Source organism: Cetorhinus maximus, chromosome 1, assembly GCF_964194155.1.
Source record: "Cetorhinus maximus chromosome 1, sCetMax3.hap1.1, whole genome shotgun sequence".
Lineage (NCBI taxonomy): Eukaryota > Metazoa > Chordata > Chondrichthyes > Lamniformes > Cetorhinidae > Cetorhinus > Cetorhinus maximus.
This window is the reverse complement of record NC_135879.1, coordinates 13,065,292-13,137,380: the sequence shown is the minus strand read 5'-3', so window position 1 is coordinate 13,137,380 and position 72,089 is coordinate 13,065,292.

The window sequence follows — 72,089 nt, the reverse complement described above, 5'->3', positions numbered from 1 at the left end:
TCTTCCATGTCACCCACACAGTTCGGCTGTGTAGAAGTGAGATTAATTTATGTTTTACTATTATTTTGTTTCAAATTACCCTTACCCTTCATCCTCCTAAATCCTCATCTGTGCTCCAAATTTTACCTTTCTTGTGCCTTAGATTGCTTGTCAATGCATTCCAAAACTGAAGTCAGGAAACTGCCTCTCCACTCAGTCATTAATGTGACAGTTCTACCATCAAATGAATATTCATAATCTCATTTTAATTAGGAACATAGGAATTGCTAGAGAAAAAAAAACAAGGTCCATTATTCTCACCTGCTACCATCGTGGTAGTCACATAATACAATCATAATGGAGTTGCTGACTAATCATTGTAATCAATCTCCATTTAAATAGTCTACAACAGACCCAGACAAGACATGAGAAAATTTACAATTTCCTTCCCAGGGGTTTCCATATATGAAGAAACATAGGAACAGGCGTAGGCCATTCATGCCCTTGAATCTACTCCGCCATTCAGTTAGATCATGGCTGATCTGTATCTTCACTCTAATACTTATCTTCTTGGGTTCAAATTGGACCACCTCCATTTGCCATATCCCTTTGCCATAGTTTTGCCACTCATTCACTGAAATTGCCTATATACCGTGGCAGCTTCCTGCTCCATTTACAATACTTACTGTCCCACCTTACTTACTGGGATACATCACTGTCTATTCAGGTCATTAATAAATACAGTAAAAAGTTGCAGCCCCAGAGCAGGTCCCAGGGAAGACCAAATATCATACCGTGCTAATCAGAATACCTATACTTTACCCCCATTCTGTCCCCCACCTCCCAACCCAATTTAAAAGAACACTTCCAATTCTGTGCGCCCATATGTATGCTGGCAGTCCGTGTAGACAATGTTCCCTTATTTACATTTTTAGCGGCCTTAAAAAGTTCAACTAGATCAGTTAAACTTGAATTGCCCTTAAAACAAATCATACTTGGCTCTCTCTGACCAGCTCATATTTGTTAAAGTGATGCAGTTATTCGACATGCAACAATTAGATCTCTTCCTTTGGATAAACTGTTTTGAAAGACCAACACATATGCAGTATGTAATTTGTAATTCTTGCCTCTACTCAATTCCCCAGCAGCCACAAGTCAATGGCTCCTATCCTAAGTAGACATTCTTAAAGTTACCCTCTACTGCTGTTCAGCTCAACATATTTGAGCCTTGTTATTTCTTCACACAACAGCCACACATAAGCGCTTTCTAGCAGGGTCACTTGATCACATTCAGGTTCCAGAATTAGGAACCCTGACTAGTCCAGGAATTCAGGGGTCAGTGCAGTGATCCCAGACAATACAACTTCAGCCAATTTCATCTAGCTCTGCAAACACCAATGATCAAACCTCGCACCTCAGTGTCTGCATGGCTCAGTACATGCAGTCCAGCGTTTATAGGAACATCGGGAGATAACAGCAGTATGCCATTTAGGCCCTCGAGCCTCTTATTCATTTCATGAGATCAAGGCTGATTTTAATTCAAGCAGATTTCACAGGGCTTTGCCCAGTATGAGGGATTGCTGAGCTATGGTAGCGGAGAGGTGCATACATAATTGAAATAATTTTGTAAGAGGTTATTCCAAGGAAAGCCAAGTTAATGTTTTCTTGATTAATTTCTGCAAAATAAATAGTGATTGCCTTATATAAAGTTTAGATATTTGGATCGATACATCTGGCCGCCAACAAGCTCACACAAATAAATCTCTTCATACATTGGAGATTGGCTCTTTAGTTCTACACTTTATCTTTTCAGGGTGCAGGTTTTGAAAGCAAATACTTACAATCGATAAGACTCTATAGATTAAACCAATTTTCAACTTCCAACTTTGCCAAGTATCTCTGGAATAGTATTCAAGTGTTAGAGAAAGGTTCCAAACTGAAACATATTTAAACCCAGACGTTTATTCAGAACCTCCCTCCAAACTGGAATAATAGTGCAGTCCTTCCAAAACTTGGCACTATTTATACAAATCATTTTTTTTTGTGGTTGTTTGAGCTGCAATTAAAAAAATAAACCAAATAGTATAACAATGTGTTACAAATATTAAGACTTATTTCAAGCCATTCTTGCCCAAATCTCTCTCCACTCAGCAGATGCATGTGATCAGCTGTCTTACTGACTGTGCTTGCACGAGATCGTCAAGTATGTGGTACACAAATTTATTTGTTTAACCTCAAAAGAGTTGGCATTCATGATTTAACTTGAGGGATAGAGAGAAATCAAATAATTGTAGGAATGGTTTCCCTGAGACTTGGATCAGCAGTAATCTTCCAGCAATATACTGGAGCATAAGAGGCATAGGGCATAGTCTGTGACAATCTCACTGTCAATCATAACAGACACTCTGGGAGTTGTAGACATGGATGCATGCTAGCAATGGAAGCCTGCTACCTCATAGAATCTCTTCAACCAAGAGTGACAACAACTGGAGGCGGCCTTGCTAAACCCAAAACTTCAACTTCTTAAAACAAACCTTCAGCAAAAATAACATTATTGCAGGAATTTCAAACCCAAAAAATTCCACTGTATAGGCAAAGTGGAATTATTTTCCTATAAATTATATCTATATATATATATATATATATTGTATTTCAAACCTCAAACTGCCCAGCTCAAGATGGTCACAATAAGGATTTTCACAAAGCATCAGTTTGGTTACCTTCCTGAGTAGTTATTAAGGGAATGAACGGATGTGGGGACCAGGCTGGAAAGTGGAGTTGAGGTCGAGGATCAGCCATGATCTTACTGAACAGCAGAGCAAGCTCGAGAGCCCTTTGACCTACTCCTGCTCCTATTTCCTAGGGTGGACTCTTCCAGCCCCACCAGCAGTGGGAAGCTTGGCAGGTGGGGGAGTTTAAATTGGAGCGAGGCCAAAACTTAGTTTTCCGACGATGGGGTGAACTTTAGCGATTATGTTCAGGGCTTTAAAGGAGAGTTGAAGGCGGGTTGAGCTTCCCGACAAACAATGTCAGGAAGTCCTTTTGCATGAATTAGCATGTCGTGCATGCTCATTACATGGCCACCTCGCCGGAATTAAGTTCCCCCTCCAAATTAAGTTCCCCACCAGTGAGAAATGATTTACTTTTACGACTGCACATAAGTGGCGTGCACCTGGCGAGATAGATTTCTTCCATGATTAACGGTGAGTTGCTCCTGCATTGCGCCTCCTTGGGGAACGTCTGTAAACGCCAGCCTGTGCTTGAGACCGGGTGGTGACAGTGCAAGTTGTGTGGAGGGTGACCCAAACAAGGGAGGAAGGGTTATTGGAAAAGGGTGGAGCAGTGGCCGGGAAAGGCGAAAGGGATAGTTCAGGCTCCCCAGCCCTTTAAACATGGCGGCCAGACCTTCAACCCCGTAAGGTAACAAGGGGGACGGCAACTTCCTGCCTGCCCCCTGCCAAGAGAATCAGCGGAGCTTCTCGCAGATACTTATTTAATAAGCTGAACATGGCAAAATCATGCGTGGTCAGTGGAAACCACTCCCACTTCCGTGCCCGCCACCAAGCTTAAGACTCCAGAACAGAAGATTCCAGTCCTGACTGCTCATTTTCGACTTGTCTATTTTGTTTTTGAATCCCAAACTGATCATTCCCATTCCCATTTACTTTTTGCTGATTGCTACATTTCCTATCTCCTTGTTTCTTTGTTGTATTTTGGAGAGAAAATTTAAGCAATCAAATTTGATGCTTACATTGTATCTCAAGGGCAATGCTTGTGATGCCTGATTTGTTACGCAGAAAGTGAGAAACAAAAAAAAAGCACCAGATTCATTTTTAGATTTCATAAATAGATAGGGGATAATCAATCGAGTCGCCTCCGGTTGGCAGCTTTGCATGACTGACTGGCTCCCTCCGTGCAATGTGACAATCTATTCTAGGAAAACTACATCTTCTGCATCGGGACAAAGAATTACAATGAGGAAACAATCACCTGCAAACAATTAGGTGACAAACCGTCTTATTTTCAGCCATCCAGTTTCAGTATCAGTAATGTTTTAAAAGGAGCTATGTGAATTCCAGCTGTGACAATGGTCCACTCATTAATTTGGGGAAGGAACGGTTTACTTGCATTTGAGCAGTTTTTAAATGTAGTCCTGCTAGGGAATGTGTGAGATGTTATCACGGAAGTGTTGATCCAGTGCCAAATGAAATAAAGGTGATGAATCTTGTGGACAAAGGCTTTATTGTGTATTGAATCACATCATGAACAGTACCATATTGTATGAAATATTACATAAGCATACATCCATCTCTAATATTAAAAATTTAACATCTGTATACACTATCTATCAACATTTCCTTTATTACAAATTACCATGGCCACATGTAGGACGCAAAGTATGTAAAACCTATCAAGACATGTCGGCCAGTGATGACCCTAAAGAGCTACCACTCGCAAGAGGACGTTACAATTCAGCAACTTTATATAGAGCATTTTCCATTAAAAAGAACTTGTATTTATACAGAGCCTTTCATGACCTCAGGAATCCCTAAAGTGCTTTGCATCCAATAGCGTGCTTTTGAAGTATAGCCACTGTTTAATATAGGAAACATGGCAGCCACTTTTCACACAGTAACACAAACAGCAATGAGAAGATAATCTGTGTTTTTTAATGGGTGTTGGCTGAGGGATAAACCAGGAAGAAATCCCCTGCTCTTTTCAAAACAGTGCTGTGACCACCTGAGACAGCAGACCAATGTTTCTGCCCAAATTGGACGAGCAAGTCACAAGTATTATTTACAGAAGGCCCTGTCATATGGTCAAGGATGTTCACTGTGCGAAATGGCAGGCTCATTGTCCTGCTACTGCCCTCACACGTTACGTTGCCTTCACCAAATTAAAATCAGGGCTAATATGTCAGCTTGCTTCAGTGATGAGCTCAGATCATGGGCTCCCATGCCGGCCATTCAACACTTTGGGTCTATCTGCCTTCCAGATGGCTGATCTGGTCGGCAACACCATTTACAAACCTCTGCTCCATACTCCTCGATATCCTCATCCGACCGAAATCTATCGATCTCAGGTCCTGAAAGTTTCAATTAACCCAGTATCCACAGCCATTTGGGGAGAAAGCTCTAAATTTCCGCTACCTTTTGTGTGAAAATTTACCTGAGCGCATCTAAACGAGCATTCCAATGTGGCACACAGGAAGTAATGCACTTTAAGGTGGACAAAAAAGATTTCATGACATGATCCAAAGAGCAGAGAACCCTATAAGACCATAAGGTGTAGGAGCAGAAGTAGGCCATTCAGCCCATCGAGTCTGCTCCACCATTCAATGAGATCATGGCTGATCTGATAATCTTCAACTCCAAATTCCTGCCTTTTCCCCATAACCCTTGATTCCCTTACTGATTAAAAATTTGTCTATCTCAGCCTTGTTTATACTTAATGACCCAGCCTCTACAGCCCTCTGCGGTAGAGAATTCCCCAGATTAACTACCCTCTGAGAGAAGAAATTCCTCCTCGTCTGTTTTAAGTGGGCAACCCCTTACTCTGAGATTATGCCCTCTAGTCCCAGACTCTCCCACAAGGGGAAACAACCTCTCAGCATCTACCCTGTCAAGCCCCCTAAGAATCTTATGTTTCAAGAAGGTCGCCTCTCATTCTTCTAAACTCCAATAAGTACAGGCCCAACCGTCCTCATAAGAACCTCAATCTTCCTCAACCACCACAACCAAAATAAATATCCAACCTCATTGCCATTTGTAGAACGTTACAGTTGTGTGATGTAACAGTGACAACACTTCAATGTAATTCATTGGCTGAAGTGCTGTGGATGTTCTGGGGAAGCTATATACATTTTAAATGCAAGTTATTCCTTCAATCTGTGTTTTGCATTGATCAGAAGTATTTTTAAAAGGAATATTACACACACCTTTTGTCACAATGTGGGACTCAGATGTATTACTTACACACTATCAGAGCTTCACAATAACAACAATTTGCATTTATATAGAACCTTTAATATAACTATATATACAATATATATGTGTCCCAAGATGGTTTACAAATGTTATCTATTAAAATTTGACACTGAGCCACATAAGGAGATATTAGGCCAGATGACAAAGAGCTTGATCAAAGAGGTGAGATTTGGGGACCGTCTTCAAAGAAGGGAAAAGGAGATAGAGACGGAATTCCAGAGATTAGGGTCTTGGCAGCTGAAGGCATGGCTATCAATAGTGGAAAGATTAAAATCGGGAATGCTCAAGAGAGCAGAATTGACAGAGTGCAGGGATCTTGGGGAGATAAAAGACTAGAGGATATCACAGAGATAGGGAGGGGTGAGACCATGAAAGATTTGTAAAGAGAAGAAGAATTTTATAATCAAGGCATTGCTTCACCGAGAATCAGTCAGTGTAGGTCAGCAAGCACAGGGAAGATGGAGTGAGCGGGACTTGTTGTGAGATATTTCAGCAGATTCTTAAATGACCTATTTTTTTGTGAAGGGTAGAACTGGGGAGGCCGGTCAGAGGTGTGCTGGAATATTCAAGTCCAGAGGTAACAAAGGGATGGATGAGGGTTTCAGCAGTAGACAAGCTGAGACAGGGTGGCATTGGCTGAAATTTTGGATATAAATAGACAGTCTTAGTGATGATGCAGTTATGTGATAGGAAGTTAACCTTGGGGTCAGTTTTTATTTCTTTATTCTTTCATGGGATGTAGGCATCTCTGGCAAAGCCAGCATTTGTTGCCCACCCCTAAATGCCTTTGAACTGAATGGCTTGTAAGACCATTTTGACAGGCAGTTAAGGGTCAACCACATTGCTGTGGTTCTGGAGAAACGTGTAGGCCAGACCAGGTAAGGATGGCAGATTTCCTTCCCTAAAGGACAGTAAATATAGCAGTAAGGTTCTGAAAAGCCTGGTTCAGTATCAGACAATAGTCAGGGACAGAGATGGAGTTGGTGGCAATGGAAGAGTCTGTGACGGGGACCGCAGACGGTGGCTTCTATCTTCCCAATATTTAGTTGGAGGAAATTTTTGCTCCTCTAATACTGGATGTTGGATAAGCAATCTCACAACTTAGAGACAGTGGAGAGGTTGAGAGAATTGGAGGTGACGTATCATCAGTGTAAATGTGGAAACCCATGCCATGTTTTCAGATGATATTGCCAAGAAGCAGCATGTAGATCGTAAATAGAGTGGAGCCCCCAGAAGTATGTCAAACCAGACGTTGGCAAGCCTCACATTCCAGCAACGTCAACATGACCCAGTGGGTAAAATAGCCTGGGCCTGTGTTTCTGCAGCAGCATTGTGTTTCCAACTCACCTCACCATCCACATGTCCCACCATCCACATGCCCCATCAGAATGCAAGAATAGGAGCTGGGATATTAGCTATTTGGTCTTTCAAGCCTATTCCACCATTCAATAGGATCATAGCTGATCTTCTACACCAACTCCACCTTCCTGAACTATCCCTTAGTACTTAAAAACCTATTGACCTCCACCTTGAAAATACTCCCACAGCTAAAAACCACAGTCCTCGGCTCTGATGTCTGGGCTGCACTGGGAATCCTTTACAATTTGTCTCTGTTGGCAGAACAGCAAAAGTCTGCAGCAAGCGGAAAATTATAGCTGCTGAAAAAGGACTTACATTTGGTTGGGGAAGATGAAGGAAGGCAAATTATTGGAAGGAGGAGGAGGAGAGGAAGGATGACAACATGGAGCTGGTATTAGCTCAGCAACCTCTGGAGGAAACAGAAAGGGCTTAAGCATAGCTTTTGTAAAAAAAAACATTCCTTATTAGTGCTGTTGAAGCTCATTTTGAAAGTAACCAAAGACTGTAAAAATTTAGAATAAATGTGTGCGCTTAACATAATGTACAATGGTGAGCATTGCCTTATATGGTATGGGCTAGTGTGCTTTGGTTTTTATACTTCACTAATGTGGAATGTACTGTTTTTAAGTATCAGGTATGGAAGGCCTCCTGGGAGCTGTGCTGCAGACCTGCTCATGATCCAGTCGGCTCCTTAACACACTGAGGCAGGAGCCGAGAGCCCTGCCTCTGTGCCAGGAATTGCTCATCCTGTTCCAGCTGCAGGCACTTGCTTGGTTTCAGGGTACTGCTCCTACCCACTTGTCTAGAGGCAGCTGCAGGCAAGGAACTGGCAGCTACTTGCGTACAAACCACCTGTTCCTGTCTTCTTGCCTTTATGGAGGCAGAATCTTCATGTCGGCTGTTTGAGCAGAGCATTGCAGTCCAATGAGGTCTCTTCATCCCCAACTTACAATTTGTCCTTCATCGTCATAAACTTGCGGGAACTTGGTACCCGCAACTTTTGCCACATGGGCCACAGTGTTTCAAGTTGGCCCAACTCTGCCTTCTCAAGGGCTACTGGTGATGGGCAATAAATACCACCCTTGCCCGCAATGTCCATATCCTGACAATAAATTAAAAAATCCTCAAAGATGCTTCTCAATTGGCTGTTGAGTTGCACATTACATTTAGCATAGCATGTACATCCAAGTTTGTGCTTTGGCATGGGTATGTGGAAAAATGTGAAATCCAATTCCCTCCAAACCCTTGTCCCTGAAGGAGTTGAAAAAAGCCAAGGGAAATTGAGTTTTATATTTCAGCATCGATGCTAAGAGTGATTCTTAGGGGATGTACTGTGCAATCATACCGTGTTGATTCAAAGTAACATCAAGAGCTCTTGAAGACGTCTAACTGGCAGGTATTGGATTATTTGGTTTTAATTATTGCCGAGGTGTCCACCTTTTAAAAAAAAGAGATTGATCTGCCTTTCATTGTTTCGCTAGTTTTGACAATAATGCTGGAGTTCAGAGGTGCAGGCTAGCCGTACAATGGGTAGCCATACACAATCCTGGGGGCCCCTGTTGAACGTGCAGCCGTGAGCAGCGCATTTTGCATAACCACTGAATCAAGCAGGCAGCACAAGGTTTGTGTGCAGCCTGTCTTTAACTCAGCTGGGTGTAGGGTAATTGCACATTGTGACATCCTTGCCTGCTAACGGGCCCAATCGAATTTTTAGCCAATAGCATTACTTCCTACTATCAGTGACCAACGCCACAGGAGATCAACATGTATTCCAATGAAGGAAATGTGTGACGTGCAATCATTTTCGCCCTCTCTGACTCATGACTCATAGCATATACTGGCTTCAAATTGATACTTGTGGGATAATAACTACTAACACGGTTGCACCTAAGCAGAGACAATGATGGATTGGAAAAGCAGGTCCACATGCCCAAGACACCTGCAATCCCTCACACAGATGGAATAAAATAAAAACAACTGGAAAACAAGCTGGCCACACTTATTTATTTGTCTCACAGAAGGGAACCTTCAGAAAACTAGCTGTTAATTTTCTGTCAGTTTAATATCTTATACACGCTTCTAATCTCTCAAGAGCATTAGCTGATGACAAATGAAGTAATGTCTAGAATGACATTACCAATTTACAGCAAGAACGATTCACATTCAAGGCCCTTTCCTGTTCAATTAGCTTTACATTAATCATGCACCATTTCCGGTTAAAATATTCATTCTGTAAAAGGGGTGCACCACTCCATGAATTTATGAAATAGGAACCGAGGAATTCAACCAGCACTCGGAACAGGTGCAAAAATGGCTCCAGGCTAACCTCAGATAAACCCCGATCCAAATTTGGTTTCGGGCCAGATTTGAATGCAGCCAGCCAGCTGTGGGTGCCAAACTGGCATGTCCGTACAGGGGGAGGGCTGGCGCAACTGGCAGGTTCCTACGCTGAGCCCGCTGGCAGGTCAGGTCAAGGGCAGGTGATTCCGGGGAGAGGGGGTGTTAAACAGGGAAAATAAAAACGGAAGATCCAAGTGTGTCGGCAGCAGGCCATAGTTCCATTTGTGGGCCCAGGGGTTGGTCGGGGGGGCAGAGTTCCCTTTGAGGAACTCTGCTTAGGCTGCTCACAATTTAGTGCAGCTGGCACAGTGTACACACTGCCCATTTGTAGATGAGTTTCGCATTTGGAGTCCTACAACTGGCATAGGAGCCAGATTTGGACATTTAGAGGGCGCCTAATGCCAGTTTCAGATGGCAGCCTTGAATGGTCAAAAGTCATCCCAAGTCAATATGGCACCTGATGCAGTTCCCAATGGAAAATTCATCGGTCTCTCATCAATTTTACTCCAGAGAAACAAGTGGCCCCAAGTCAAGTTTCTCCTATGGTCTGTATCACTAATTCGGTCAATCTGAATTTTATTATTACACTTTCATGATAAAACAGCAATCTTAAAATCCAATAATTTAAATTTTCAGAAGTGGCAACCTCAAGTCCTCCCTCAGTCCATTTTGAAAGGAAGCAGAAAAATATTCAATATTTCACTGTTCAATATTTCACCGAGATGTAATTAAAAGGTGCGATCAGATTCAATTTATTTTTTAACAAATTCTGGCATTAATACTATAAGCTTCCCAAATTATCCACATTTACAATTGCTTGTGAGATGAGATAATGTCAAGAGAAATACAGCAAATATTCGGCAACCAAGATAAGACCTTTATAATATAAATAATGTAGTCAGTCAGGCAGCTATTGCACAGAAACATTCTGTACTATAAACAGACTTGACTGAAGGTAGCTGGGAATCAAATGGCCTGTTCACTAAAGTATCCCTCCCTCTTTCATCACAAGTTAGCAGTGTGGACACCTCACTGGAAATAAAAACCATTTACATTTTGCAGAACTTCTGTTTTTCCCTTGTAAATTTCCTCTCTCCCACCTGTGTTGCTGGCGCCAATTCTTTACTTGGGTATGCTTTATAAGGAATAGGCACATGCAATATTCAGCAGCCATCATGAGACTCACTAGTGACTATAGTCATACTCAGGGGTCAAACAATGGGCAATGCATTAGCCACATCTAGTTATTCAAAGAGATATGCTGCACCTGTTAGTTGGCAACCTTTTGTGATCACTGTGGGGGACTGAGTGAGAGGCTTTTCAAAATCAGGGCATGGACGCCGCAGGGGTAATTTGAAGTGATTCAGTCAGGCGGGCATGGGTCAGTCGCCTGTTTTACAGCCACCTGATTTCCCACCCCACCGACTTGAAAAACCAGACAGTCTGTGATCGAGGCAGTCGAATCCATCACTTCGCTGGCGATTGGTTAGGTTACAATTGTTCCCCTCCCACTGAATATTCACTTCCTTGTCTTAAGTGGAAAGACAGGCTACGGAGAAACCATGGCTTAAAGTTGAGTTAGCCAATTCACTAGCGTTTACACTTTCCTTATTTTTGTAACAGTACACGGACCAAAGTTATACTGAGGCCAGGATTTTACTGCCCCGCCACGGCGTGTCTCCCCCTGCCGGACGCGGCGAGCTATTTAAATCTCCATTCAGTTTGGTGGGACCATAATATCCCGGTGGGCAGGAGGGGCTGTAAAATCCTGGCCTGAGTGTTTCAAGCAACTCTTGGTCTTATTGTTCTATGTGTTTTAACCGTGGTGGAAAACCTCGATTTTGCATTACGATCAAACTTTGCCTCACCTGGTGTTCATTCAACACACCTTTGAAGACTGAAGTAGATCTAGTCCCAATCACAGGGAGTTTCATTGCTACACTCTCCGTGCATCTACCTCACAGGGCAACAGGAGTCTATAGCTTTGCACTGATCTCCCTTTGCAGAGCACAGTGTGCTACCAATGCCTAGTTTGTCCTGTGCATACTGTATTCCTCTCCTCCTTACAGTGGAATTCTAACGAGGTGCTTCAAGTATAGCTCTCTTCAGTGATATCCAAATTCTGTCACATTTTTGGGTGTTAGCAAAGAGCGTGCAAGTAAAATTATTTGGCAAAACAAATAAACAAAGGGAAAAAAAAGCCTTGGTCTGTTCTTCCATCTCCTGTATGCAACCAAATTCTACAGGTTGTTCTCTGAAGGCAATTTCTTATAAGCTAGTTCATATTTACTGCACTTGCCTTAGACAAGTTTGGATTGAGCCAACGCAATACAAAAGCTGGACAAACTAAGACTCATAACCTGCAGCACATCTGGCCTTAGCAACCAGACCCGGTCACCGATATCACATACGTGATATAGATCGGTGTTAATTGAAATAAGCTCTACAGAGGAACGGCATAAAGAAGTAAAAGACTTGCATTTATATGGCATCTTTCATAACCTCGAGATGTCCCAAAGCATTTTACAGCTAATGAGGTACGTTTTTAAAAGAATTGCAGTCGCTGTTGTAATGTAGAAAGCCAGGTGTAGTAATCAGCAGATGATATGTTTATTTTAATTAAATGGTTCCATGGGATCTTTTTACAATACAATAGCCCTGATTAAACATCACCTCTAAAAGACAGCACCTGCCAACACTCCCTCAGTAATACACTGAAGCGTCAGCCTAGATTTAATGCTGACTTGAACCCGCAATTTTCTGACTCAGAGGGAAAAGCGCTACCATGAGGCCATGGCTGACATCACTTCCAAGTTTGTCCATTGACACTGTGTTAGGTTACAGTACTGAAGAACACTCAGTGGCCCATGTATATGCAGTTCTATCAATAAGGTTTTTGAAAGAGTCCATTATGGACCAAGTGTCAGGTTTTATTTCAAATTTCAACCGAGCTCTCTTACAAAGACAAACAAAGACAGAAATCCAATTACTATCTACTGCTCTTACTCATCCTGAGATAACCTGAAGAGGTTGTTGAGATTACAAGGAGGAGAGCCAAGGAGCTGCCACTCTTAAGAAGTGTCCGACAGGAATTATCCTCTAGCTGACCTCAGGACTTATTTACACCTGACAACAACAACTCATAGTTAAAGTGCACCTTTAACTTAATAAAATATCCCAAAGTACTTCATACAAGCATTTTAAAGCAAAATTGAACACTCAACCACTTAAGGCAATATTAGGACAGATGGCCAAAAGCTTGGTCAAAGTTTTTAAGGAGCATAATAAAGGAGGAAAGTGAGGTAGAGAGGCAGATAGATTTAGTGAGGAAATCCCAGAGCTCAGGGCTAGGCAGCTAAAGGCATAACCACCAATGATGGAGCGATTAAAATTGAGGATCAAGAGGCCAGGATTAGATAAGCACAGATATATTGGAGGGTTCAGGGCCTGGGAGAGATTGTCGTGATAGGGAGGGACAATGCAAGAAAAGGCATTTTAAAACAAAAATAAGAGTTTTTAATATTGAGACATTGCTTACCTGGGAGCCAATGTAGGTCAGCAAGCAGAGGGGTGATAGGTGAACTGGATGTGATGCGAGATGAAGGGACAGGCCAGGTTAACAGCTAAACACAATAACTCTGGACCACCGAACAATACCATGATACAACATCAGATTGTATATTAACTAAGCTCTTATACAGAAGCTAGAAACGTACCTCAAGTTGAGCATCCCTAGGAGACAAGAAGGCACACAGTCTGTCTCAGTCAGATATTATGCTATTTAGCCGATGAGTTTGAGGGGACCTGGGGAAGTTATCAATACCGAAGAATTAAGAGGACCACACTTATAGAAATACACCAGGCCACAAATAATTAGTTTCAATGCATCTGTCTTATTCCTTTTGCCCTGTGTTCTCTGCAGAGGCTCATGACCATTTCCTCATGTTGAAATGCTGTAAACTGTACAGACCAGAAAATCCAGGTAATTTTAAAACCAAACACTGTCCTGTTTGGGAGAAACTATGATTGTTTAAATAGATCACGCACTTGAGGTTTCCTGTCAGTAGCCATTATCCTTTCTGTACTAACATAACGCTGTAAATTGATTACAAAAACAGAAACAGAAATACCTGGAAAAACTCAGCAGGCCTGGCAGCATCGGCGGAGAAGAGCGCAGTTGACGTTTCGAGTCCTCATGACCCAAAGGGCTGCTGAGTTTTTCCAGGTATTTCTGTTTCTGTTTTTGTTTTGGATTTCCAGCATCCGCAGTTTTTTGTTTTTATTGCTGTAAATTGATTGCTTATTTTCTGGATTAACTTTGAACCAAAATAACCAACTGAGATTCTTCATTGAGTGAATTAATCATAACTGTTGAGCCACTTAAGTGTATATTGCCTCAAAACCAATTTTTTGCCGAATATAAAATTCAACCTCAAGTATCACTCACAAATTTGTTTTTACAGTCTGTTAATACTGAGAGCCAGGCATAATTCAGCCTCAGCATTCAAACAGACTATTATTTTTTCTTACTCATTCATGGGATGTGGGCATTGCTGGCTAGACCAGCATTTAATGCCCATCCCTAATTGCCCTTGGTGACCACCTTCTTGAAATGCTGCAGTCCATGTGGTGTAGGTTCCAGACATTTAAGAGTCAACATGTAGGCCAGACCAGGTAAAGACAGCAGATTTCCTTCCCTAAAGTACATTAGTGAACCAGATGGGTTTTTACAACAATGGTTTTGTTGTCATCATTAGACTTTTAATTCCAGGTTTTTATTGAATTCAAATTCCACTATCTGTTGTGAGTTGGGTTTGAACTCAGGCCCCCAAAGCATTACCCTGGGTCTCTAATCCTGTGACAATATCACTATGCCACCACACCTAACATTGTGGGACTCCTTACCTGCAGAAGAATTCTTAATATGCCTGCGATTCCCCTTTGAGTCAGGTTACTGGTGGTGTCCCGCAGCCTGTCCCAACCTCACTAATGTTTACAAGTTCTGGCAAGATGTCGTCAACCTAAAACATGGAGCTTGATCTTTTGTCTCTGCCAGGGGTGCTGGGATCAGAGGTGGGCAGGAGCTTGAGTGCCCATTCCCCAGCACATCCCATGCCCAGGCCATTTTTGTGCGAATGGGAGGGAGGGCAGCAGGTAACTGTTCCAGCTTGTTAACGGCCTCTTAAGGCCAATTAAAGGGGGCCAAGTGGGATTTTCCAGTCGGTAGGTTCGAACTGGATGATGGAGATGGCCTCGCAGCAGCAAACTAGGGTGGGGGAGTGGTGGGGGGGTGGCAGAACTCCAGGCAGGAGAGGCCATTCCTGCCTGCCTGGGTGCAGCATGAACAGCAGGAGACCCTGCATAGGGATTTCACTAACTGCAATCCCCACCGTCCCCCCCCCCCACCCCCGCAACTCATAATGGTGGCCGGCTTCAAAAGCCATTTATTAGTTTGAATGTAAAAAAGGCTGGGGAGAAGGTGCCATCATGCCGATGTCACTTACCAGCCATGGCAGGCTGCTGTTTCTTGCAGGCTGGAAGGCCCCCGATCGGCCTTCCTGCTTTGAGAACCCACTAGCCGTCTTTAAAAGAGATGGCGCCCCTGCCCTTTGGTCATTCCGGGGAAAATCGCAAAGAACAACTGTTTTGCAACCATTGCAGGCTTCTGCCCCCCCATTTCAGCCTGACAGGGGGAGGGGGCGTTAGGGTGGCCACTACTGGAGGCTACTAATAGCAGACATCATCGTGATGCTCAGGGACACATCATCATATATAGGGCTGACATCATCACGGGTGTGGCTTCATCGTCTGTGTGATGAGTGACAACGAGGGACAGGGTGGGGTGGGTAAAGAAAATATGAAAACTGGCCTGTTTTGTGTATCCAAGTTGTTTTGAGGAAGGAAACAAGTGCCTGTGCCTACGGATGCTTCACTAAGGCCAGTGTCCTTAGGCACAAAATGCCAAGGATAAAGCCATCCGGTACCAGACAGTGGCCACACCAGCTAAAAACTTGACAAAAACAGAATTACCTGGAAAAACTCAGCAGGTCTGGCAGCATCGGCGGAGAAGAAAAGAGTTGACGTTTCGAGTCCTCATGACCCTTAGTGTTTAGGAGTATTCCCATCATTTTCTATTTTTATTTCAGATTTCCAGTACTGTTTGGGGCATGGAGTGTGTGTTTGTGCGTGTGTGTGTGCATTCTCCAAATGGTGAGCGAGACCTCAGTCACCCGGATTAAATTCCGACCAACATTTAGTTGCTGAATGGCCTGTCATCAGAACCATCAACCTGAAATGTGGACTCTGGTTCTCTCTCTACGTACGCTGCCACACCTGTTGAGTATTTCCAGCACTTCCTGTCAACGCTGCCATTGCTGAATTATATAATTACTAGATGGCTGGCATTTGTTTAATAACACATCCTACCGTGTGTTTCCACAGGGAAATCAATGGGGGCAAGAGAAGACAGGAACCATGCAAACTGCCCCCAGGGTAGGTCAGCCTTTGTGTCTGTGCTCTCTCTTGTTCTTGGTGCTGTGGGGAGTTCCGCTATGAACATCTGACGCTGCTGCTTCACCTGACAGTCAAAATATCCCTGCTTATGGTAGACATAATGCAATGAATCCACATAGGCATATTATGCATATAAGAATGAGAATGTACATTAAAAAGTAATTAGCAGATTACAACAGATCACAGGACTACACGCCAAAACCCCCATCTGTGCCTACTCCCAAAATTCTCAGGAGTGCAGCAACGTATTATTACATCCCAGTGGAGCCCTGGGACCTCCTGATAAGAGACAAAATTAAATAGCAGCAGGTCTGTGCGGCGATAGCTTGTGAATGTTGCAAAGTTGCTAATGCGAGAACTGTTCGCAGGAGCATGTGGGTACAATGAGTAGGCACCACTTGCCAAGATCTACTTGGCCTCCTGGAGATCATCCTGACTAATTTCTTCACAATATGCCATTTCCGACAGGATTTTGCTGTCACACAGTCATTGTTATCCCGCTACTGAGTTGCATCATTACAATCTCTGCCAAATCTTTTCTTAGTCCAAGAATAAGCCTAAATATTGTCCCACCTGGGCACTATGCTATATATAAATTCCTTTGTCAAATATAGATGTTACATCCATATTTTTACTCAGCAAAGAATGGGAAACATTCAGAAGTTGGTGTTATATACCAGGATAAATAGTGGCCAAGCCTCTCCCTATCCATGTAACCCCTCCATCTCTACAGTCCTCCAAAATCTCTGTATGCCTCAGATTGTCACCTCTTTACCAACTCCCATTTTCTTCACCCCCACCATTGGAGGTCTTATCTTCAATCATCTAAGCCCCAGCCTCTGAAATTCCTTTCCTAAACCTTTCTGCTTTTCAGCCTCTCTCTCCTAAGTTGCTCTTTAAAAACTGCCTCTTTGACCAAGCTTTTTGGTCGCCTGCCTTATTGTCACCTCCTTCAGCTGGCATGAAGCTTGGTCCAATAATGCATCTCCGAATGTTTTATGATAGTAAGGTGCTCTTTAAGTGCAAGCTATTGTTGCTGTTCTTACTCCAACAGTAAATTACGCCACGGGCTGAATTTTACGCCTCACAGGCGAGCGTGTGCCCAACCCAGTGGGGTGTAAAATAGCACAATGAAATCGCAGTCGGGGGCCGAACGCAGTCGGTGGTCTGTTTCCTGGTCGATCCTGGGCTGGCCGATTGCGCCCGCCAAACTGAAAATTCAGGCCAAAGTCTCTCGCTGTCGCATATGTTAAAGACAAAATATGGTTACTGACGTTTCATATCAGAGTGCATTAACCTTACACAAGTGAAGACTGTCTGTATATTAAAATATTACTGTGGGTATTTTGAGATCAAGGAAGGTCAAAGAATCTCATGTTAAACTCACAACCTAAACTCATTCCCAACATTATTCTCAACTCCTGTAATTTTTTTTTTTCATTTGTCCATGGGATGCGGGTGTCGCTGGCTATGCCAGCATTTATTGCCCATCCCTAGGTGCCCTTGAGAAAGTGGTGGTGAGCTGCCTTCTTGAACCGCTGCAGTCCCTGTGATATAGGTACACCCACAGTGCTGTTAGGGAGGGAGTTCCAGGGTTTTGACCCTGCGACAGTGAAGGAACGGTGATATATTTTCAAGTCAGGATACTGAGTGGCTTGGAGGAGAACTCCCACGTGTCTGCTGCTCTTGTCATTCCAGAAGGTAGTGGTTGTGGGTTTGGTAGGTGCTGTCTAAGGAGGGTTGGTAAGTTCCTGCAGTGCATCTTGTAGATGGTGCACACTACACCACGGTATCACCCTAAGTGCTTCATCTGAACTCAAAATATGTTAAAAAAAAACCTCGCATTCAAATAGTGTCTTCCACAACCTTAAATCTTTACAGCCAGTGAAATACTTTTGGAAGCATAGTCATGGTTGTAATGTAATAAATCCTGCAGCCAATTACACACAGCAAGGGAACTAGAAGTAAGTTAATAATTGCTTAACTAATATTAACATATGAACATATTGATTTAGATAAAATGAAGAACCTGAAGATAGATGGATGCAGCCTGCTGGATGAAACCCACCAAAGGGTCCCTGTGAAGATGGGACACACACTGTGCGAGCCTCTAGCCTGTATTTTTAATAACTCACTGCAGTTTGGGATGGTTCCCATCGACTGGAAGGTGGCTAACGTACTCCCCATCTTTATAAAAGGTGACAAGACTGGCCCAGATAACGTTAGACCCATTAGGTTGACATCAGTAACAGGAAAAACGTTTGAGGGAATTATTAGCGATGCGGTATTCGATTACTTGGATACAAAGGACATTTTAAGGATGTTTAATGTGGCTTCATTCAAATTTCTTACAAATTTGATTGTAACTATTGAAGAAGTTACCAAGAAGGTGAATGAGGGAAGCCCAATGCACATTGCCTGCATTCCAAAAGGCTTTTGATAGGTGAGACATAAGATACAATGTCTTGTTGTGCATTGGGTAGCATCACTGCCTCAGGGCCAGCAACTCGAGGTTCAAGCCCCACCTCAGGGTTTGATGACTAAGGAAGGTGTGATCATTCAGACAGCCAAACGGGTTGATTATCCACCTGCCAATCCTTCCAATGCACCAATCTCAGGTGGTAGGTGTGGGAGTGATTCCTTGTCAGCCATGTGATGGGAAGGAAGTTAGAGCCTCCAGCATCACAATCCATAGCTCCAGACTATAACTTGCATGCAAAGGTGTCGCAGCAACTCAGACTCCATGGGTGATCTGTAGCGTACCACTGGCTTCTCTGCAAGATCGAAGCCACTGGTATTAATGGTAATATATTGTGCTGGATTGAGAACTGGTTGGAAAGATGTAAGCAGATGGAATTGGATATCTTTGGAGACTCGCCAGTTGTATCCAGCAGGGATCAGTGTTGGGACCACTAGCCTTTACTATTTTTAGTAATGATCTACATGTAGATGCTGGCAACGTGATCTACAAATTTGCAAATGATACTCAGATCTGTGTGAGTGTTAGAACTATGAACGATGCTCTACTGCTTCAGACAGATATTGATGTTTTGGGGAATTGGACTCAGGACTGGAAAATAATGTTGAATTTGGAAAAGGGCAGTGCAATACATGTGGGCAGGGTAAGTGTTCAACATACTTAAACAATCCAGGCAAAGCATTAAAAAAAAGGTGCATAAAGTAAGAGCAATCTGGGCGTTTTAGCACACAGATCTCTGAAAGTTCATTAGCAATGTTGTGAAGCAATAGCTGGAGTGAATAGGGTGCTGTGATGCATTCACTGGACAATTGATTATAAGACAAGGGATACCATTTTATCCTTGCAGAAGACCTTAGTCAGGCCTCACTTGGAATAATGCATCCAGTTTTAGTCTCCTCATCTAATGGCAATAGTGGGCACTTTGGAGCATGGGAACAGAAAGGCCACTTGACTAATTCTCAGTATAAAACATCTTAGTTATGATGATTAACTAAAAGAGTTGGCACTCTACACTTAAAAGATGCATAAACTTAGAGGTGATCTAATTAAAGTGTATAAGATGATGAAAGGGATAGATTGTGCTCCAATTGACAGTGTTCCAATTAAACAGATTAAGTTGGACCAAGTATCGCAATTTCTTTTTATATATGTTCTTGGGATGTGAGCATCACTGGCAGAGCCAGCATTTATTGCCCTTGAGAAGGTAGTGGTGAGCCACCTTCTTGAACTGCTTTTTTTTCCATAGCACTTGTGATACAACTAAATGGCTTGCTGGGCATTTCAACAGGCAATTAAGAGTCAGCCACATTGCTGTGGATCTGGAGTCATATGTAGGCCAAATAAGGTAAGGACATCAGATTTCCTTCACTGATGGTCAATAATGAACCAGATAGGTTTCTACAATAGTCTAGTAGTTTCATGATCATTATTAATGAGACTAACTTTATATTCCAGATTTATTAGCTAATTGAATTTAAACTCCCTCAGCTGCTATGGTGGGATTTGAACTCATGTTTCTGGTACATTAGTCCAGGCCACTGGATTACTAATCTAGTAACATTGCCACTATGCTACTGTTGAAATTGTGGTAGATTAGGTGTCAGCTAGGGAGTGAGTCTTTTCCCAGAGACAGTGGACCCTGGACTAGGCACTGGCTCATGTAGTGGATGTTGATTTGCTGGATTCCTTTAACCTAGAGTTGCACCTATTTCTGGTCGGCGACAGCAAGGAGTTCAGGGCCAATGATCTTCTGGATCAATTTTGATGGCCAGGCAGAGGTAGGAGAGGAATTTTTCAGAGATTCGTTCCCCAAATTGCCCTGGATTTTTCATTGGTTTCTTTGCTGCCAGTCTAGATGATCGTGTTATGCTTTTGATTGGGATGGTGTAAAACACAAACGTGTGGGCTAGGCTGGATGGACTGAAGGGTACTTTCCTGACCAGATTCTTTGTATATTCTTAAGGTAGTTCAGGTGCTGTCCAGGCCTTCTCAGCAAATGCTGTCTTGGAAAAGAACATCTAATTATGGGACTATAAATGACACTGTGAGCATTACTAGTGTGCACTAATGATACTTAAAAATAGCAAATGTTTCATCTACAATTTAACTTCTCATATAAAATGCAAATAAAATATGTGTCTGATAGAATGTGATGTCTGGTCCTGTTATGCACAAAACTTGATCAATAATAGCTTTTTATTTTTGACCCCGATCCATACAATTAATGATATTTTGCAAAATTTATGTTTCAATGAATACCCGATAATTAATAATTCATTGAATAGAAATAGGATCTTTGTGCATTTGCAATCACCATACTCACTCCCTTTGAAATAAATCGATAAACTCCCACTGATCTTCCACATGATAATAATAACGTGTACAGCTTTAGTCCGGTACTGTTTTCACAATATCCCCTTAATCCACCAGTTAATTATTCCATTGGACTGAAAAAGCAAAGTTGATTTTGGCCAGAAAGGATTCACAGGTGAGAGACGACCAGAGGTTAAACAATTGCTACACAGTTAGAAAAAGGGTCGGGACTGTGAAATAATTAACTTGGCTTCTATCTTCAGACCCTCAAATTATTATTTCACAATCCTCAACTCCAGTCAAAGCTCACAAAGAATGCCACAATCTAGTTTTTAATTTTCATTCAAACATAGATCCCCAGGGATCGATCCTTGGCCCCCTACTGTTTGCCAACTACACGCTGCACCCCCCACCAACATTGCCTGAAAACACGACATCAGGTTTCACTTGTACGCTAATGACATGCAGTTCTACCTCACCATCACCTAACACCCCCACTGTCTCTAAGATGTTGAACTGCTCGTCTAACATCCAGTGCTAGATGAACAAATATTTCCTGCAACTAAAAAGTGGGAAGACCAAAGCCATTGGCCAGGATTTTCCGTGCCCGCTGGCATCGGGCGTGTTCGGTGGTGTGAGCGGACAAGATGGCGAGAAGGCCAAAAATCAATTTCACAACGTCGTGAAACAAGCTTGCGATTGTCTGGTCAGCTCGTTGATGGCGGGCTGTGCTTCCCACCATCGGACATCGGGAACCTCATCGTAATACATCAGTATATCATTATAAGGCTAGCCCACCAGACTCATTCCCTGCCATTGGGTCGAAGAGCTACAGCAAGCTGTCACTAATCAGTGCCTAACTAGACCCATGGTCTACAGACACCGCCTTTCATTCCTGCAGATGCCCAAGAACCAATGTTGCTGAAGACTGCACATGCTTAGGGAACTGGTCGGTCACGTCTGTTGGTGTCATGGAGGACATCTACTGCCTGGACATGGAGGACATCCACTACCAGTGACCATGAAAGTGACAGTGGCCCTCAATTTCTACGCCAGTGGCTTCTTTCAGGGCTCCACAGGTGACCTCTGTGGGATATCACAAGCCTCCACCCACGAAGCATACATGAGGTCACGGATGCCATCTTTGTGAGGACACACAACTTTGTGCAATTCGCCCAGGACCAGGAGAGCCAGGATGCAAGAGCGATTGGATTTACCCAGATCTCAGGTTTCCCACAGGTGCAGGGTTCCATCAACAGCACTCACATGGTGCCCAGATCTCCGTCGCAACACGCGGTCAACTATGTCAGCCTCCTGCACTCTACCCTCAGTACACTTGAGGTCATCCAAACTCTGCTGCCTGTGTCCTAACTGGCACTAGATCTTGTTCACCCATCACCCCTGTGCATGCTGACCTATCCTATCACTCAATTGAGCAATGCCTCGATTTTAAAATTCTCATCCGTGTTTTCAAATCCCTCCGTATTCTTGCCCCTCCCTACCAACTTCTTCCAGCCCTGAGATATCTACTGAGGTATCTGCGCTCCTCTGACTCTAGCCTATTGAGCATCCCTGATTCTAATCACTCCACCTTTGGTGGCTGGGCCTTCTACTGCTGAGGATCTAAGATTTAGAATTCCCTCCCTAAACCTCTTTTTTTCTCATTCCTTCATTAAAACACTCCTTAAAACCAACCTCTTTGATCTATCCTCTATTTTTCTTGTTCTTATGACTAAAAGTACAAGTGGGGCATTCAACCCTTCGAGACAGCTCCATCATTTAATAGGATAGTGGCTAATGCTCAACCTTAACTCCATTTTCCCACCCTTTCTTTTTTCCTCAGGATGTGGGCATCACTGGCAAGGCCATCATTTGTTGCTCACTTTTAATTGCCCTTGAAGCAAGTGGCTTCCTAGGCTACTTTAGAGCACAGTTACAAGTCAACCACATTATTGTGAATATGGAGTCACATGTTGGCCAGACCAAGTAAGGTTAGCAGATTTCCTTCCCTAAGGGACATTAATGAACCAGATGGATTTTCACAGCAACTGATGCTAGTTTCAGGCACTATTACTGTATTTTAAACTTATTAATTGAACTCAAATTCCACCAGTTGCTAAGGTGGGATTTGAACCCATGATCCCAGAGCATTAGTCTGGACCTCTGGATTAATAGTCCCATGACATTACCACTATACCATCATCACCTCCTGGCCCCTAGTCCTCTAATCCCTCGATTCCCTTAGAGTTCAAAAGCTTTCAATCTCAGTGTTGAATATGCACAATGACTATGCATCCACAGTCCTCTCTGGGCAAGAATTTCAAAGATGCACAGCCCAACAAGTGAAGAAATTTCTTGCCTCTGTCCTAACTGGTTTACCCCTTTTCGGGAGACTATACCCTCTACTTTTAGACTCTCCAGTCATGGGAAACAGACTCATAGCATGCACCCTCTCAAGTCCTCTCAGAATCTAAAATGTTTCAATGAGATCACCTCTCATTCTTCTAAACTCCAGAGGGCATAGGTCCATACTGTTCAATCTCTCCCCATAGGACAACCCCCCATCCCAGGAATCAATCTGGTGAACCTTCATTGCACCCACTGCAAGGCAAGTATATCTTTCCTCAGCTACGGAGACTGCACACAATACTCCAGGTGTGGTCTCACCAAAGCCCTGGATGATTGCAGCACTTTCTGACTTTCTTATATAAGAGCATTCGAATACCTTTGAATACTAACATTTAATAATTCCTCAATATTTAAAAAAATTAGTTTTTCTACATTTCCTAGCAAAGTGAAAATTCCCACATTATTCTCCATCTGCCATGTTCTTATCCATTCACTTAGCCTGTCTATACCTCTATGCAGACTGTGCCCTCCTCACTGATAACTTTCCCATGTAGCTTTGTATTATTAAAGTATGCATAATGAGGCTTGGCTGAGAGCCCAGACTTCCATTAGTTTGGTGAAGCGGGAAGGGAAAACATTGCTTGATTGACAGCCTAAGCCTTATTTATCTTAGATCTATTTTGTCAATGGCTCAATGTTTTTTTACGCAAGATAAAGTGTCAAGTGCTTTTAGTTTCTGCTACTGACACTTTAAAGGTTTGGTTGATTGTCAGCAAGAGATATTAATGTATATAATGTTATTAGAAATTATTTTTCAAAGTAGAGGTTTAGTCTATGTGTGTGTTAAAGCCAACTAGCCTGGGTGCTTTGTTTTCTAGTAGTTTTGAGATGTAAACAGTAGGCAGAGGGGACATTTGCATTTTGTTGAATAGAGCATTCAAGAGTGGGGGTGAAATCTTGCACCTAGCTGGGAGATGCCAAGCAATGTTTATATTACTAATAAAATTGGTACTATGAAAGGGGTTCAAAGGGCCTGGTGGTACAATGAGAATTCACATTCAAAGGGGAAGGCTGGGTATAACAGAAAGGTGTATGTGTGTGCAGATCAAGAAGCATGTAGGGTCTAAGGCTGTACAACTGTCTGCAAAGGAACCCAAATTGAAAGGAACCTCATTTTGAATTCATAAGGTGAAAAATGCTTTGCCTAGTGTCTGGTTAAGTCTATTGGTTTTGTTGCCTTAGTGGAGATTAATTTGAGAGTTTGTTAAACAGTTATGATAGTAGTAATTTGTAGCTATGTGCATGTGTTTAATTTGTTGTAAATTAAGAAATGTTTAATTTAGTTTGATTTAAAAACCTCTCGAGATTTGGTGGTCTTTTTCCTGAATTTAGAGCTGCAACTCAAAGCATACCAATTAAAAATATAGGTTATGACAGTTGTTTAAAGTTTCCCTCTGGGGTTTTAAATAACTCAGCCTTTACCAAATTGCTGTGTCATAACATTGATTGACATTATAGGGCTGCAGTATCAGCTGTCATTTTTAGTAAGTTATGAATTTTTGTTTTTTACACTTTTCCACACATGCCATTGTTACTATAGGCTCCCTGGTTCTGTACAGAGTGTATGCTGGGTGAATGGGCATGGAAATGCTATGAGTTGGCACGAGGTATGAGGGGCCATTGGGGGTTGGTGTGGGTGTGGGTTGGTATGTGGGGGGGGTATGAGGTGCTATTGGGGAAGGGTGGGGGAAATGATTTGGCATGGGGTCATGGGCTAGACCTTTTGACATTCTCTTTCAAAAGGTTCCCGCATTCAAACTAAGGTTCTGAGGGGCCATTAACCATGAGTCTTTGAGAATCTGGCACCACTTCATGAAAATTACGGGTGACTAGGAGATGTTTATCCCTGCAATGGAGCCAGTTAGGTTGGGAATGCAGAGTATGGGCCCACACCCTTCTCGCATGCCAACAAAAATTGGGGATGCTGGGAATGGGGGCAGGAATCCCAGAATTGGGTCCTGTCCTCCATTGTTAAAGAACTGCAGAGTCAAGGAGACTCTGCTAAAATCAGGCTTAATGTGTTTTTTTATCATATTATGATCACTCTTTTATTATGATCACTCTTTCCTAAAGGATTCCTTACCTCATTAATAATTAGTAATTATTCATTAATCCTGTCGCATAAAACAAGATGTAAAATATTGTTGAGAAGAGAGATATCTTGCTAAAGCTTTTCATCTTGCACTCATCAGAACAAATGCAAGAATGTAAACTTTCGAACAATCAAAACATTTTATACTGCAGGAGCAAAGGGTGCTGATTCATTGACAAGTCGACTCTGAATGACCAAGGCATTGTCCTGGAAAAAGCAATGGGGAATTATTGTGATAGGCTGAGGCATTGCCATGGAGAAAGCAACAAATATTCAAGTTCTGTACTACCAAGCTACACTGAAATATGGAGGGAGTGTAGGAACCCTCTGGATGGATGGTAGTTAGATAGGCTGAATAGCTTTGCCTCATCCATAACTATTTACTAGTCTCATCACATTGAGCTTCTAATCTCATATTTTCTACCAGTTGAGCAACCATCAAATCATAAATAAAAATAAGTTTAACAGGTTAGACAAGCCTTGGCATTAAAACTGAGAGGCGCATGCCATGTAATTCATTACATACGGAGATCACTCGACATGAGGATTTTGATTTATTCTTAAAACCACAGCTTGAAAAGATGTGTCTTACTTTAATATGCCTGCCTAGCTGAGGCTGACAATAATATTCCAGTGATGATTGAATCTTGGAGACTTAATGGGCAAAGGAAAAAGTAAGATATTACGCTTAGGAATTGAGGTTTCAAGAACACTCAGGCTAAATTTGTTAAAATTGTTCTTGTTTAGTTGATCTGGTGACACACAGTTTCTGCACTTACAAGCAATTCCAACAATTAACACACAGGCATTCGCAGCCTTTGGTAAATGCTATGGTAACCACCAAAAGGAAAGAAAAGATTTGCATTTACCATCATGGCATTTTTAATGGATTATCCCAGAATAGAAGGAAGCGTCATGGGAATGGAACATTCCAGCTTGAAGTCCACACTTCAGGTAGTTCTTTGTAACTCTGACTGAGCATAAAAGCATAAGAAATCGGAGCAGGAGTGGACCATTTTGTCCCTCGAACCCTGTCCACCATTCAATAAGATGATGGCCGATCTCCTACCTCAATTCCACGTTCCTGCCCTCTGCCCATATTCCTCGATTTACCTGAGAGACTAAAAACAACCGATTTCAGCCTTGAATATTTTCAGCGATGGAGCAACCACAGCCCGCTGGGGTAGACAATTACAAAGATTCACAACGCTCAGATTGGACGAATTCCTTGCAGGTTTCATCGCCATGACCTCATGCCTCGAACTGGCCCAATTGGTCATACATCCTTTTTTAATCCTTTCCAATAGTTTAAAACTAAAGTGTTCAAGGAAAATCAAAACAACTATTTTTTTTTTCAAATAGGCAGGATGATTTTTCTCCCTAATTGCCCACAGCACCATCCAAGAAGTTAACAATTAGCTCATGGACAATCCCAGAGAATCTAACTTCAATATCAGTCTCCCCCGCCAAGGGGAGGAACCAGAAAATGTACAAGCAGTCATCAATCTACAGCCAAACTTCCCTCAGTTCTTAGCAGCAGAATAATACAGTGTGCGCTGATAGTTTTGCTGTCCTATAATTATAAAAGATTTTCCTCCAAATTACAATGGCCAATGTCACAAAAAAAGCCTAGGTACCTTAATTATCTTTCTCGATATTGTTTACTTTTTTAAAAACACTTATTACATTATACATTCACCTGGGCCAGAAATTAAGGTTGAAGCAATGGCCGGGGAATTTTGGGGAAAGCAACGGTGAGTTCATGGCCATAAATAAAACAGCAATTTTTGTGAAGAAGAGATACGCCGTGAGTTACAAGTCAGCACAAATTCCTCGATGATTTGTGCCTCTTTGCCTTAGGCCTCGCCAAGAACGACAAAGGTGCCATCTTGCTGTGAGCCTCCCTATTGTGTTCCATGAAATTGCTGGTTTTATGCCATTACTATGAATGAATTTCACCACAGCCAATTAGGGTCAGTAATTCATGTCGTAAAGACACGGCTTATGGTCCTAACATGGCACTCAACCTTGGAGTGCCAAAGAGGGAGGAATAAGATTGTGGAGTCAGTTATGGAAATAGGCCATTGGACCCGATGTTCAGGATGTCCCATGTGCTCTTTGACCTTGGCCTGTTATCAATTTGCAATGTGAAAGTAATACAATTGCAAGGGTGAGGGAGAAAAGCCAACTCCAGGCATTTGCTGTGAGGTGCCTGACTCCAGCAATGAATTGGGCAATGAGATTAGCTAGTTCAGTGATAGTTATTGCTACTCTACTAATGCTTTTAGAGAATATTTGTGCAACAACTAGGCTAGTTTACTTTCCTGATTGGTAGCTTCCTGAGTTATTTTCATATCTCGCAACATTTAAACAATTCAGGATGATTAATTGGACAGATACTGCAGCTATTTTCACCAATTGGATAAGCATTATGGACAATATTTATGCAATGCAGATACTTAATGCACATTTCTTTTGCTACCCTCCATAGTTAATACATCATTCTAAAACTCAATGTACCACCCAGGTATTTAACTTATATCCTACAAATTTGACATAGCTCTGTGCATATTTATTGCACAGCCTTCCAAATTTAAAATAGAACCCTCTGCGTTTATTTCCTTGTTAAATAGATGAATGTGGTACTTTGTACAATAATTGTGCTAATAGTTAAAGCTTTGATATTTGTCATATTGGGTACTGAATACATCAGTGATAAAACAAGTATAAAGCAAATTGGGTCAGTTGTGGGGCAGTTGGTAGCTTTCTTAAATCTGTGCTACAAGGTTCTGGGTTCAAGTTCCATGGCTTAAACATAAAAGTCAAGGTCAACACCTCAGTGCAGTACTGAGGGAATACTGCATGTCAGAGGTGCTACCTTTCAGTTGAGATGTTAAACCAAGGCGCCATCTGCCAGCTTGGGTGGATGCAAAAGATCTCATGGCACTATTTTGCGAAGCGAGGAGGAGATATTCTTCAGCCAACATCACAAAGACACATTTTGCACATTGCTGTTTGTGGGGACTTGCCATGTGCAAATTATCTGTCATGTTTTCTACATTACAACAGTGACTCCTCATCAAAAAGTCCTTCATTGGCTGCAGAGCACTAGGAGGTGCCTGGTGTTTGTGAACAGCGCTATATAAATGTGGGGGCGGGGGTGCGGTTATACAGCCCTGTTGCGGCGGGGGTGGGGCTGTAAAATGCAGCGAGCCGTTCAAAAGTCCGCCGACTTCAGTGGGACCGTAAAATCCCGTTGGCGTAAAATTCCACCCAAGCCTTCCTTTTAAACCATGATGTCTTCCATTTTAGTTGTTCCATCAAATTATTTCTTTCCCACATAAACGCTAAATAAACACATTGATCACTGAAGACTTCCATTGCTGTCTGTCCCACCATTCAGAGCTCTGGATACCGATGCTATTAAATGACTGCATGTAATCAATTGGTTAACCTGGACAGACGCCAGCAGAGTACCAGATCGGTGGATTGTGAATTGATTAAATTGACCAGTTGGCTTGCGAGTAGAAAACAATCGTGTCAACTTGAAATGGGCTCCGGATTTGAAAAGAAACACCAGACAACCTGAAGTGATACTCTGCACAGCTGCAGAAAGGAAAAGCACTGGAGTACTGTAAGGTCCCAATGTAAATATCATGGATTTGTTTTCTAAAATGCAGTGTTTGTTCAGGCACATGCTCTTTACCGTTGCACACAGAAGAGTTTGGCTCAATAACTGCACTTGGCAGCTGTGAGAGCATTAAGGGATTATGGAGGGAAACAGAGCTGCCGTGAATCACAAGGCACTTTAATCTGCACTTACACGTTCACTCAAGCAAGTGAAGAGAGAAACAAATAGGAACTCACTTGCACACCAAATTTCCCTTGGAGGAAATTATGAATGGATGAATTTAATTTTGATCTAAAGAAAGGCTGGATTAAAGGAAAAACAGGCCGACCCACAAATGTGCTCTCTTTGTCCAGGGCACTGTTTTCGCCCGCTCACTGATGATTAATTTTGTCTATAGGCGATTGCTGGCCACAACCTGCAAGACCCTCATCCAGCTTTTCTGCTGCTGTGTCTACCTGAGAGAGACACTAAAAAGCTAACCTCCAGGAAAAAAATTAAACTAAGCAAGGCTAAGGGGTGCATTGTTAGGGTAAGAGGGTTCAATGGCATTTTAAACAAGTGAGTGTAGGAATCAAGTTTGTTGACATCAGAAGCATTGAGCTCTCACTCTTGGCGAGCCCTGTCACAATTTCAGTCTCATTCCCTTTACCCATTGATGCTTCTCCAGTCTCTGTTGAGAGGCAGGGAGGAAATCTCAAGTTCCTCTCTGAATTGTCCAAGTGTGTTCCTTGTAACGAAATAAATAATCGGTGTGTGTTTTAGGTGTTGGTTAAGAATTAAAATGTTGGCCCAGGCACCAGGGAGGTGCATTTATATGGCACCTTTCACAGCCACCGGATGTTTCAACGCACTTTATAGCAGGTAAAATACTTCTGAGGTGTAGCCACTATTGTAATGTAGGAAATGTGGCAGTCCATTTGTGCACAGCAAGCTCCCACAAACAACAATGTGATCATGACCAGATAATTTGTCCTCATGATGTTGATTGAGGGATAAATATTGGCCTGGACACCAGGGATATCCTCACCACTTTTCTTAGAAATGGTGCCATGGGATCTTTTACTTCCGCCTAAGAGAGCAGGCAGAGCCTCAGTTTAATAGCCCATCGGCACCTCGGACAGATCAGCATTCCCTCAGCACTGCACAGAAGTGTCAAACTCGATCACATTAGCAAATCTCTGAACTGGGCCAAGAACCATTAGCTTCTGACTCAAGAGAGGAGAATGCTACCACTGAGCCAAGGCTGACACATACTAATATGTAGAGAAGCAGCAATAAGAAAGCTGGAAAACAAAGCACAGGAAAGCATAATGAAAATATACTAACTTGCACTTGTGTCATGAGTTAAAGGTAATAAAGGGTGGAACATCTCCAGCCCCATGAAGGCAGCTTTGGAGGTGGGTGAGGGGAGGGAGTAGTGGCATGGAAAATCTAACCGAGGCATTGTGGGTCTGTTCCTCACAAACCCCCACCGTGATAACATTTTCCTGGCGGGAACATCGACTGCCTGTCCAGCAGCAGTGGGCAGCCAATTAGGATGGTGACAAGGGCAATAAGTCTGTATTTATCCATTGACAATGCGATCTTTGCGCAGGGCCCCTGCTATGTCTGCTCCCAAAAGGTGAGTGGAGGCGGCCTCACAGAGGGAAGTTGCAGCCTCTAACTCTGTTGAAGAGCTCACCGGCAGCAAATGGAAAGGTCCACTATCCGCCCATTTAACAGCCTTGCCATTGAGTGAAGAAATCACGCAGATGGATGTCTCCAATGGCCACATGCACTCATCCTTGCATCCACTCCACAGATGCTAGTGGTGGCTGCAGTGCCTCCCTGCCATTCAGTCAGTCCGGCCCTCACCACTGATCTCGCAATGGCGACTGCCGAACTCCATCGCAGTGGGCAATGAAGTCCTGTGCTGGGCCTCCAGAACCAGCCCACCATTCTTAGTGATGGCCTCTCAATTGCCCAACTCCCAAAAGACTCCCCCCTGTCAGTGCTCGGCACTCCTGAGGTGAGGGTCAAGATGTAGAAATGGTCCCAACCCCGATTATTTTCTAAGTCCAGAAGATCCTGGCAAAAAATTCTCAATTTGCTTCACAACTGAACAGAACTAATTGGTACAGGATACAAGTGAGTCTGCTTAAGACAAAGTCAGAATTGAGTAGACTTTTGAAGATTTTAAAAGAGGAAGGGAAATTGGATTCCAAGAAGATTCAAGGAATTCTTCAAAACCAAAAAGATGGATTATACAGGATTGTACCCCCAGTACTGTGCTTCACGCAGAGCGAACACACATTAGATGTTCACCTAGGCCCAGGTTTGGCTTTGCAAAGGCATTGCAAGCCCTAATCAAGGCCTGAGGATTGCCAGAGGTTGGGCAGTCTGAATGCTATTGTTAGTGAACAAGGACTCACAGCACAGAAGTGGCACTAAATTGTCAATCTCAGAAAGATCATAACTTTAGTTGGTGTGGGATGCAGAAAGGAAGTAAGAGTGTAATAGATACTCAAATGAGAATGAAGTTTAGCCATATGATTGGGGCAGAGTAGAGGCAAATAATTCTACAACTATGTTGAAGCCGAAGATGGAATGAATGGATTATACAGGATTACATAGGGTATACGGCAAAACTGGCTATTCTGCCCAATCAGTCCAGGCCAGTGTTTATGCTCCACTCAAGCCTCCTTCCATATTTCCTCATCTAAACCTAACATCGTAAGCCTTTATTCCCTTAATCTCTCTCATTTGCCTGTCCAGCTTTCCCTTAAATGCATCTATACCAATGCCTTCAACCACTCCCTGTGATAGTGACTCCCAAATTTTCATCATTCTTTGGATGAAGCAATTCTGAATCGCGTTTTGGATTTCTTGGTGATTATCTTCTATTGATGGCCTCTAGTTATGCCTTTCCCCACAAGTGGAAACACTCTGTATCTAATCTATTATAGCTTCCATAATTTTAAACACCCCTAGTTGTTTTTTAATTTATTTACGGGATGTGAGCATTGCTGGCTAGGCCAGCATTTATTGCCCATCCCTAATTGCCCTTGAGAAGGTGGTGGTGAGCTGCCTCTGTGAACCGCTGCAGTCCATGTGGTGTAGGTACATGCACAGTGCTGTTGGGGAGGGAGTTCCAGGATTTTGAGCCAGCTACATGGAAGGAATGACGATATATTTCCGAGTCAGAATGGTGTGTGACTTGGAGGGGAGCTTCCAGGTGGTGGTGTTCCCATCTATCTACTGCCCTTGCCCTTCTAGATGGTAGAGGTCGTGGGTTTGGAAGGTGCTGCATTAGGAGCCTTGGTGAGTTTCTACAGTGCATCTTGTAGATGGCACACACTGCAGCTACTGTGCATCGGTGGTGGAGGGACTGAATGTTTCTGAATGTAGTGCCAATCAAGCGGGCTGCTTTGTCCTGAATAGGTCAAGCTTCTTGAGTGTTGAAGCTGCACTCATCCAGGCAAGTGGTGAGTATTCCATCACACTCCTGACTTATGCCTTATAGATGGTAAACAGGCTTAGGAGAGTCAGAGAATGAGTTACTCGCCGCAGGATTCCTAGCTTCTGATCTGCTCTTGTAGCCATAGTATTTATATGGCTAGTCCAATTCCATTTCTGGTCAATGGTAACTCCCAGGATATTGATAGTGGGGGATTCAGCGATGGTAATACCATTGAATGTCCAGGGGCGATGGTTAGATTCTCTCTTGTTGGAGATGGTCATTGCCTGGCACTTGTGTGGCATGAATGTGACTTGTCACTTATCAGCCCAAGCCTGGATATTGTCCAGGCCTTGCTGCGTTTGGACATGGACTGCCTCAGTGTCTGATGAGTCACCCTCAGTCTTGTTTTCTCTAGAGAAAAGAGACCCAGTCTGTCAATGCTTTCTTGATCTGTATACTCACACATTTCTGGTATCATACTTATAAATCTTCTCTGTACCTTGTCCAATGTCTCTATATCTTTTTTTATAATATGGTGACTGGAACTACTCGCAGTACTCTTAAGTGCAGTCTAACTAAGATTCAATATAGTTTTGACATAGCTTCCCTACTTTTCAGTTCCATCCCTCTGGAAACAAAGCTTTGTGCTCAATTTGTTCTTTTTATGGCCTTGCTAACCTGTGGCGTAGCTTTTAGCAATTGATATATTTGTTCTCTAAGATCCTTTTGTTCCTCTACTCCACCTAGGCTTGAACCTTCCAAGTTATAAGTGACCTCCCCATTATTCCTACCAAAATGTACTACCTCACATTTATCTGAGTTGAACTTCATTTGCTAATTATTTGCCCTTGTCAGCAAGTTTATTAATGTCCTCCTATAAATTTTTTGCAGTCCTCCCCAGCATTGGCTAGCAACCAACAACTCCCCCCCCCCACCCCCCCCACCGCACCAACCCCACCTCCCAATGTGGAGTCATCCGCAAATTTAGAAATTGTGATTTTGATTCCAAAGTCCAAATCATTAAAGTAAATTGTGAATGGCCGTGGCTCCATCACTGATACTGTGGAAATCACTTCTCACATTCTGACACTCTGAATAACTACTCTTTACTCTCTGGTTTTGTCTTGAAGCCAACTAGCAACCCATTCTGCCACTTGTCCCCTGACATCACCTTCTCTGACCTTATTCATTAGTCTTTTATGGTGCACTTCATCAAAGGCCTTTTGAAAACCCAGATAAATTACATCCACTGCATTACAACATCCACCCTCTATTTATTCAAAATATTCAATAATGTTGGTCAAGCAAGATCTTCCCTTTTGAAATCCATGCTAACTATTTATTATTATATTTCTTGTTTCTAGATATTCTACTATTGTCTTCTTTAGTAGGGATTCTGTTAATTTGCCTTTATCCACCCTATGCTTTGTTCCTCGTGGTTAGCATCAATACTATGGCAATAGGACAGCTGCCTCTCTAGGACATGATATCATTTAACACTTATATGGGTTTGATAAAAACACTGGAGGAATTCAGATACTCTTGCACATCTTTGCCAAGATGTGCTCATTGTAAGGGGGGGGAGGCTACGGGGAGAATGATTAGCATGTCTTCATGTAGTGGCAGCTTGGTTCAGAGGTAGTTCTCTATCAAAGTCAGGAACTGGTGAGATTAGGGCCTCTTTCAGGGATGTGAGCATATATTCTAACCTGACACTGAGGGAGTGCGCCTTTTTAAATGTACCATCTGTCAGTTGAGGTGTTTAACAGAGGCCCCATCTCCCTGTTCAAGTGTAAAAGATTTAAAAAAGAACAGAGAACTTATGAAAGTGTCCTGGCCAACATTCCTCAATCAATACCAACATGAGACTAACTGACCATTTATCTCATTGTCATTTAGGGGACCTTGCTCTGTACAATTTGGCTGCTGTATTTGCCTATCTAACAAATGTCTACACTTCGAAATGAATTCAATGCTGTGAAATACTTTGGGACATCCTGGGGACATGAAAGATATTATGTAAATGCAAGTTCTTCCTTTCTTCCCTCTCCCTGTTATCAAATATCTTTCATCGCAGTCACTAACTCAATAAACACAGTAAGCGGTGTCAACACTAGGGAGCCAGCATCCAATTTATTCTGGGTCAATTGAAACTCATGAAATCACAAATCCAATTTAATGCCAAGCATTGCCTGATTTCATATGTTTTACTTACTTTAGCACATCTGTGTAGGAGCAATATTTACATTGTGGCAGAGATATACAAAATTGTAAGATTCCCTCTGGCCGGACGGCATCATTTATGATGCATAAAAAATTGCATTAAATGAGTTGTCAATCCAACAAAACAGTGTTATGATCAGAATGGAATAATAGGGGTTCTCAACATCTGGACACAAAAACATTTATTTTTACATTTTTCTAATTTATTCAATGGTTCCTAACAAGTATTTTGTCACACAGCTTTATAAGAAATTCTTTACAAACAGAGGCTGGAATCCAATTAATTCTCATTTTGTTCATGTTAGATTAATAGTGCTGATACTCATTAGCGAGATGAATACTGGTAACACACCCCTGGCTGGCTTCCCACATTCTACCCTCCACAAACATGAGGCCAAAACTCAGCTACCATTGTCTTAACTTGCACGAAGTCCCCATTCTCTATCACCCCTTGTGGTAATCTGAGGTATATTATACCTTTAAGAGACTGTGAGCAAGTTGACCACATGACTGTAAGACCCAATAGCTGAGTAGCGCAAGCTACCATGTTAATGTTAGTCTAGAGTAGGGTCTGGCTGGAGAAGCACAAATCATATTAATTCCACATGATTCTATCCAGTTGTTCATGACTGACCTTGCTCACTATGCGTTCATTTACCGGCCCACTCACTCTTTATTCAGGTCCAAGATACACATCAAGGTAATGGGCTAAATAAACCAGATTGAACGATGATCGAGCAAGAAGAGGCTATCCAGGAGGCGATGGAAGAAGTGGTAGTGAGGGGGAAATTGGAGTCTGGAGATTTACATCGAGAATGAATTGAAGGGATTGGGCTATATGCAAAAACTAAGGAGCTAATTGACTTCAGTTATGTTGTTCTCAGGAGGGAAGTCATTTGGAAAGAAAGTTATAACAGTTTTGCCCAAAGACAATGAAAGAATTATTTCTAAGATTGGCTCCTGGAAAGTAAATTAACTCTTTCTTTACACAATGGAATAGGTCAATTAAGTCTGTTCTGTAAACAAAAATAGTACCGGTATAACAATTTCTGTCTGTAACCAGCCTTTTGTCTCTAAAATAAAACATACCACGTGAAAAATAGCTTCCTTCAAACTCTACCTCAAAAAAAAAATGTTTCGAAGTTCATGTTCCTTATTTCAAAATCATTTGGAAAACAACAAAAGCATTATTCCTGGTTCAGCCTGGACTGTTGCATTGAGAGAATCTTCAGCATCCTGTTGTAGTATTTAACTTCTGTCAATCCATAGGCTGAGGAAGAATATCACTCCAACTCTAAGCTCTTAAATAAGGTTGAGGGCCCTAATTAGGTACATTAATGAAGATACCAAGAGACAATTTTATTGATGGCAGATGGTGTATGATAGAGGTAAGTGTGAAGTTATTCGCTTTGGTTGTAAGAATAAAAAAAGCAGATTTTTTTTTCAAAAGGTGAGAAACTTGTAAATGTTGATGTTCAAAGGGACTTGGGTGTGCTCATACAAGGAATGCAGATAGCTAACATTGCAGGTACATCAAGCAATTAGGAAGGCAAATGGCATGTTGACCTTTATTGCAAGGGGATTGGAATACAAGAATAAAGAAGTCTTGCTACAGTTGTACAGGGTTTTGGTAAGACTGCATCTGGAGTACTTTGTGCGGTTTTGGTCTCCGCATTTAAGGAAGGATATATTTGCTTTGGAGGCGGTACAGTGAAGGTTCACTAAATTGGTACCTGGGAAGAGGGGGTTGTCCTATGACAAGAGGCTGAGTAAATTGGGCTTATGTTCTCTGGAGTTTAAAAGAATGAGAGGTGATCTCATTGAAACCTACAAAATTCTGAAGGGATTTGAGAAGGTGGACGCTGAGAGATTGTGTCTGCTGGTTGGGGAATCTAAAACTCGGGGGCACAGATTCAAGATAAGGGGCTGATCATTTAGGACTGAGATGCGGCGAAATTACTTCACTCAAAGGGTTGTGAATCTTTGGAATTCTCTACTCCAGAGTGTTGTCGACACTCCATCGTTGAATATATTTAAGTCTGGGATAGATAGATTTTTGATCTCTCAGGGAATTAAGGGATATGGGGAGTGAGAGGAAAAATGGAGTTGAAACCCAAGTTCAGCCATGATTGATAAAAAGCAAAATACTGCAGATGCTGGAAATCTGAAACAAAAACAAAAATAGCTGTAAAAACTCAACAGGTCTGACAGCATCTGCAGAGAGGAATACAGTTAACGTTTCGAGTCCGTATGACTTCTTCAGAACAGGTCCTGATGACGAGTCATACGGACTCGAAATGTTAACTGTATTCCTCTCCGCAGATGCTGTCAGGCCTGCTGAGTTTTTCCAGCTATTTTTGTTTTTGTTTCAGCCATGATTGTATTGAATGGTGGAGCAGGCTCAATGGATCGTGTGGTTTACACCTGTTCCTATTGCTTATGTTCTTATTTGTATGTCCAACTGTATTCCTGTGAAAAATGTTTTAACATGTCTTGTGTCCTGACCCTATTGTCAATTTTTTAATACTTCAGGTTAGAGAAAAAGTAGCAAAGAGAGTTTTCAGGCTTTTTTGTTATTTGATTCATTGGCTTTGTCTATTTTAAAATTGGGAGTTTTTTTCAGTGCTGATTTATGCTCTTGGAATATTAAATTTCAACCAATCAAGTTCAAGAAATTTACATATATGCACTTAACACCCAAAGAATGACAGAAAGCCAACAGGAAAGCTGTGTAATTATATTGTTTGAGGAACAAAATAAGCCCTCGCTTTAGGTTGCCTTGTTGTAAGTAGTTTCAATTTAACATTTGTGTTTTTAAATGGGGTCGGTATTCATGTTTAGCGTTCTGTATCGCATTAGCATCGTATTGTATGACGTAGAGTTGCATGACCCAATCGGTGCCATTTCGGAGCAGTCTCTCCCATTTCCCCACCCTCCAGGTCGCCGCCTCTGCATCTTGTGGCTTACCTCTGTGACCCTGCAACTCAAAGCTGCTTTCACTTGCTTCCTGCCCCCTTGCCGCTCACCTTCCAAGCCCTCAGTCGCAAGCAAGAGCTTGGGAGAGGGAAGCGGCAAGTAGGAGGGTCGGCGGTGACCAAGGGTGTCGGGAAGCAGGGTGCCGGCCAGCGGGAGGGTCGGGCAGCATGATCGGTGGTGAGCCAGAGGGTCAAGAAGTGATACGTAAGTAGAAAAACTTACCATATTTCTTTTATATTTTTAATTTTTTTTAAAGTTATTCCATTTACAATAATAGTAATTTAGCAACGTGCAGTATTTAAACTTACAGGGTATAATATTTTAATGCTTTTTTCTAATGGGAAAGGTTTGCAGAGCCTAACTAAAGCTTTTACATTGGTTGCAATGAGAAAACCTGATTGGCTTATCATTGTTTCATTTAAAGTTGCACTTCTCAGGAATGGAACTACAATGTTAAGTGAGAAATTATTATGAAAAGGAAGGGAGATGATTCAGGCATTTGATATTGTTTTATGCATTGGAACATCAATACTTAATAAATGCCTTTATTTTTAAACACTGAAAATATTTTAATTGTTGCCTTTGCAATTTGACAATGGTTACTTATACCCTTCAACATTCAGCCTCGCAATGGATGTAATGAGGCTTTAGATTCTAGGGGAGATGTCAGTAAGCACTTCTTGAAAGGGTAGTAGAAATCTGGAACTCAGTTCTCAGGTAACTGTTGAGGGTACCCTAATTGAAAAATTCAACACTGAGATTGATAGATCAGGTAAGGTGTTGCAGTCGTGTAAGGAGGGGTTAAAAAAATGACTCCCCTAGTTTGCCACTCCAGGTCTGACCATAACAGGGCTTAGTTGTGAATTAGTGAGGACATGCTTTGCCAATACTGCAGGAGTCCGACTTTGTAATCTGAAAGTATACAGAGAACTAATTAGACAGGTTTGCTGAGTTTAGAACAAAGAACAAAATAAGTTTACTGACCCTACTTCCCAAATTAAAAAATACTAGGTAAATCGCAGCCACCATTCATGTGTCACATACATTCCTTGGGCCCCACACACACACTAATACAGATGGTAGAATGCGAGGATAGATTTCAAGGTTTTTTACAGTTCCCGATGCGGTGATTCCATATTGTGGCATTTGTTCAGTTGTCTTTCCAGGATGTAATTGTATGGAAAAGATTCCCACGTTTTATCCCCAAGAGAACAGTTTGCAGTAGATTTCTCTTCTCAGGATGGTGACTTTGCAACTCTGTGCACAATGCTTCCGAGAGAGAGAGACATGGCTCTTCCCAGCCTTTCAGTATAGCCTTGTGATACTGCTCCCTGGCTTGGTAAACTGTTCTTAAAAGTTCTGCTGGCTATATATTCCAGAGGAATTTGATTACCACATCTGCTGTCGTCATTATTTTGTGGAACATTTTGATATCTCAATCTCAGAAACTTTTGAAGGGTGTCCAAATAGTGTAAAAGTCAACAGAAGATGGGGTCTTTCATGCTCCCCAGGGGGTTTGAGAGTCTGTTCTTTTTCATTCCACTTGGTTGGAATGTGAGATTGTATATTGTAGCTGGCTGGCAGTCCCTCCATTGTCTTAATGGGGTTACAGTTTATTAAAATGCAGCCAGAAAAAGAGGCATTTGATGTTGTATCTTCTCTCTTTTAAAAAAAAAGTGCATCCTCATAACTAAGGGTAAATGCAGTTGGCGTACAGATCAGCCATTACCTAATTAAATGGTAGAACAAGCTTGAGGAACTCAATGGCCTATGTTCCTATGAAGCATTTTGGGACATCCTGAGGTTGTGAAAGGCACTGTACTTGGCTACAAGAGGAAGTCAGAGGCTAGGTGTTTTGCAGTGAGCGACTCTCCTAACTCCCCAAAGCCTTTCCATCACCAAAAAGGTACAAGTCTGTTTTATGATGGAATATTCTCTTTCCCACATACGTTCAGCCTATCAACACTCTAGAAACTCAAAAACATACAGGACAAGTAGCCCACTTGATCGGCACCCCATCCATTCATTCCTTCCACTACCAGCGCACAGTGGCAGCAGTATGCCCACCCACAAGATGGACTGCAGCAACTCGCCAAGGCTTTTCCAACAGCAGCTCCCAAACATGTGACCTCTATCACCCAGCAGGACAAGGGCAGCAGGTGGATGAGAACACCAGTGCCGCCAAGTTCCCCTCCAAGTCATCCATCATCCAGACTTGGAAATATTATCACCGTTCCTTCATCCTTGGTAAGTCAAAATCCTGGAATTCTGTACCTAATTGCACTGTGGGAGTACCTGGACTACATGAATTGAGAGAGCGCATCACCACCTTCTCAAGGGCAATTAGGGACGGGCAACAAATCCTGACCTTGGCAGGGATGCCCATCTCTGTGAATGAATTAATGAAAAGGTAAGCGTTACTTTCTTTGACACCCAGACCTACACCTGACAATGTGGATTGGCCTCCCATGATTGAAAGCACAACTTCTCATTTTTATTCAGTTAATATGACTACATATTAATGCCAAGGTGGGGCTGTTGAATAATAATACCTTGCTGTTAAACTGTAACTATAAGACCATAAACAGCAGTAATGGAGGTGCGTGAACTAGTTTGATATTATATTTAGGAGCCCAAAGAATGGTGCAATCCAAGGGCAATATCACTCACATGAAAAGTCTATCAGATCCTACTCATCTGTGGAACCTATGATCCTGTTCATCCATCCTTTTGATACATAGATAATTGTCTCAGTAACAGATTGCCTGGTCATTATCAAATAGAATGCAAAAACAAGGAATTTATGATGGACCTTTATCAAACGCTGGTTCAGCACCAACAGGAGTATTGTGTCCAATTCTGGGCACTGCAGTTTAAGAAGGATGCGAAGGCATTCTTGAACATGTAGAAAAGATTCACGAGAATGGTTCCAGGGATGAGGAATTTCAGTCATGAAGATAGATTGGAGCAGTTAAGACTGTTTTCCTCAGAGAAAAGAAGGTTGAGAGGAGATTTGATAGAGGTATTCAAAATCATGAGGGGTCTGGATAGAGTAGATAGAGAGAAGCTGGTCCCCCTCATGAAAGAATCGAGAATGCAAGGGGCACCAATTTAAAGTACTTAGTAAAGGAAGCAAAAGTGGTATCAGGAGAAACTTTTTTATGCAGCGGGTGGTTAGAGTTTGGAATGTACTGCCTGAAAGCGTGGTGGAGGCAGGTTCAATCGAAGCATTCTAAAAGTAATTAGACTGTTATCTGAAAAGGAAGAATGTGCAGGGTGACGGAGAGAAGACAGGGGACTGGCATTAGGTGAGCTGCTCATTTGGAGGGCCGGTGCAGACTTGATGAGCCGAATGGCCACCTCATGCCCCGTTACAATTCGGTGATTCTGAGAGAAACCACTTCCTTTGGCAGAAGGTTTGAGAATCAGAGGACACAGCTATAAGGTGAATGGCAAAAGAACCAAAGGAAAAGTGGAGAAGTGTTTTTATGCAGCGAGTGGTTACCCTCTGCCTGAGAGTGTGGTGAAAGAAAATTGAACCATAGCTTTCAAAAAGGAATTGGGTAATCACCCAAAGAGAAAAAAGACTGTAGGATTAAGGGGAAAAGGTGGGGGAAAGGGATCTTGGAGAGAACCAGCAATGACACAAATTCCAAATGGCCTCCTTCTAAGCTGTTTGTTGGTCCATTCCCTATGCAAATTGGCTGCTGCCTTTCCCTACATTTATAACAGCGACTACAATTCAAAAATACTTCATCGGCTGTAATTTTCTATATTGTGAAGGATGCTATATAAATGCAAGTCTTTCTTTTAGTTACATGGGCATACTTAAATAGAAAACCTTGCCATCATTATTGATCTTACTGATATTTGCCTTGCTTCTTGAAGGAGAATTTAGGAACTGGTCAAGCAAAGCATTTGTAAATTCTACGGAATCAACCCAAGGTGGCATTGACAAATGAGCTGTTAAAATTCAGAACAGGCTTCATCTGTTTTAAGACGGACTCATTTTAACAGAAAGATTTAAGATGTGCCTCTTAAGTTGTCTAAAACCAGGGCGAGTTGCTCAGGTACTCTGAGAATGGGGCTGTACAGCACAGAATGAGCATGGAAGCCTGCGGTCTCGCAGGAGCCCACAACATGCGATCGGCTCAGGGTACCGGCAGACACAATGGAGCTGTTAGAACCAAAATAAAAGCAGCTGTTGCAAAACCCCAGCACAGTGCAACAGCTGGTAAAGAAACACAAAAAGCCAGTAATCCTTAGTTACATTTGAATCACATGTCCAGTTACATTCCCATGATTTGTAAAAAAAAAAATTAAATTTAAGGTTCCGTGATCATTCATGCATTTAAGGGAAACCTAGATAAGTAGGTGAGGGAGATGGGAATGGAAGGTTATGCTGATGGGATTAGGCATTGAAGAGGTTCATGTGCAGCATAAACAGTGGCACAGGCCAGTTGGACCAGATGTTTTGTTTCTTTGCTGTAAATTCTAAGGACAGAATTTAATGAGTGGTGGAGTTTCCCTTAAATTTCTTCCACCACCCCCCCACCACCACACCTTGCCAATTCTTCCCTATGTTCCCCACATTACGAGACCCTTCTTCTAACCTTCAAACAGTGTTTTAAATTTCCTGGGTGTCCTTCCTGCTGCCTACTTGTCCACCCCTGACCTGTCTAGAATTTTACCTCAGCCCAGTTGAGGCCCTTAAGGGCCACTTCCCATCCTGCTGTAATTTTGAGGCTGGCAGGAGAAGGTCAGGGACTGGGTGGGGTTGGGTAGCCTGGCAGGCGAGTCTGCTCGGGCCTTGAGTGGGAATGGGCAGGGGGGGGTGCTTTCATCACTGGTGCACTTTCCAGATCAGGCACGCCCCCACACACACCCACCCCCCCCCACCTGCCCTCAAGGTCTGGTCCCCTCAGGTGCTCCCTTCACACCCAGTCTAGAAAAGTGGCAGCCATTTAATATTCCATAGAGACTTAATTAGCTGAAGGTGGAACTTCTGCCCCTCACTCAGGAGGAAGTCCTGCCTCAGAGAGCTGTCGGCTAATCCGATTGGCCAGCTGCTCTATAGTTCCAGCAGTGCCACTGTGAGCGGTGGCCATTGCCGGGACTACACCGAGTCTCCAGAGTCTAAGTGTCAAAGCCATGGTGAAGGTATGTGCGGGGGGGGACTCGTGGCGAGAATGGGAGGAGAGGCCCCGGGGATTGGATCGAGAGAGCTGGAGGTTGTGAGGAAAAGGTCAGGGTGTGAAGGGAGCACCTGAGGGGACCAGGCCTTGAGGGCAGGTGGGGGGGGGTGGGTGTGTGGGGGGTGGGGCGTGCCTGATCTGGAAAGTGCACCAGTGATGAAAGCACCCCCCTGCCCATTCCTGCCAGGCTACCCAACCCCACCCAGTCCCTGACCTTCTCCTGCCAGCCTCAAAATTACGACAGGATGGGTAGTGACCCTTGAGGGCCTCAACTGGGCTGAGGTAAAATTCTGGATAGGTCGGGGGTGGACAAGTAGGCAGCAGGAAGGACACCCAGGAAATTTAAAACTCCATTTGATGGCTAGAAGAAGGGTCTCGTAATGTGGGGAACATGGGGGAGAATCGGCAAGAGGGGGTGTGAGGTGGTGGAAGAAATTTAAGCATAAAGGCTTAGAAAATGAGGGGGGAGGGGCAAAAATGGAAATAATGGACAATACTATTTTTGACCATTTAAAACTATCTGTAAAGGGGTGTGCACACTCCCCACCCTGCAGTCGTGCAGCTTCCTGGGTTACAAACCTTTAATACCTGAGGCTGCCTTGATCAGTGTATTTGATTGGTGCTAGAATTCCAGAAGAATTCCCAGTGAAGGTTGGAACATGTTGCCTTTCTGCTACACTGGAATGGCACTGGAACACTGACGTGGAAGTTTACATAAGGAACCCACATGCCCTATATCAAAGGAAGATGCCATCACTTGTGTTCCAAAGGAGCTTTGTTAAGGTGACATACATCTGGCTTTCTGCTTCATTAAGGACAGAGGATGGTCTACGGAACACAAGAGGCCTTCAGGGAATCTCCTAGCAGAAATTGATCTGGGATACACATTTCGGAATAGGCTCATGTTCACATATGTCATGAAAGTTGTTCCATCACAAGGGACATACAGGGCATTGCCTTGGGATCGGATCAGACATTTTTCTCACAGATTCTCTAAGTTCTTGCTGCACTTGTTGTAAATTCCTTCAGAAAGGGAGCATAGGAACATGCCATTCAGCTGCTTGCCGCTGTACAGGAAGCGTCGGTCCACAAATAACACGCCTATCAGAAAACAAAAAGGATGAGGATGTGAAACTGGAAGCGATATTATAATATTAAAAGAAGAATATTATAATTGAAAATGCTACATACAAAGGACATTTGGGATAGGCCTTTCAGACTTCAGCTGCATGGCATTTCTTAAATGTTTCATTGCTTTACGGTGAACCCATTGCTCAAGTCTGAGGGTCCAATGGCATAAATTTGTGGCGCAATAGCTCAAAAAGGACCACATCTTCATGCCTCCAGTACAAGGTACTGCAGAGGTAGCACATTACAGTCATGTATGATACCGATCCTGAAAGTAAAAGGCAGCTCTAGTCTGCCCATCTCAACCTCCTAATCATCTGGGAAAGGCAACAATAATCTTGGAAAATTCAGCCTGATCAACTGAAGGCAAATTCCAAACATCCTTGCTCGGCAGGACAGATACATTGGGTGGAATTTTCTGTGCCCACTGGCGTCAAGCATGTTTGGCGGCATGAGTGGACAACATGGCGAGAAGGCCAAAGATCAGTTTCACGATGGCTTGAAACCAGTTTGCAATCGTCCGCTCTGCCCGTCAATGGCAGCCCGCGATTCCCGCTATCAGACATCATTGTAATATATCTGCATATCATTATAAGCCCCGCTCACCGGAATCACCGCGCCCCCCATGCTGCATCGTCCAAGCACACCGACGGGTTTCACAACAGCATATACAAGGCGTGAACCCGGCCAGCTGCACTTCGCTCAGGACTTCAAGGTTTGTTTGCCCACCTTGCTTCGGGCAGAACCCGCAGTCATCAGCGCCAGGCTTTGCAGGCAGCTCCACATCACTTTTAGGGGGGGTTCACAGACAGGTCTCTACCTACCAGACCAGCTGGTGGATTTTCAACGGTTGCAGGTCTAGGGCTTGTTTGGGGAAGAGGGAGAAGTGGCCTCTGGCAAGGGAAGAGGCTGCTGGACAAGGGCTGAACTGGGGGAGGGGGGTATCCCAGGGTGTGTGTGGGGGCACATGTTGATCTGTGCAAGTGACCTCGAGATGGTGAGGGCTGAGGAGGCAGTCTCCAGAGATGCAGCCAGATGGAGATGTGAGGGTGTGTATGAGAATGGGTGGTGATGTCCCTTGAGCTGGCACTGAGTGAGGCAGTGAATGTGTGATGGGCTTGAATTTGTGAATTTAGAGTGATGATGCTCATTTCTGAACATGAGTGAATACTAATTCTGTTAACAAAGCAATCCTATGAGACCATGAAGGAACTCTATTCATGTGATGGATGAATTTCAAAGGGAAGTGACTGAAGACATGCATGGGTTCAAGGACCTGTTAGTAACTGAGGGACTTTATGAGCAAGTATCTGTTAATCATGGTGAAGGGATGGGTGGAAATTCGATAAGGAGGCAGCCAAAATTCCCAAAGCCAGGGAGGGACTGGAAGCAGCACTAACACAGTCATCAATGTAAAAGAGGAAGAGGTCAGGATGAGACCCAAGGTTATTTGGGATTGAAAGTTCCACATGAGCTACAAACAAGTCAAGCTAAGATTGATGCAGGTTCCCATGGTGGCACCTCTTATCAAGGAGAGAAGGATGGTGGTGAGAAAGGATGGAGCGTGTTTGCATTACAGTTCATCCGAGAGGATGATCCATCTCGGCCTCCTCTGGATCACAGGTGCCAGTCTCCAGCCAATTCAATTCACTCCACATAATATTAAGAAACAGCTGAAGGCATTGGATTCTGCAAAGGCTATGGGGCCTGACAATATTCCAGCAATAGTACGGAAGATTTGTGCTCCAGAACTTGCCACACCCCTAGCCAAGCTGTTCCAGCACAGTTACAACACTGGTATCTATCCGGCTATGTGGAAAAATGCCCAGGGGTGTCCTGTACACAAAGAGCAGGACAAATCCAACCCGGCCAATTACCGCCCCATCAGTCTACTCTCCATCATCAGTAAAGTGATGGAAGGGGTCATCAACATTGCTATCAAGCAGCACTTGCTTACTGATGCTCAGTTTGGGTCTCACCTGGGCCATTCAGCTCCTGACCTCATTACAGCCTTGGTTCAAACATGGACAAAAGAGCTGAACTCTCGAGGTGAGGTGAGAGTGACTGCCCTTAACATCAAGGCCGCATTTGACCGAGTGTGGCATCAAGGATCCATAGTAAAACTGGAGTCAATGGGAATCGGGGGGAAAACTCTCCACTGGTGGGGGTCATGCCTAGCGCAAAGGAAGATGGTTGTGGTTGTTGGAGGTCAGTCATCTCAGTTTCAGGACATCACTGCAGGAGTTCCTCAGGGTAGTGTCCTCGGCCCAACCATCTTTAACTGCTCCATCAATGACCTTCCTTCCATCATAAGGTCAGAAGTGGGGATGTTCGCTGATGATTGCACAATGTTCAGCATCATTCACGATTCCTCAGAAACTGAAGCAGTCCACGTCCAAATGCAGCAAGACCTGGACAATATCCAGGCTTCGGCTGACAAACGACAAGTAACATTCACGCCACACAAGTGCCAGGCAATGACCATCTCCAACTGAGAGAATCTAACTATCGCCGCTTGATGTTCAATGGCATTATTATCACTGAATCCCCCACTATAAACATCCTGGGGGTTACCATTGACCAGAAACTGAACTGGACTAGCCATATAAGTACCGTGGCTACAAGAGCAGGTCAGAGGTTAGGAATCATGCGACGAGTAACCCACCTCCTGACTCCCCAAAGCCTGTCCACCATCTATAAGGCACAAGTCAGGAGTGTGATGGAATGATCCCCACTTACCTGGATGTGTGCAATTCCCACAACACTGAAGAAGCTCGACACCATCCAGAACAAATCAGCCCGTTTGATTGGCATCCCATCCACAAACATTCCTTCCCTCCACCACCGACACACAGTAGCAGCAGTGTGTACTGTCTACAAGCTGCACTACAGGAATTCACCAAGGCTCTTAGACAGCACCTTCCAAACCCATGACCACTAGCATCTAGAAGGACAAGGGCTGCACCACCTGGAAGTTCCCCAAGTCACTCACCATTCTGACTTGGAAATATCTCACCGTTCCTTCACTGTCACTGGGTCAAAATCTTGGAACTCCCTCCCTAACAGCACTGTGGGTGTACCTACACCACATGGACCGCAGCCATTCAAGGAGGCAGCTCACCACCACCTTCTCAAGGGCAACTAGGGATGGACAATAAATGCTGACCCAGCCAGCGAAGCCCACATCCCATGAATGAATTTTTTTTTAAATAGTGAAGGCACAGAGAAAATCCTAATGAGGGAAGAAGACATAGGGACTGTGCAAGGTATAGTGAGAATATTTGATCAAGTGTAGCAAGACTGCCCTGCCAAAGTATAGAAGGGCCGTGAACCATGGTGTAGGGGAACTATATGGTCATGGTGTAGTGGAATTGTGGACCATAGTGTATTGGGAGCATGGGCCATGGTGTAGTGGGACAATAGGCTAAAATGTAGAGGGACAATATGGCCACAGTGCATGGAGACCGCAGGTGACATGCAGAGACCCTGTACGGTGGGGTGCAGAGAGACGGTGCAGCGGTTTGCAGAGGGACGGTGGGACGGCTCACAGAGAGATAGTAAGACAGCTTGCAGGGGGACTGTGCAGCTGAAATAAAGTAGAGAAGGGAAAAGAACTCTGGGTCCCAAGTGAAAGGAAACTGGTTTTGGTGAGATACAAGCATTTGGTCTAGGAATTTCACAATTATTTCTTTCAAAGGAATAGGAGCAATTTTAACTTTGCAACATCTTTTGAAGTGGGGTAAAATTCCGCCAGAAGCGATTATCAAGGCTGAAATTGTTTGATTTGATGAGGCGACAGATGGCATTGAAATGCCTGATGTATCAGACTGGTTTAAATTTCATCTGCTTTTGAATACTTTATCTAACCAAGGACATACTTAGGGGCTTGAAGTAGCAGAAGCAGAAAATTACATTGATCCACTGAGTAAATGGTTTCACTCCAGTGAAACTCCCAAGTCTACCCTTGAAATGGCCTAGTCTTCCTTCGGGCTCCAGAATATGTGCAATGGCGCCCTGCAGGTGAGCTAACAGTCAGACACACAGGAATTCCCTTAAGAAATATACTCACAAAGTACTAGAGATGCACATCAGCTGCGGTTATAGTTCTAAACTCTTTCTTAAAAAAAAACCCCCAGGCAGCCCGTTTTTCATTTCCAAAGATTAAGGAGGACTGATTGTCCCATTAATCATTAAAAATTTCATGGCAGTAGGAGCTCAGTGAGCTGAACTCCTTGTAGGCTTTTCTATCCTTCAATGACTTTCAGCCCCGTAATCACTTATTCAGCATATTCATTTGCCATAAATTCCATATGCTGATAACTGAATATCTTGCACTACAGAAGTTTCTTTCTGTGCCCCTGCACCCACTTTTGGATTCGACTTATATGCCTGTTCAAAAAAAAAGTGATGGGCACAGAGTAACGTGTTAATAAGAAAATTAGATAATCTGACACTGTAAAACTCCAAGTCAATACAACATTGAAATATTGATAGCATGAGCATAATCAAAGTGTTATGTTAAGCTTTGATAATGGCACATAATCTTTGGACAACGACTTGAAGAGGAAGAGAATGAGCTGCGTGAGTATGTCACCGGTTTCTGTGCATTGCAAAGTTAACCAAGTTACTTTTTTTCTTTTTAGGGAGCAGTCAACCAATCAAGCTGAGGCTGCTCTCACCTGAAGCAAAGTAGTGACACTGGGGAGAGTCCGAGAGGTTTCATTATGCTTTACTTAATTCAGTTATGTGGAGAGAGTGGGAGGAAAGAAGGAGAAGGTGGCATTTGGCTCATAATCCAGAGGACTAGGCTCTAGAGACATGAGTTCAAATCCCCCCATGGCTGTTGGTGGAATTTAACTTCAATTAATAAATCTGGCTTTGGAAGCTAGTCTGAGCAATGATGGCCATGAAAACTATCATTGATTGTTGCAAAAGCCCATCTGGTTCAGGAACTCCACCATCCTTATCTGGTCTGGCCTACATGTAATGCCAGACCCACAGCAATGTGGTTGACTCCTCACTGCTCTCTGAAATGGCCTAGCAAGCCACTCAGTCCAAGGGCAATTAGGGATAGGCAACAAATCCTGGCCTTGCCAGCAATGCCCACATCCCATTAAAAAGTAAAGGGAAAAAAAATAAGGAGCTGGGATTGTTCTCCTTAGAGCATAGAATGTTAAGTGGAGAATTTAATAGAGGTGTTCGGTAGACTATATAGGAAGAACCTGTTTCCTGGCAGGAGGACTGGTAAGCAAACAATCCAAATTTACGATAACTGGCAAGGGACCCAGAGGGGAGATGAAGAAAATGTCATTCGTTGTTTTATGTATTCAGTGATCTGGAATACATTCCCTGAATGGGTGGTGGAAGCAGATTCAATAGTAACGTTCGAAAAGGAATTGGACAAATACTTAGAAAAGGAAAAAGCCACAGGGCCATAGGGGATGAACAGGAGAGTGGGACTAATTGGATAGCTTTCTCAAAGAGCCAGCAGAACCAAGATGGGCTGAATGGCTGCCTTCAGTGTTGTGTGATTCTACAGCTGAAACACAGAAGCAAATCTTATGTGTTGGTTTCTGTTTTAAGAGTACATTCAGTTGTTCAAACCATTATTGTCTTATTGTAAAGAGACGTTAAAACAAATTAGGTCTTAATTCTCTTGCATCTATTACAAACCTTTGAAAAAGATTCATACTTTGTCTTAACCCTGCACATCTATTGATTCAAATCCAATTTAACTGTATTGCTTAAGTATAGTTAGTGCATCAACTTGCAGTGAATCGATAGCCCAACCGGGGAAATAGTGAACGCACATCATGTTCTAATCAGAACAGATGTAATCACTAGAAACCTCCACACATTCGGCAAATGTAGAGCTTCTCCAGTTAGTTGGCGTTGGTTGCTTGTAAATGGTACGCAGAGCACTAACAACTAGAGTCACAACTCTCATTATTGACACAAATCTTGTAAAATTGAGCGCTCACAAAAGTTATTTGAAAAGCAGTAACAATTATTTGCTGACTAGAAATATATAGGTCAAAAAAAAATCTGAGAGTCTGAATTCAAACCAGTATAGGTGCGATAATGAGGGAATAAGAAACCCGGGGTATGTATTCTCAGTGTTTTCTGCTTCTAAACAGTGGGGAGAGACCATGAGGGATTTTCACTGAAGTCTCCTAATCAGGATTTAAAAATGATTCAGCTGCTCAGATTGCCCCTGCTGCACTGTTTCTGTCACTTAAATCAAACGCTAGTATTTGGTGCATTAAGTGTTTTAAGCAGCAAGCCACTAACAATAGAGTTTATTGATTATTCTCCGAGTAGCTTGGAGAAATACAATGCACTCAAATGTATAACATTTAGTAACCAACCACTTTATTAACTCTTTGACTTGTGCTTGACATAAACGACTCCCAACTCAAAATAAAACATGGGCCTGGAATCCGCTGCGATGGAAATATTGGCAATGAATACCCTCAGTTAGGCTTGTTAGATCATTAGACATTATCCTCTATTGGCACACTACCACTACAATTTGCCAGACAATTGATTAGGATGCACTGCCAATGTCCGTGCTGATCTAAGGTGCTGAGTCTACCTTCCCAAATGTTCGCTTAGTTCATTCAGTTCTGTAGAAGAATCATATTCGACTCGAAACGTTAACGTTATTTCTCTCTCTCCGCAGATGCTGCCAGGCCAGCTGAGTTTTTCCAGCACTTTGTCTTTATCGCAGATTTCCGGTATCCGCGGTATTTTTCTTTTATTGCAGAGACGGTGGTGGTGAACTTAATTCCACACCATGCCCCCTCCCCCCAACCCAACTGTGATAATGTCATTGGCACCATAATGTCCACCCAGGGGGAGTCCTGTATTGCCAGACACAAGGCAGCAGCAACAAGGCAGGAGGAGCCGATTGGCTATCGGCCCAGGCAAGTCTTAAAATTTTGCTGATCTTTGAACTCTTTCTGGACCAGGTTTCCCTCCCCTCCCCCGACCTTCCTGGCATCGTCAGCAGTCCTTGAAGCTCCCTAGCCTCAACGTTCCCCACAGTTTTTGGGGAACCCCCAACACCACTTGGGCTCCCCCTCCCACTGTGAAGCCAAGGAATTACCTCCACCAACTGACTGGCAATCCGAAGTCAATCTGGCCAGTTGGCGGGTGGGACTCTGCAAATATCTATCTAAATGAGGCCGTTTATAATTGGTGGAGAATCCACTTGGCCATGCTTGTCAGGTTGTTGCCGCTGTCTTCATGGTCTGAGGCAACCGGCCCTCCCTGCTTATAAAAACCGAGGCCAACGCTATAGCGAGAGAGTGGACAGTCACTGGAACAGGCTGCGTAGAGAGATGGTGGAAGCAGTTTAGTATTGATTCAATCAAATGCACATTAAAGAGATTTCTTTCAGAAAAGTAATTTAAGGCATGATGTGGCGAGTCTAATACGCTTGGAAGGAATAGGTGACATTGGACTTCAGGTTCCTCGAGCTGTCCAACACTGGGTTTTTGTTCACCTCATGTCAGAGTCTGTAGTCTACTGATTGATAGAAATTAGTTGATAATTGATAAAAAGCCCCGTTATTATTGTATCATGCGGCTACCAGGGTGACAGAGGGCAAACTAAGTGGAACTTGGTCTTGAATTCAATTTAATCAATTCCTGTGATTTTAAGGTCAAGTCTTTATTCTTTTCTTGCACTTGTATATGAAATGAATAATCGCAATTAAATTGTTATCCAGGAGTAGTTTTTATATTCTAATGGGGAAGTAAAGATGCGGTAATGACTTCTGATCCAAGTAGCGTAAACAAATAAACACTGTCGATCATTCCTTCATTTTGAAAGGAGTTACTCTCTCAACCGTACTAATAGCATTTAATTTTGTTTTCTGTGCATTTTCATTACTGAAACAGTCAAATAGTTGAACAAGCAGTCATACAAATGTTTTCAGTGTCATAAACAAATAACTTATGGCTCAATAAGGAAGGAATTCTCTTCGCTTTGTCCTTTCCCCTTTGCCCTCATACGCTTAATTCGAGCCCTCTTGAGGTCCACATTCCCCTCAGGCACAGGACATCCCACATTTATATTTTTTACATACAAGTCGGGTCTCCTAATGCATTTGTAAACTGCTGATGATGCATTGCCTCCTACACAAACAGCTGGCACTGCCTCACTGCAGTGATCTGAAAATATCGTACTACAGTCAGTGCAACTGTTGCGCTGCCCACATTGATTATCCATGAAAACATCAAGGCTCTGTCGTCGAAGACAATACGTCTTGGCAGATTAAATTAATAGGCTGCTAATACAGGAGTAAAAAGTACATAAAACTTAAAGCAGAAGGACTCCCAAATTAGGTTTAACTCTGAAGGATTAATGCTCAGCTCACCATCTGCAAAATTGGTGGTGGGGGGGGAACTCATGCAGGAATAATGTAAGCTTTATTATCTTGCAACATTTATCACTTTCTACTGCAATACAAAAATATTGCTTTCCAATGGTAATTTCATTCCCACCATTCAATGAGTGCAAGAAGTATATTTATTAGCCCCAAAAACGATGGGAAACAGGGAGAAGTGAGGGATGTGGGGGGGGAGTGCAAACAATTGGGCAAAAAATGCTGCTGTGGAGGCCATAAAAGCACTATAATTATGCTAATACCTTTCAGGAAATTCTTAGCCACCTATACGGTGGCCGCAACTGTTTCGAAAAATCCTGAGCCAAGTCTGATGAATTTATCAATCCGACAAGCCTAGTTTTGCGCCCTCAGTTTCAATATTTTCACGTTTTCTGTTTCAGTGACGGTATGTAACGCCGTGTCTCAGGGGGTCTATCATAACTTGTGGGTGAGATGCAGGATACCAAACAGGCAGCTCGCTAGATTGAAGTCTCAAAAATGCCCGAGTTGCTAGCAGCGAGATAAGTTAGAGGAGGGGTGAGGTGAGGGAGGCATGGTTGGGGTGGGGGGGAGGGGGAAGTGAGGGAGTAGGAGCATGGGCAGGAAAACAATTACAATTACGGAGGGTCAGGGTTTGGGGCAGCATGATTTCAGATTGTTTTTTGAAGGCCGCAGGGATTCACACCTGCTCCTCTCGGACCCTCAAAACTTAATTTGACACTTAGCTTTGTCTGGGCCCCTTCGGTACCTTCGCCTGAGGAAATGGTCAAAGTGTGTACAGCTCAGGCATGATCAGCTTCAACCTAAAGTGGCAATTGTGCACTCTCCATGGCCCATAAAAATAATCCGAGTGGCTGTCTTCCAGGAACCCCACATTCAATGATCACGATTCCCTCCCCATCCTACCACAACTTAGTTCACCGGTAGCCATCCAAGCCCAATCCTGAAGCCTCAATCCAGCAAGAAAATAAGAACGTAAGAACATAAAAAATAGGAGCAGGAGTAGGCCATAAAGCCCCTGCAGCCTGCTCCATCATTCCAATTAATTCCACTTGTTTGTCCTATCCCCAAATCTCTTTATTTCCTTAAGAGTCCAAAAATCTGTCTGTCTCAAATCTTGAATTATACTCAAAAGCTGAGCATCCACAGCACTCTTCAGTAGAGAATTCCAAAGATGAACAACCCTCTGAGTGAAGAAATTTCTTCTCATCTCAGTGCTAAATGGCCAACTCCTTTTCCTGTGCAAAACAGTAAATGCTGGTAATACTCAACAGGTCAGGTAGCTACTGTGGAGAGACAAACAGGATTAACAATTCAGGTCAATGACCTTTCAATAGAACTTGAAACGTTAATTATGTTTCTCTCCCTACGGATGCTTCCAGACCTGCTGAGTATTTCCAGCATTTTTTGTTTCTGTTTCAGACTACCAGCTTCCACAACATTTCGCATTTGACCGGAGCCAATTAACTCTCGTACTAGATTCTCAAGCAGGGAAACAGCTCTTAGCATCTACCCTGTCAAGCCCCCTATGAATTTTACTTGTTTCAAAGGGACCACCTCCCATTCTCCTAATTCCCAGAGAATATAGAGCAAGCCTGGGAAAACGATGGCCTGATGGCCACATCTGGACACCAGGACCTTCTAACCCAGCCTGCAGCTGCATCAGGGAAGGTTGTGGGGGGGGGGGTGGGTGGACACAGTTCGAGCCGAATGCACATGCGCAACTGTTCCTGGCGCCTGGCCGATTGGCATCAGGAGTTGTGAAAATAAAAAGCAGATCCCGGACATCTTCAAGGGAAGACTTCAAGGCCAACGAAAGTGTTTCCAGGTAAATTAGAGTTGGCCAATAGCCAGAGGCCAGCTGTTACTGGGAAATGCATGCAGCTGCCAGGTTAAAGTAGGTGAGCACATGGGGAGGAGCAGTGAGAGCAACACAAGGTAACTGTACGTAAGTGTACATTCAAGGTCACTTGTTAGATTACTGCAGTTTCGGTTTGCTTTTGTAAATATATATGCTGTAATTTCAAAACTTCAGCTTATTTTACACTTAGGTTTTAACACTCATTATGAGAAGTCAAGTCAACTCTTATATAGTTTTGTTTCCTTATTTTTCTCATTCTCACTGCTAGTCTCTCAACTTTCAAAAAATATTTTACTTTTTTATTGCTGAAAAGCAAAGAGACATGCTGTCAAAGCTTTTCATCTTGCATTCTTCAGGACAGACGCAAGAATATGAAATTTCAAAGGAAACAACAATTTATACTGCATGAGTAAAGGTTGCTGATTGGTTGGCAAGTGGACTCAATCCTGAAACTCTTTCGAGTTATCAACAGTCACAGATTGCAATTTTTTCGAGTACAATCACAGTTCTTGGTTTCCGGGAGTGGGACATGAACCCACAACCCTCTGATTCAAAGGCGAGGGTGCTATGAACTGAGCCACAGCTGACACCTCACTCAATCCTGAAACTCTTTCGAGTTATCAACAGTCACAGATTGCAACTCTGTCGAGTACAATCACAGTTCTTGGTTTCCGGGAGTGGGACATGAACCCACAACCCTCTGATTCAAAGGCGAGGGTGCTATGAACTGAGCCACAGCTGACACCTCCTTTTATCAACAGTCACAGATTGCAACTCTTTCGAGTACAATCACAGTTCTTGGTTTCCGGGAGTGGGACATGAACCCACAACCCTCTGATTCAAAGGCGAGGGTGCTATGAACTGAGCCACAGCTGACACCTCTAAAAATTCTTTCGAGTTATCAACAGTCACAGATTGCAACTCTTTCGAGTACAATCACAGTTCTTGGTTTCCGGGAGTGGGACATGAACCCACAACCCTCTGATTCAAAGGCAAGGGTGCTATGAACTGAGCCACAGCTGACACCTCACTCAATCCTGAAGGTGCTAAGAATTACACTAACAACCAAGTTAAGATCATCAGTCAGGCTCCCAGTGTGGCTCACTTATGCTTGTTAGAAGCTCTATATATTAATCTGCAGGGGAAGTAGAAAGAACATATCTAGGCATTGTACCTTTCTCAGTAAACAAAAGCATGGGCGACAATTGTTCCCTGGTGCAGTTCCCGTGGCAATGCCTTGACCAGAGAATTAACTTGCCTTTTATGAATTTAAACGAAAGCTTGAGGATAACTGTTTCCTGGTACATTCTCCATGGCAATGCCTTGACCAGAGTCCACTTGGCAACCAATCAACATCCTTTTCTCATGTAGTATAAATTGTTGTTCCTTTTGAAATTTGGTATTCTTGCAAATATTCTTTGGTATTGATTGAATTTTTTGAGGAGGTGACCAGGTGTGTAGATGAGGGTAGTGCAGTTAATGCAGTTTATATGGATTTCAGCAAAGCCTTTGACAAGGTCCCACATGGAAGACTTATAAAGAAGGCAAATGCACATGGGATACAAGGTAATTTGATAAGGTGGATTCAAAATTGGCTTAGTTGTAGGAGGCAGAGGGTGATGACAGAAGGATGCTTTAGTGACTGGAAGCCAGTGTCCAGTAGCGTACCACAGAGATCTGTGCTCGGTCCCCTATTATTTGTCATTTATATAAACGACACAGATGACTATGTGGGGGTAGGATTAGTAAGTTTGCAGATGACACAAAGATTGGCTGGTTGGTTAACAGTGAGGTTGAGCGTCTTGGGCTACAGGAAGATATAGATGGGATGGTCAAATGGGCAGATAAGTGGCAGATGGAATTTAACCCTGAAAAGTGTGAGGTGATACATTTTGGAAGGGGTAATTTAACAAGGAAGTATTCAATGAACGGCATGACACTAGGAAGTTCTGAGGAACAAAGGGACTTTGGCGTGTGTGTCCATAGATCTCTGAAGGCGGAGGGGCACGTTAGTGGCATATGGGACACTTGCCTTTATCAATCGAGGCACAGATTACAAAAGTAGGGAGGTCATGTTGGAGTTGTATAGAACCTTAGTGAGGCCACAGCTGGAGTACTGTGTGCAGTTCTGATCGCCACATTATAGGAAAGATGTGATTGCACTGGAGGGGGTAAAGAGGAGACTCACCAGGATGTTGCCTGGGGTAAACATTTAAGTTATGAAGAGAGGTTGAATAGACTTGGGTTGTTTTCTTTGGAGCAGAGAAGACTGAGGGGTGACCTGATCGAGGTGTACAAGATTATGGGCATGGGCAGGGTGGATAGGGAGCAGCTGTTCCCCTTAGTTGAAGGGTCAGTCACAAGGGGGCACAATTTCAAGGTGAGGGGCAGGAGGTTTAGGGGGGATGTGAGGAAAACCTTTTTTACCCAGAGGGTGGTGACGGTCTGGAATGCACTGCCTGGGAGGGTGGTGGAGGTGGGTTGCCTCACATCCTTTAAAAAGTATCTGGATGAGCACTTGGCACGTCATAACATTCAAAGGCTATGGGCCAAGTGCTGGTAAAAGGGATTAGGTAGGTAGGTCAGGTGTTTCTCACGTGTCGGTGCTGACTCGATGGGCTGAAGGGCCTCTTCTGCACTGTGATTCTGTGATTCTGTGCATCTGTCCTGATGAGGAGAGATGAAAAGCTTCAACAGCATGTCTCCTTTAGCAGCAATACTCAAGCTCTGGATTGCCATAGAAACATAGGAAATATGAGCAGGAGTGGGTCATTCTGCCCCTTGAGCCAGCTCCGCTGTTCAGCCAGATCATGACTGATCTTCTACCTCAATGCCATTTTCCCGCACTATCTCCATATCCCTTGGTGTCTTTAACATCTAGAAATCTAATCAATCTCTGTCTTGAATATATTCAATGACTGAGCCTCTCCATCCCTCTAGGATAGAGAATTCCAAAGATTCACCAGCCCCTCTGAGTGAAAAAATTCCTTCTCATCTTCAGCCCTAAATGACCTACCTCTTATTCTGAGACTTTGCCCCCTGGTTCCAGACCCCACCCCCAGCCAGGGGCAACATCCTTCCTGCATGTACCCTGTCGAGCCCTGTAAGAATTTTGTACCCTTCAATGAGATCGCCTCTCGTTCCTCCAACCTCTAAAGAACATAGGCCCAGTCTCCTCAATCTCTCCTCATAGGACAATCCTGTCATCCCAGGAATCAGTCTGGTGAACCTTTGTTGCAGTCCCTCTATAGCAATCATATAATTCCTTAGGTAAGGACACCAAAACTATACACAATACTCCAGGCGCAGTATCACCAAGACTCTATACAATTGCAGAAAGACTTCTTTACTCCTGTACTCAAATCCTCTTGCAATAAAGATGAACTTTCAGTCAATTTTCAGTTCCATTAATTTCTTCGGTAGCACTTTTTTTACTAATACCAATTTCTTTCAGTTCATCATTCTCATTAGTCCCCCTTGGTTCTCTAGTACTTCTGGGACTTTTTGAAAATCTTACTCCATGAAGACATGTTTATTAATTTCTCTGCCATTTCCTTATTCCGCATGATAAATTCTCCTGTCTCTGCCTGTAATGGGCTCATATTTGTCCTTACTAGTCTTTTCCTTTTCTACATAGTGGTAAAAGCTTTTACAGTCTGTTTTTCTGTTTCCCAGTAGCTAACTTTCATATTCTATTTTCTCTTTATCAGTTTCTTGGTCCTCCTTTTCTGAATTCTAAAATGTTCCAAATCCTCGGGCTTACTTTGGCAACTTTATAAGTCTCTTCCTTTGATCTAGTACAGCCCATAACTTCTCTTGTTAGGCATGGTTTAATCACCTTTCCTGCTGGGTTTTTATGCCTGAAAGAAATGTAAGTTTGTTGTAAACCATTTATTAATTCTTTAAATGCCAGCTATTGCCTGTCTACCATCATACCTGTTAATGTCATTCCCCAATCTACCATAGCAAATGTTCCCCTCATAACTTTGTAGTTTCCTTTGTTTAGATTTTGAATTAAACTACATCGCTTTCAAGCTTCATGTAAAATTCTATCATATTGTGGTCACTGTTCCCTAAAGGCTCCTTTATAATGAGATTATTAATTATCCCTTTCTCATTGCACAATACCAGATCTAAAATAGCCTGTTCTCTAGTTGGTCCCCATCATACAGTTATAGAAAACCATCTTGTATACATTCCAGAACTTCCCCACAGTATTAGTGCAAATTAGGTTTACCCAGTATATGTGTAGATTGAAGTCCCCCATGATTACTGCATTACCATTGTTTCATTTACCTCTAATTTCCTGATTTATACCATGCCCTACATTACCACTAATGTTTGGTGGCTTATAAATGACTCCTACCAATGTTTGCTGTCCCCTGCTGTTTTTTTAGCTCCACCCAAATTGATTGTACATCTTGATCTTCCAATCCATTATCCTGTAACAATGTAATGATCTCATCCTTTATTAAAAGTGCTACCATCTATTTTTCCTACTTGTCTATCCTTCCTAAATGTCGAATACCCTTGAATATTCAGTCATCCAGCCTTGGTCACCCTGCAGCCACATCTCCATAATGGCAATCATACCCATTTACTTCTATAAACGACTATGTTTTATTCTTCCTACTAAAGTCAATAATTTCACATTTATTCACATTATACTTGATTTGTCTTCTTGTTTAATCACTTAACCCTAGTAGCATTAAGACATGTTATTTGGTGCCCATCTGTTCATGTGTCAAATTTAAGTGGGGCCAGGGCCTCATTTCAACAGCAAATTTATGCCATCAAGAGTACTAAAATCCTCCTCCTAGCAACATGTTTTGGATGATAAAATGCCACCCTTTGGCCTACCAGTGTGGTATTGGCTGTAGGAGGGTTGAGCATTTAGCTTGCCTTCAGAGGCCAGCAATGCCAATTATAATCCAACATCAAGAAAGTATTCAGCTGGTTGCAAATTTGCTGTTAAAATTGAATTCAATCATTTTACCCCATGTCAGGGGTGCAAGTGGCATTTGTTGCCCACCCCTAGTTTCCCAAGGTTCGATGCAACTGAACAGCTTGTCCAGAGGGCAGTTAAGAGGCAACTGCATCAGCATGAAACTGAAGTCAAGCATGGGGCTGACTGGGAAAGGAAGCAGGCTTCCTCGCCTAAAAAGGCAAAATTGACCCGGTTGGATTTGTTTTTTAAACGGCAATCCAAAAATTTTACTCACTGATTGTTGACAAACCCTTCCAGTGATGGGTGATCAAGCGGCACTTGCTTAGCAATAACCTGCTCACTGACACCCAGTTTGGGTTCTGAAGGGCCACTTAGCTCCTGACCTCATCAAGCCTTGATTCAAACATAGACAAAGAGCTGAACGCCAGAGATGAGGTGAGGGTGACTACCCTCGACATCAAGGCCACATTTGGCCTGAGGGTGGCATCAAGGAGCCCTATCAAAACTGGAGTCAATGGGAATCAGTGGGAAAACTCTCCGCTGGTTGGAATCATTCCTAGCACAAAGAGTGGTTGTGGTTGTTAGAGGTCAAGCGTCTCAGTTCCAGGACATCACTGCAGGAGTTCCTCAGGGTACTGTCCTAGGCCCAGCCATCTTCAACTGCTCCACCAATGATGTTCTTCGATTATAAGATCAGAAGTGGGGATGTTCACTGATGATTGCACCATGTTCAGCACCATTCGCAACTCATCAGAGACTGAAGCAGTCCATGTCCAAATGCAGCAAGACCTGGACAATATCCAGCCTTGGCCGACAAGTGGAAAGTAACATTCGCGCCATACATATGCTGGGCAATGACCATCTCCAACAAGAGAGAATCTAACCATTGCCCCTTGACATTCAATGGCATTACCATCACTGAATTCCCCACTATCAACACCCTGGGGGTTGCCATTGACCAGAAACTGAACTGGACTAGACATATAGGCCAGGATTTTCCCCTCAGCGATTTGGGGTCGGGGCCCGGTCGCCTAGGGGAAAATGACGTGGGATGACGTCGGGAGGAACCCCTGACGTCAACCCGGTCCCTTTAAATCTTCAGGAAGGCGGGCGGACAATGAAATTAGCTGTCCGCCCGCCGACCTGTCAATGGCCAATTTAGGCCATTGACAGGCTCATTAACCTTGTTAAGCCTTAAAGTTTAAGGCTGGTGAGCAGGCCAGGAGCCCCAGCGGGCTCCAGATTATTCATGAAACTTCATCCAGTGGCGGGATGAAGTTTCATGTCCATTTTTTAAAAATTTAATAAACTTTATATGTTTCTTATTAACACGTCCCATCTCGTGTGACATTGACACATGAGGGGGACATGTTAATAATTTTAATATTTCTCTATTTTTTGACTTTTCTTACCTGTCAGTAAACTCCCTGAGACAGCACTTTGCCTCATGGAGCAGTGCGCTCTTCCGTGCGCATGTGCGAAAGAGCACACTTTGACAGATGGGGATTCCCTCCACCTCCCGCACAGGAAGCGCATAGCGCTTCCTGTCGGGAAGGCCACTAGGCGGGCCTTAATTGGCCCGCCCACTCAAAATGGCGGCTGGCCCCGTTTCGGCGGCGGAGTTCAGCTGCCCACCCGCCGCCAAGCCAGTGGGGCCCGCCCGCCATCCGAGGGCAAAATTCTGCCCATAAATACTATGGCTACAAGAGCAGGTCAGAGGCTAGGAATTCTGCGGTGAATAACTCACCTCAAGACTCCCCAAAGCCTTTCCACTATCTACAAGGCACAAACCAGGAGTGTGATGGAGTACTCTCCACTTGCCTGGATGAGTGCAGCTCCAATAACACACAAGAAGCTTGACATCATCCAGGACAAAGCAGCCCGCTTGATTGGCACCCCATCCACAAACATTCATTCCCTCCACCACCGACGCACATTGGCAGCAGTATGTACCATCTAGAAGATGCACTGCAGGAATTCACCAAGCCTCCTTAGACAGCACCTTTTACATTAACATCACTGCCTGTTTCCCACACAGTGGGACAAATTAGAATATACTCCTTAAATTCCAATGGAAAATAAAGATTGGGTGGTCCTAAAATAGATCCCAGTCTTTGTAATTTGATTTAAGGATGATTTATGTAAGAAATGGAAATGTCACACTGATATTGAGATGGTTTTTGAGGTCAGCAGGGAAGTAATTGTGCTTGCTACTGACCTGAAGAAAGTTGTTCCCAAAGATGTAGTAATCTTTGTGTCATGGATTTCACCTTTCCCAATGTTACTTTTAATTCTGGTGCCAAGTCTAGGGAATCTCCAGGTGTCCAACAATAGTGATGTCAATAAGCAGGTCAAACAGCCTGAAGAGTTCTTACAGACAACGAAAGAGGAACTGTACTGATTATCATTCATTTTTTATAAATTTTGCAATGAGCAAAATAAAGATTGGGGCATACACATGGGAATGAAGTAGAAGGATGAATATCTTTAAAGAAAAATACAATATTTAAGGGCAAATAATCCATAGGCCAATATTATATTTAAGGCCTATGGACTATTTATCATAATGTAGCAAAATGACATTCCACAAATATAAAATTAGATTTTCAGGGTCAGAGAGGTAGTTCAGCAATAGTTATGACTTAGCATGCCATTAAAAACCCAGTTACACTTCATTCAAAAAGGCATAACTTTTTGGGGGGCTTTCAGCGACATTACTGTATAAAACGTTGTTTTCAAAAGATTGCCATCTGCAAGCACTTCAATGGCACACCCTGTGGAGTAGCAGTGCATCACTTACAACAACTTCTGGTTTCCACATTCAACTGCACATGTGCAGACATCAGAGGTTGTTGTCAGGTTCACAGTTGTCAGGGTGGCAAAACTGTCAGCATTCACCATCAATACAACTGCAAATGTTTGTGCCATTGTGTTTTCCTGACTGAGGCTAATACACATTGCTGAAGCTGCACAAGACCTCACATAAGTAAACTATTTGGCCCATCACATCTGTGATGGTTCTTTGGCAGAGCAATCAAAAACTAATTCCACTCTCTTGCTTTCCCCCTATATATTTGTATCTTGTTGCCCTTCAAATATCCATTTCCTTATCAAGGATGCAACAGCATCTGTTTCAAATAAGCCCTATAACAAAGCAAAAATAAAAGCAAAAAACTGCGGATGCTGGAAATCCAAAACAAAAACAAAAATACCTGGAAAAACTCAGCAGGTCTGGCAGCACCTGCGGGGAGGGACACAGTTAACGTTTCGAGTCCGAATGACCCTTCAACAGAACTAAGTAAAAATAGAAGAGAGATGAAATATAAACTGGTTTATGGTGAGGGTGGGACAAATACAGCTGGACAGAGGGTCAGTGATAGGTGGAGATAACCAAAAGATGTCACAGACAAAAGGCCAAAGAGGTGTTGAAGGTGGTGATATTATCTAAAGAATGTGCTAATTAAGGGTAGAAAGCAGGACAAGCAAGGTACAGGTAGCCCTAGTGGGGGTGGGGTGGGGTGAAGGAATTGAAAAAGGCTAAAAGGTAGAGATAAAACAATGGATGGAAATACATTTAAAAATAATGGAAATAGGTGGGAAAGAAAAATCTATATAAATTTTTGGAAAAAAAGGGTGGGGCAATCGGAAAGGGGGTGGGGATGGAGGAGAGAGTTCATGATCTAAAATTGTTGACTCAATATTCAGTCCGGAAGGCTGTAAAGTGCCTAGTCGGAAGACGAGGTGCTGTTCCTCCAGTTTGCGTTGAGCTTCACTGGAACAATGCAGCAGGCCAAGGACAGACATGTGGGCATGAGAGCAGGGTGGAGTGTTGAAATGGCCAGCGACAGGGAGGTCTGGGTAATGCTTGTGGACAGACCGAAGGTGTTCTGCAAAGCAGTCACCCAGTCTGCGTTTGGTCTCTCCAATGTAGAGGAAACCACATTGGGAGCAACGAATGCAGTAGACTAAATTGAGGGAAGTGCAAGTGAAATGCTGCTTCACTTGAAAGAAGTGTTTGGGCCCTTGGACGGTGAGGAGAGGGGAAGTAAAGGGCAGGTGTTGCACCTTCTGTGGTTGCATGGGAAGGTGCCGTGGGAGGGGGTTGAGGTGTAGGGGTTGATGGAGGAGTGGACCAGGGTGTCCCGGTGGGAACAATCCCTGCGGAATGCTGCCAGGGGGGTGAAGAGAAGATGTGTTTGGTGGTGGCATCAGGCTGGAGTTGGCAGAAATGGCGGAGGATGATCCTTTGAATGCGGAGGCTGGTGGGGTGATAAGTGAGGACAAGGGGGACCCTATGATGTTTCTGGGAGGGAGAGGAAGGTGTGAGGGCGGATGCACGGGAGATGGGCCGGACACGGTTGAGGGCCCTGTCAACCACTGTGGGTGGAAAACCTCGGTTAAGGAAGAAGGAAGACATGTCAGAGGAACTGTTTTTGAAAGTGGCATCATCAGAACAGATGCGACGGAGGCGAAGGAACTGACAGAATGGGATGGAGTCCTTACAGGAAGCAGGGTGTGAGGAGCTGTAGTCGAGGTAGCTGTGGGAGTCGGTAGGCTTGTAATGGATATTGGTGGACAGTCTATCACCAGAAATTGAGACAGAGAGGTCAAGGAAGGGAAGGGAAGTGTCAGAGATGGACCATGCGAAAATGATGGAGGGGTGGAAATTGGAAGCAAAATTAATAAAATTTTCCAGGTCCAGACGAGAGCGTGAAGCAGCACCAAAGTAATCGTCGATGTACCGGAGAAAGAGTTTTGGGAAGGGGCCAGAGTAGGACTGGAACAAGGAATGTTCCACATACCCCATAAAGAGACAGGCATAGCTGGGGCATAGCTGGGGCCCATGTGAGTACCCATAGCCACACCTTTTATTTGGAGGAAGTGAGAGGAGTTTAAGGATAAATTGTTCCGTGTGAGAAAATATAACAAAGCATTTCAGGCTCTAACAACTCATTGCATACATCTATGCTCTGCATCTAGGTTTGTTACACCTGAGCAGGAAGTGCTCAATGGTGAGCTCAAGGCCAATGCAGTCTCCAGCATTGACATATATAATCTTGTTACTTGTCTAATTTTTGTGGTTCAAAATGTAGCCAGAAGAAATCCAGCACTTACAGCTTTCAAGGGGTTCCTTGTGTATCCATTGTTAATTGTACATCAATTGTGGTTGACTATGTACATGTGGAGGGCATTGATTGGGTTGTTACTTGAGCACATATAATGAGACACATATTGACACTGGGGTGATAGTTACGTTAGGAGGTATATGCTAGTTATGTTCCGCTCTGTGAATAAATCTAAACTGACTAAACTAAATCTGAATCTAAATCTAAACTAAAAGACTGGTTCTGGTTTTATCCTTCACCAACTGGCTATCAGAAGTTTAACATTCATCTTTCAGACCAGCAAATTACAGTGGATGTGGATCTGTTACATACAATCAATAATAAGGCATATAAGCTTAGCACTGCAATCCAAGCCTTATTTATATAATTGCAATGTAAATAAAGTTGAACAAGTCACAGTTTTTTTTTCCTTACTCTGTCAGAAACATAATAGAGTGTTGAGCAGGGGCCTTACTGTGGCTTTTTCTAGTGACTTATAGGGTACAAAAGCAATTTGGAAATGCCTGTTAGCATCCATACCACAGCCAACAAATCATTATGCTGCAGGGCCACTTCTTGTTTGGAAGTTTTGCATGGCACCAGTGACATTACTCTGCGCTTTAGGGTACAATTTTTCTAAGGATAAGAAGTGTGACACTACTCCCAAACAGACCATATAATAAGATTGAAGAGATTCACACTTAGCTGCATTAATTTTACCGCTTTCACCTGCCGAATGTTCACTCAGTAAAGGCTGTGAATAATCATTGGCAATTGCTACAAACTTGCAAGCAATTATTTGCAACTTTAGCCCATGCAAATGCTTGCAAAGAGAATTTGGCAAATAATGCAAGAATAGTGAAATTAATCCCTCTTTACTCATGCCGACTGTTAGTTTTTAATAATCAATTGCAAATTATTGCTCAGCAAAACTGCAGTGATTGTGTTATTCGTGGCTTAGTGTGAACATCATCATGCATTGGCTAAACAGTAGCTATCAATAGTCATCAGGATATTCACCCCCAGTCAAGGAAAAAGGAAATAGCAAATGGTGAGGAAAAAAAAAAAACTACTCCCAACAAATTCACATATTGCACCCATGGAAAATGGAAAAAAACTCCAGAAGATAAAAAATCTTAACCAACTCCAACATTCCCAAGTATTCCTGACAAGTTCATGGAAAATATAAGGTAAAAAAAAAAGCACTTACAGAACCATCCACTGCACCTTACAAACTTTTACTGCAGGCTTCTATCAATTGTGAGCAACAATTAACCTCTAATAGATCTTGGTATTTACACCAGTTGGCCTCAGTGGCTTGCAATGGACGGTTGTAGCTTAGCAGCAGAATAATACATGTTTATTGCACGGCATCATGCCCCTGCTTTTATAAAATGGCACATCAGCCAACTTACCATGGACAATGTCACAGAGGATTCACTATATATATGCAAATTCTGTGCACTCCCCCTCTCTGCGCTAAAGGATCAGGAGTCAAGAAAAGATTACAGGATTGTTCCCTCAATCCCTGTAAGCACAGCCTCCTGCTCAGAGTACAGAATCAATGCCTTGGAGTGAAATACTCTCTGACCGACAATCTTCTCAGATCAATGTTTGGCAGCTTGCTCTTTTTGAAAGCAGATAATAGCCCATTTATTTTAAATGGCTGTGTTAAAAAAGTATGAGAGGAATATATTGAGGGAGCATTAGGCATTTTTATGGGAACTGTACCGGTCTGCAAATGCAACTCCCCCGGAGAAAATTCCTCCCTCTCCCAGTGCCAGCTTCAAGGCAGTGGGATGACTAGGTGGTGAGTAGGAAATATGTCCTCCTTTATTCAGCATCCACCATGGCCATATGGCCCAGGGAATAAAGCACAACTAGAATAAAACTGGAAAAAATGTACCCAGGCAGTGATAAAAATAATAACTGACTCAATAACTTAAGGTGATTGGCAAAAGAGCCAGAGGTGACATGAGGAGAATTTATTTTAAGCAGTCAGAGGTTAGGCTTTAGAATGCACTGCCTGACAGAGTGGTGGAAACACATTGAATATTAGCTTTCAAATGGGAATTGGATAAATACTTGAAGGGAAAAATTGCAGAAATATGCAGAATGAGCCGATTGATGGCCACTTCAGGGCCTCCTCCCGCCACTGTTGGCATATCACCTTTAGTGGGGAGTGCATACTCCAATGGTAAGGTTGCCAGGTAAAACCTGGTGGTCTTTGTGTGGTTTCAGGTGGGGGGGAGGGGTTCTTCCTGTTTCTGCCCAATGGAAGCAGCACCACCCCCTCCATGGTATCTCCCAGCCCCTCCCCGCCTCTTGCATGACCCCCTCCTTCACCGCTCACTGGGTCCTCACAAACCTGGTCCTCTGTCCCTCCCACTGGGCATGCCAGACTGGCCATGGCAAAACCCCCTACTCACCTTATTATCCAGCTCTAGTTGCAAACATCGTTGGTATTCTCATTGAAATGTTTAAGACTCTTAGGGGACTTGACAGGTTAGATGCTGAGAGGCTATTTTTCTTGGCTGGAAAGTCTAGAACTGGTGGTGGTGGTGGGCGGAGATGTCATAATCTCAGGATAAGGGATCAGTCATTTAGGACTGAGATGAGAAGAAAATTCTCCACTTGTGAACCTTTGGAAGTCTTTACTCAAAAGGGCTGTGGATGCTCAGTAGATGAGTGTCACGAACGTATAGTTGTGACATTATAGGTTTATTAAACAAGCTAATCTTCCTTTGAAGAGGACACGAGAAGCCTTAAGGGTGCCTGCTAAAAGTCAACTGACCTTTTACAACTGCAATGTGGTCAAATTTCCAGAAAGCTCTAAGTGGCTCCCAAGTAGACATACCGGACATGTGAAGACATTTGAAATCTAATGCACATTTCCACAAGGGTGAACAGAAATTCATTGACAATGCCTTTCCCAAAGGTGTGAATAGCTCTTTCCTATCTCCCCAAACCTGGGAGAATGGGAGCTGTTCAAGAGGCATTTAAAAGGTTAATTACCTTGGTTAAAAAGACAATCCGTGGGATTTTCCACACCCGCCCACAGGTGTAAAACTAGGGGCCATCAATATAAGACAGACATCAACAAATCCAAATGAAGAATTCAGGAGGGAATTCTTTACCCAGAGAGTGGTTAAAATGTTTAACACAATGGGGTTGTTGAGATGAATAGGATAGATGTTTTTAAGGGAAAGCTAGATAAGCACATGAGAGAGGGTGGGATAGAAGGTTATGGCCAGTAGAGTTAGATGAAGAGAGGTGAGATGAGGTTTGTGTGGAGCATAAACCAGTTGAGCCAATTGGCCACCCCTGAGCTGTAAATTCTATATCATATGACTTTGCTCCTGTGAAGGGCCTTGGGATGTTTTATACTAAAGGTGCTATATAAATGCACATTGTTGTTGACTACCAACAGGTCAAGAAATAGATAATTGCTGCCAGGAAAAAGATAAAGCCAAGACAGAACTAAAGCACCTATATACCTCCATAATATGTGACACCACAAAAAATAGGATAATAGGTGACTAAAAAACAAGAAGGAGATAGCAACTGAATCAAGAGTTTCATTGCGCTACATTTTGGTATACAGATTAATCTTTTCTGGTTAAAAAGAAATAACAGATGTGTCAGAGAAGGTTATTTATTGCATATGCACTGTCATTAGACACTCTGTGGTATTTATAGTGTGAAGTAATGGTAATATTTGAGCAATCCCAGCGGCATATATTAGTTTATAGTGCTACTCAAAGCCCCATGGCTTTGCACAAGTGCAGTCAAGTGCAAGTATAGTGTCTAGGTGAAGTGGATTTGGAGTGTAGGAGACAACAAGATAAGGTCACACAGATGAAATTCAGTTCCCATTTTAAAGACATGGATTTGTTCTTTTTCTATATGTCTGTTCTAAATACCTCTGTGCACATTTGTCTTGGAAATTGCGAATGCAAGACCTTCTAAGGTGTTACAACTAGATGGGGAGGGGTACAAATGATACCCTAGTGTACCACTCCCAAGTCTGACTACAACAGGAATTTGTGTGAATTTAGAAGGATGAAGGTATACAGCCACGTGAGGAGGGGTACAAATGTGGCTCCCCTATCTTACCGACCCAAGTATGACCATAGCAGGTTTATAGAAGGATGTAGAAGGATAAAGGAAGTTTCTCAACGTCTGTATTTAACCATTCACAAACTGATTGCAGAGAAATAAGCCTGGCAGGCTTTGAGTTTTAAGACAAAAAGGGGTTAGTTTTTATTGAGTTAAAAACCCACCCAGGTAAAGAGAGCAAACTATTTAAAAAGGTGATCGTGCATGTCTTGACCTTTCACAACCCACACATACATACACACACACAAGCATGCAAAATTTACCAACTGTACTGTAGGTAGCTATTTCCTTAGCCAAATTAAAGTTCAATATTGAAAGGTAAAAAATGGAGAGTTCACTATTTATGAGTCCTTTGCTGGTCACTGTGGCTCTGGCAATTTTTTCCAGGTTTGCCTTCAGATCCCAGGAGTTGAGTTGAAGCTCATGGGACTGCAATTGCAAAAGACAATTTCCCTTTAAAAATGTAATCCAACTCTTCGAGAAGTCAATGATTTTTGCACCTGTGGTTCCTTTCGATCGAAATTTGCTATCTCCGTGCTGCATGTTTAAACTGCAAGAGATAGGGTCCTAACTTGGGAGAGGAGAGAAGGGAGCTCCTTAATGCTTCATTGGGAGCTTTTCCAGGCTACTCATTGCTTCTGACTTTAGCAACTTTTATTAAAGAGATTTCAAAATGGTTCCTTTAGTCACATGACCTCTCTCTCCCCCAAATGATTTCAGAAGGGATTTCTTCATCTGGGGAAGAATTTTCAGGTCGGAGAATGGGGGCGGGGCCCACTCGCTAACAAGTAAAATGACACGTAGTGATGTTGGGCGTGCATCCCGATGTCACCGCGCGTCATTTAGATTGTCAGTTCGGCAAGCGCGACACTGACTCAGCTGCACGCCCGCCAAACTGTCAAAGGCCTATTAAAGCCATTAAGAAAGTAATTAAAGTTGTTAAGAATGCTGCCCGTCCAATCTCAAGGCTGGTGGGCAGGCGAAGAGCCCAGGCGGCCTTCACATTTTTCATTAAACCTCATTCACAGGCAAGATGGGGTTTCATGAAGGGTTTATTAATTAAATAAAAAATCTTGAAAATAGTAATGGACATGACCCAGCTCATGTGGCAGTGTCACATGAGGGGACATGTCCTTAAGTTTTTTTTAACCTTTCTTCAATGTTCAACACACATGCGCGAAAGAGCGCAGGCCCCGACTCAGGGAATTCTCCCCCCTGCCTGCACAGGGAGCTCTCAGTGCTTCTGGATGCGTGTCATGCTGGGTGGGCCTTAATTGGCCCGCCCACATAAAATGGCGGCACGGCCCCAATCAGGGGCGCCGATCGGGTTCGCGCCCATCCCCACCCGGCCTCGCACACCCTCCCCGACGGAGGGAAATTTCTGCCGCCTTGTGTCTGATCCAACGGTTGCTTTTGTTTCATGGCAAGGGGGGGGGTGAGTAGTTTCTGTAATGTCCCAGCCATTCATTCCCTGAATGAGTCATTTTCTGCCTTGATGAGATAGGAGGACACATTTCCATATAACCACTGTTCTAGCAGACTTTATGTCCCTGCTGGAGAGGTAGTCTTATAGAAATGCAAATACTATGTCCAGTACATTTCAGTAAATCCCTTTGAAGTGGTTCTTAACATCCTCAAGTGTAAAATTCCAGCGAAGGATGCCATGGCATGTCTGAATTGCAATTCACAGTGGTTGTGTTGTGATGATGGTTGTGGGTCTTCCTGTGCTGCTGCAGTTTGTGTGGTGAACATACTCCAACAACGCAGCTAGTTAGGGAGCTCCAGAATTCTGGCCCAGTGATGACGTTGCCCAAATCAAGGCTTGGGGAGGGGGGGGATTTGGAGGTGATGGCATTCCCATGAACCTGCTGCCCTTGTCCTTCTCGATAGTTCAGAGGTGTAAACAAAAGAAGTCACGACATGGTGGTGCCGCACATCCTCTAAATAGTACACACTGGAGTAGTGGTGGATGGAGTGGATTTTCAAGCTATTGGATAGAGTGTCTTATCAGGCTGACTGCTCTGCCCTGCAAATAAAGCTTTGAGAATTCAACACCCAGTCTGCTTCGACATCTTCTAGCAGGAGAAGAAAAAGCTCTCAAATTCTCACAGGATGAGAACAGACACTTCTTCAACTTAAGCATCCCACACTGGGAAATTCTTCATATTGCACGTGCATGGAATGCACCAATGTCTTTGATAACTCCTTTCAACAGTCCTGGGGATATATAACCTGTCAAATCTCCAGCCTTGCATTATCTCCAGTTACTGTTACAAAATTGCTGCTGCACATCATCAGCCAAAGGCCATTTCAAGAATAAAATCCACAACATCATAATGTATCACTATTAAAGTGACAAAACACTTCAATGATTCACATTGATATATTTGGCATATTTCAAAGACACTGAATCAACCATTAGCACTGAAAATGAAACATCAGTACTTGGATACAATAAAGGGAACAAAACAATCTAGTAATGGTGTACCAGCATCACAAACAGACGCTTGAATGAATTTCCAGCTGCTTGCAGTGATTATCCATGCTACCTAGTAGCGTGCGCAATGGACATCTTTGAACTTCATCAGCAAAACTGCTTCAACAGCTGAACAAATTGCTACCTCAGCCAGATCCAGTTTATAGCTGTGTTCAATGGTAACCTAAAATGTTACCATTTCTCCCCAACCCCCGTCCCTGCAATTATGAAATTTCAGAATGTCAAATTACTCCATCGAGTGTTGTAAATAATGTCCAGAACTTAAACTGCTGAGCATCACATACATATAAAATGCTTATATGGCTCTAACAAACATTTTAGGCAGTTTTCTCATCACAACATCCTTGTTAAGAAAGATTCCCTTTCTTGCTGTCTCTCTGTAGGTGTAGGTCACAATGACCTGAAGAATATTTTGACTCAATTAAACCCATGAGGAAGTTGGAGTCTAGGTATGGTTAGGGTATAGTCCCTCCTACTTTCTAGTGGATAGCGATGTGGTACCACTCTCCATGAACAAATCACCCCTTCCCTTTCAGAGAGGGATTTGTTTGGACCTCCCATCTCCTGCAAAATCAAAATGTTCAGACTGATAAATTGGGCGCCTATCAAGCTGACTGTTCTGTCCTGCAAACAAAGCTTTGAAAATTCAACACCCAGTTTTAATTCTGGGTGAATTTTGGGATTGTAACTTCCGCCTTGAAGAAATCTACTTGGATGGTTTCTAGCTTCTGTCAATCAATAACAGCTTCATTCAGATCTCAAGAAATAAAGTTGCTGGTAAGACCCATCGCTCTCCTGGTGTTGGATAGTTTGGAGATCATGTTTTGCATTATCTCATTTAACCAACCAGCGTTTTTCTGTTAGCTTATCACACCGTTATTGAGATTGCTGGTGCGGTTATGTATCTCTATGTACAAATGTGTTTCTAAAATATCCATGTTATGTGACGTTCAGGCACATTTATGACATGTTCCAGAATTAATCCGTAATTAATTGTACAACACTTGCAAAATAATATTATTTTGATCCAGCAGCCAAAACAATATTTTGCAAGTATTATGGTATGCCTACCAGAAAGCTTTCCCTAAGAGAAATATTACAACC